The 63,352-nt window shown below is 42.1% G+C and overlaps 1 protein-coding gene across 5 annotated transcripts; it reads left to right on the plus strand.

Moving 5' to 3' along the window:
* Window positions 1–12,735: 12,735 nt before the first annotated feature.
* On the plus strand, window positions 12,736–59,692 carry sh2d3ca (SH2 domain containing 3Ca). Of its 5 annotated transcripts, none has more exons than XM_069513843.1 (16): window positions 12,736–13,027; window positions 14,724–14,984; window positions 15,061–15,529; window positions 19,094–19,133; window positions 50,254–50,382; window positions 52,496–52,645; window positions 52,899–53,176; window positions 53,319–53,402; window positions 54,111–54,238; window positions 54,325–54,694; window positions 55,187–55,316; window positions 55,456–55,571; window positions 55,875–56,046; window positions 56,144–56,255; window positions 56,337–56,543; window positions 57,691–59,692. In XM_069513843.1, the coding sequence occupies exons 1-16, from the start codon at window positions 12,886–12,888 to the stop codon at window positions 57,864–57,866; spliced, it is 2,964 nt and encodes a 987-aa protein (XP_069369944.1). In that variant the 5' UTR covers window positions 12,736–12,885; the 3' UTR covers window positions 57,867–59,692. The 5 variants fall into 5 exon arrangements, with proteins under 5 accessions (XP_069369944.1, XP_019938154.2, XP_019938155.2 ...); XM_020082595.2 differs by having other exon boundaries at window positions 12,738–13,027; window positions 53,319–53,399; XM_020082596.2 differs by lacking the exon at window positions 53,319–53,402 and having other exon boundaries at window positions 12,742–13,027.
* Window positions 59,693–63,352: the final 3,660 nt, after the last annotated feature.

The raw sequence follows: 63,352 nt of genomic DNA on the forward strand, positions 1-63,352 counted from the left end.
ATGATTTTTGTTTTTGCTGCATCTTTCAGCAGCAAGGTGTGCACACAAACATGCACACAAATACCAATGAAAACATCTTTCTGCTTTTCATTATCCTGTCACTGATAAAAGAATTTCATTTCAGTGAGGGAGCAGTTTATTAAACCTCTCCTTGCTTTTTTATTTTCAGCCACGTTTGTCTTTTAATTTGACAAATAAGCACCTTTGGCAGTGCAACAGCAGCTTTGAGTGAAAGTTTGTAATTGAATTTGTGTTCACAGTAACCCTGCAATACATTTTTACTTTATTTTTAGCCATGTCTTTTATCATCATGGTTTGACAAGTGGTATTGGATTAAAATGGAACTTCAGACATCTCGTTAGAATGTGGCACTTAGAAATTCTTCTCTTGTCCTCTACATTTTTCCCTTTTTGCTCACCCCATTGCTTCTGACACTATTTTATTACAGCCATCACTGTTTTGTTCATCTCAAAAGACGCAGCAGTAGCCATTTTGACATGAAATCTGCAGGCGGAGACTAAATTCACATGTGAAGAAGGATTTATACCAGACACTAAGAAATCTGTTACCTCATCTCCCTGAATCTCTGTCTCTCGCTGCTGTCTGATCTTTTCTTTTTCTTAACCACCTTTTCCTCCCTGTGTTTTCTCTCTACAACTTTTACATTCATTTATTTCTCACGTCTGCGTTGGGTTTTAAGGGCGCCTGCCCTGAGTTCCCACAGAGATGTGCTCCCTCTCTTTTTGCACATTTTGATCCGTCTCTCTTCTCACACTGGCCTCGTCTCATTATTCCTTCCTCTCTGCAGCTCGCTCTCACCTCTACCGTGATTCTCTCCCTCCTTCTCCTTTCATTTCCCTCAGCATGGTTTCTCAATAATGGCTGATGCAGGGTCATGAAATTCTACATGGTTCTGAACAAAAAGTAAAAAGTGAAGTGCATTCATATAGAAAGTTATAAAATAATCAAAGGACACTATAAAGGCAAGTTTGTGTTGTTGCATTTATTTTGTTTCCTGATGTGTTTGCATGCTGACTCAAATAAATGTGCGGCTTATAGACTGCATGGAAAGATGGACAAAAAAAGTGTTTTGATCGCCACCTGTTGGCTGGCTGTAGTATAGGTCATACATCCAGCCACCTCCACAGAGACGGAACTTGGACCAAAGTATAAAATACGCGTCAAATACTTTTCTCAAAGATATTTTAGTTATGTGTATATAGTTCTTTTTCACAGTGATGTTTTTCCAAGTATTCATGTTTCTCATCAGATTGAATTTTAATTAGTTATCTGGTGCCATAGAAATGGTGTGAAATGTCATGATTGACAGCTGAGACTGTGTATTTGCAGTATCCAGGATATTAAGGCTTCATTTCTAGATGGTGGAAGGAAGTGGAGATGCACAATCCATCTTTATATTCAGTCTATGGTGCTGTCAGTTGTTGCTCAAGAACATGAGTGAGTGAGTGATTAGGTCAAAAGGTTTTGGTATTTGTGTCATGCTAATCCTTGTTGTTTGCAGACTGCATGTGTCAGCGCTCAGACTAGTGCAGGGGGACAAGCACTCAAACATATCCGCGTAGTGGGAACATTCTTATTTCAGGCCCTCGTACGAGCTTTCTTGAGGTAGAAAAGCTTCAGAAAATGGGTTTTCCTACTCGTAAAAAACTCTGATGGTGATAGAAATGAGATAAGTTATGAGAAAGAGGCACATATTACCGGTTACAATGCAGGGAAAGAGGTTTCAGTAAAGCAATCAGAAGCCAAGCACCTGTTCCTCTAGCTATTTACTGAGATAGACCACCATGTAGGCATGTGTGTGTGCGTGTGTGTGTATGTGTGTGTGAGAGAGAGAGAGAGCGAGAGCTAACATAGCACATTAGCGCAAAAGCCAGCTAAAATGTATGCCCCGAGCATGAAACCATGATTGAGAATTCTCAACATTAGGACAATAATGAAGAAGTTTCCTTCAGGATTCTGTTCAGCTGAGGTGGTAAACAATTCTGGAATGTTGTCACATGATATCTCATTTATAAGCTACAGTCAAACCATCCTTATTAACAATAACAGAGCTATTCTGTGTGAAATTGGTTCTTTTGATACTGAGGCTCAATGCCATATTTTATAAATGTATCTTAATGATGTTAAGCTCTCCTCTGGAAACCCTGGTGTGAGGGACGTATAGTGCTGTAATTGTTTTTTCGTAACTCCTGCTGAGAGCTGCAAATAAATCTGCGCTCGTTACATGTAAGTAATCAATGATCATGTTTATTGATCCTCAGCCCCAAGGTATGGGAGGTCACCAGGGACAGCCAGCATAATTGACCAAAATCAATGCACTCGAACTAATTGGGTTGGGAGCCAATGGCGAGGTTGGCTTCCCCCCCCATAAATTGGAAAACTGATGAGCAGAGGAGCAGGTTACCTGTAACCTTCACCTGAACCTCAGCTGACCCCTGAGGAAGTGAGGTTTGGTCCATGCAGATCTGCTCTCCAAGATCTTTAGAGAGGCACAGTAAAGAAAATAGATCAGCCATGGTATGCAGTGCTGCTGTTGAATCATCCACTCAATGCTGAACAACAGCCAGAGATTCCTTATGTTGGATACATCCACTGTGTAAAGATCAATCCATAAACAGTGCAGCACTTTTTGTTAAATGCTCCATTATACAATGCTGCTAAAATCAGTCATTAGAAATTGCATAAAAAGAAGTTAAATGTAGTTTTTCAAAACACTCAAAGTCTGATTAAAGCACATCCTGACAGTATCACAATACAGGTTATTGAATTCTCTGTGATCCAGGGAGCCTCTTAAACACGTCTGCTCCCAGCAGACAGATGGCACCATCAATAAAAATAACTTTAGAAGACTTGGAACATCCTGTAAATCCCAGATTTGACCAACAAGTCTGTTTATTAGAGTAACTTTGAAAACAACGTTTAAAGGACTTAAGAGGAAACTGAAACTTTATTACACATGGTAGCGGACGAGTTTATTGGTGGCACTTCTCCGTCTCTCAGGAGACTCAACTCAGGCAATTTTAATCCAATTTGGCAAATTGGTTGTGGGTTGGGGTTTGATTGAAATCTGTCAGGGGTCGAGGTCGTAGCATGGGCTATCGGTGAGACATGTTATCCATCCTTATATACACTATAAGGTTTATACACATGTTTGTACGAGTGATATTTACTGATGGCTACTAAACCAACCCCTTACAATCTTTTGAGAGAAAGGGTAGAAAGAACAGGGAACCATAAATACTAAAGAAAAAACTGTTCAAAGATGAAATGCACAGTTCTCTGCAAAATTCAACACCAGAAACGAGGACAGCCCCATTCATTCTCTGGTGAGAGGCCACCCACTCAATCTATGAATACTTGCAGGGATTTGTCTTGTAGGATTGTTATGTCGCAGTGCAATAAACAATAATTGATATAAAGGAGCAGGTCAGAGGGAAGACGGGAGTAAATTCCTCAGTATTAGGGTCTGCAGGGTGTTTTGTTTCAGAGACCTTTCATGTTCCGCAAGAGCGAGAGAGAATGAGCGAAAAAGATCGTGACAATAGGAGAAACAAGATGCAGAGCGACAAAAGGAAGTGGAAACGTGAATAATGACTGCGAATAACCTGTTTTTAATTCTTTACATTGCATCAGAATGGTGTGATTTACATTCATGATGACAAAAGGACAAATAACATGGAAAACCAATCAGAGATGTCAACCCATATAAACAGAACAGGACTTGACGACTTGCTATACTCTGTGAATTTAGTTTATTTGATCTCTCCATCCTCTGATTGATTAGTTCTGTGTGAATGGAAATGATTTATGCTGGAGAGCTTTACTTGATTATGTTGTGATGCTGTTTACATGCACCAAGGATTTTTCCTATTTTACTTCTCTGCGCCCTGAACCATTCATCATGTTTTCTTTTTTTTATAGCGAAGTAAGAGCTGGAAGTGTAACTGGATTTGAAAAGAAGAATTATGAGTAGAGGAAGAAAAACACACAGGTGGAGAGAGAGGGAGAATGAATGATAGCATGCATGTGGAAATGAGATTGTGTGTTGTGGGAGCGACATGGCCTCGGGTTAACAAAGGGAGCAAAGAGAGGAGAGGGGAAGGTGGAGAAGGGCGGAGAGGGGGATGCATGAGGAGGGGGAGACACGGAGAAGTGACAGATCAGCAGGATCCTCTATGAAACCAAACACCTGAGGCCACACTGCCTCTGCCCCTCTGCAGGGAGCAGGAAGCTGAAAGACAGGATGACAGCAGGCTTCATTGTATCAGTGTGTGTGTGACAGTGGCTCTGTACACACAATGTATTGACATGTGGTTTATGCGATCACAAGCAGACAGCTCTAAGTACAGGAGTGAACGCACTAATATCGGATAACGATCTAATCCCACCAGACGTCATGAAGAGGGTCTGGGCCACATGTCCATGCGTCCACATTCTTTTAGCAGTGTGAACATGAAAGTGTCCTGGGCAACATATGACAAACCTCCTTCTCTAACTGCTGCAAGTTCACTATGAACTACATCATGACTGATTCTTTTCTTAAATTAGGGAAATCGAGATTCATCACTGTGCAGTTCACACCACACGACTTGCTGTCTTGTGATCTGGATTCCTGCCGTCATTGTGAGTTCATACTACAAGACTGCAGCAACAGGGAGTCACACACACTACACATCTGTCACAAGTAAGTTAACTTAATATTCAATCATTTATTTACTTATTGACTCAGCCTTTGACTGAATTCACGTCATCAGCTTCACCCTGTCCTGCGCTCTGATTGGCTGTAGTTGTCGATTCCTCTAGATACTTAGTTCGCTAAAGAAATCTAGTCTGCGATATATATCGTGAGTCCCTTGAATCATGTCTTTGAGTTCACACAGAGTGACTAGTGCCAATCCCTCGACAATTCGGCTGTGGTCAAGGGCTTTGGCCGGCGACTTCCACAACTCGTCAGTGACTGGAAAATTGTGCCAAAAAGTTTGTTGTGTAAACTCGGTCAAAGATTTATTAAAAACGAAAGGAGCAACAGAAGCCTCCTTTTTTCTAAAGGGGTTGTATTTATCCAGATATGCAAATGTCCATGCTTTCTGGACAGACTTAATATGACAGTGAGATCAAGTAATGCATCAAGGGCTGCACACACACAGTTTAGCAGGCAGGCAGCTGGGACATCATTAGAGCAAGCAGCCCCTCAACCAGTGTTTCAGAGGCTTGCTTTTCTTGTCAGGGTGCATCTGACATGGGAGCCGAATTGGGAAAAAATGACTTTTCTCCTGCAAATCAGGATGAGAGGTTAAGACAAGGGCAGCGGCGTGTGCAGAGGTTATGTATTTATAACTCTGTCTCCTGCAGTCTGCCTCTGTTTACCACCCTCTTTCTTTTCACTCTGAAGAGCCCTTTTAAAACCTTATGTTTCAGCAGGATATTCTATACCCTAATAGGACCCTGTCTTACTTAGCTTTTGCCCTGAAGTCACACCAGTGGAGCACTTGAGAGGAGTGAGGTGTGTCTCTGGTCTGAGTGTCTCCATGTTAACAAACCCTGAAGCTAAACGTAACCCTAACCTTCGTCTGTGGCCCCTAAAACACTGGAGCACGCCGCTGCTGCAGGGCCACTAGAAGTGAGGGAACGTAATTGGATATTTGTGTTTCTGCAGCATCTTGGTGCAGGGGCTCAGTTTGCATGCTTTCCCCAATTTGCGTGGGTTTTCTCTGGGGACTCTGGCTTCTTCCCACAATACAACACATGCAGATTGGGGTTACGTTAATTACAGACGTAGGTGTGATTTGAGCATGAATGCTTATTTTTCTCTGTAGGCCCAGTGACACGTTGATTTTGTGTTTCCTGATTTGTCTTACTGCGTTGGCTTCTCTCAAAGACTTAAAAAAAACATTACATACATATAAAACCTCATAAATTAAAGAGTAAATTCCTAAATAATTACTAAAGGTTTGAGGTCACACAGGCAAAACCTATATTTGTTCCTCATTTTCACCTTTAACGTCTCAGCGCTCCCTGAAGTGACCGTGTGAGTGTGTGAGCATGCATGATCCAACATGTCGCATATGTATTTTGCTGATCCTCCATTTTACAGGGGGATCATACACAGTCACGTATTGCCACCATCAGCAAATCCCATTCATTGGCTTGGACGTGCACTCATGCATACACACACACAATCGCACACCCTGCTGAATGTTTAATTCATCTTCAAGCCTCCATCTCATTTTAACACAATCTTCAGTTTTCACCCTGTGGCAGAGTTTTTATTAAAGATCACCTTTTCAAAAGATCTGTTTGTGACGTGTCGCAGCCTCATGGACTTTCCTTCACTTCCTGACACTGGAGTTAGTTTTTAACATTTATTACAACTTTGGTTACACAGTGAAGAGCTACAGACGAAGGGCACGCCACTGAGGACTCACTGTCAGTGTACTGGCTTTATTTTCATGGTGAAGCTTCGGTGGAAAGATTAATCTGCTTGACTTTACTTCCCTGAAGACGTTAGACTGGAGGTTTGAGAACTATAACTCCTAACGTTATGTATGTTTGCAGAAAAATAATGACTCAGCCAACATTTCAGATAAAAGTCCGGAACGCATTAGAATATACAAAGTACTGATCTCAATACTTAAAATGTAGTATTAAGTCAAATTATTATTCTTTGTATTTTGAGAATAAAGTTGAAATTCATCCACACAAGGCTTTTAGCAGAGACAGTCATGTGTAATGTCATTAGTCTACATACGTTTAAAGTTTATTCTTACAATTTTAAGTTTATTCTCAAGATGCAAATTTTAATTGTTTATTGTATTTTTCCCGAATACTCTTCTATAATATGGTGTACACTAGTTGCATGTTTTTAAAGTAATTATTCCATCTTTAGGAACAGTAATGCAGTTTTAAGATCTTTTACACTGTACATGATCCATCTGATTTTCATAATTCATGTTAACAAAGAACCAAGCCAACTCTTATGTCCTTATTCATCATTATATTGCAAAGAATTAAAGACATATGTTTTCACCAATTTGTTTGAACGGCTTTCATGAATGATTCCAGATGAAGTAATGAGTGCTACTTATTTGGGACAACGGATTAAAATGTGGTAGAAAACTCACTTATTACAGTTATAATTGTGTGAATACTATGTATATTGGCTGTAAATACTTCTATATTATATGTTTGTCTGTCATATCACTGAGCTAACCCTAATACAATTGAGATAGAAGGTCGAATCGCAGAAACAGGACAACAGAAAAGAGTAAATTGTCTTTTGAAGAGCCAATTACAAGACTATTTATTGGTGCTTCAATGAGAGAGGATTCATTTAGTTTGCTTTGTGTGAACACCACTTAAGCTGTCAGCGCATTCATACATGAGTGGACATAAAAATACTGTTAATGAGGAACTGGAAAAGCCCTTCGAATAACCCTGCAATTCAAATAAGTATGCAAATATGGACGGTACAATACTCGACAAACACACAGCAGGAGATGGTGCTTCGCAGAGACAGGTTTTATTTTTACTCCTGTGTTGAGGGAATTTGTGTGTGTGACTTTCAAGCATTCTGGTGAAGCTTAAATTAAAGCTGCAGCAGAAACCACAATAAGTGAGTGAATAACAAACGTTTAGTAGATTTTGAGTTGAATTTGGAAGGAGAGCAGATAATAGAGATGGGTGCAAAATGCATTACACAGGCAGGAGCTGCAAATATGATTTTAAAGCAGCAAAGAGAAGAACATGACTGATGGAGCAATGAATTTTTAGACGCTGCAGCGCTTCACCATTCAATGAAAACGCTCTGTGAACACACACACACGGACAGGGTGATGCATTCAATGATGTAATTACAGAAATCTGATTAAAATCCAGTTGAACCCCCGATTGTTTCAAATGTATTAGGGAAACACAAAATATTCAGATTCAAACGTCGGCTTTATTGTGACGTTGCGGCAAACAGGGACTGTGTCTGTCTGTCCATCAGTCACTGTGCTCATTCCCCATCTAAACTCCTGCCTCTTATTAGATTTCATCCATAAATAATTGATGACTTTGCACCTCCCCTTCTCCCCCAATCTCACTCCTCCTGTCTCCCCCCTCAGTCAGCTGTGGAGGATGCTCAAGGTTGAGCAAAGTGATTTTCTATGTGCATTTTTTTATAATGCAGATGTCTGGGTGTGTTGGGGGTGAAGCAGAGAGTGTCCAGGTTCGTTTGATGGGTGGCCCTGATAGAAATACATTTGGGAGCGATCTTTTAATACAAGAGCAGAGTGAAACGTAATAAAGCAAAGTGCATTCACACAATAACAATATGCCGGAGTCGCTTTATATTAGAGTAGATGAAACATTTATGATCTACTTGCAGAAACTGGGTCACAGAGGAGGAAGCAAGCTAGACAATCATTGTTGGACGAATAAAGTATGTTTGGCGACAGTTAGACAATTATCCTGAAAATCTGCACGATGACAAATACAGTGAAATAAGTCATGAAAAACATTTGGAACAACTCTCCCTCAGACTCCATGTGTCGTCAGGCGTTCACACCACCTGGATGGTGCTCTGACTGAAACTCATTGTCTCTGTATACTGCATCTCTTTGTTTCTCTCTTCCTCTTTACTGTATATGTGCAGTCGTGTGTGAATATGCATGTGCGTGAGAGCTGATCAGTCATATTCCCCTGAGAGCTGAATGATAAGAAAGCTGTGTGAGGATTCTATCTGCATCTCGTCAGGATTGTTTCTGGCCCAGAAAACAGGAATTCATTAAAACAGAAATAAACTGTTTGTATTTTCATAAAGCTTGATCACCACTCAAAGTTAAGTTTTTTAACCATTCACACAGCGCATCTATGTGCAGCACTTTCTCTAGGGGAACGGTATTTCAGTATCTTGCCCAAGGACACTTGGAGAAGAAGGATGCAGATGATTGGGATTGAACCAACGACCCACTGATAAAAGGACAACCCGCTCTACCCACTGAGCCCAATACTATGATAGTATGCAATGATTTTTTGTATTCTATACTAGGAATTTCCATGTTCCGACCAAGAAGCTGCACAGCAGTCTATTCAATATCGTCATGTCTTCTCATTATCCCTGCCCCAGTTTCCAGACAATCATTGATTTGCTTACGGTTTAGAAGAATCCATGAAGCTACAACCATTTACAAGCAGGTGCGGAATAAAACATGCTGATATTTTTCATTATAATCATCAATGAAAACATTGTGGTCTGTGTAATCTGGGTGTTAAAGATCAAAGCATCATAAGCACAGTTGTTTAGGCACTGGATCGACTCTTCAATGGCCTGTTTCATCAGGTAATATCACAATAAAGAAGAAAGATGTCATTTAATGAGACCTTTCAGTTTATTCCATTCAAATATCTGTGTTTCCTACATACTCACTGTCCGGATCACTGATCAGTGCACGTGGCTAAGCAGCACATGTGAGAATCCAGTTTCATTTTGTGACTTTTTTTATGTTTGTTAAATGAAGATTCATGTGTCTGAGCCCAAATGAGATAAACATGTCACAGAAAATCACTGTACAGTTAAACTCTCCACTGTGTCAAACTTACTTTGATCATCACAGCTGTTGTTGTTAATCACTGCACCAACTTTTATTGGATTTTGAATAATTTGCAAAAAGCACTGACCACACAAGGTGTTCCATGTGAGTTAATGTTGTGGATGCTCATGATTCATCTCATGAATCACATTCTGCAGACACATCGTATCTCGCCGCACGCTGCGCGCGCACACACACACACACACACACACACACACACACACACACACACACACACACACACACACACACACACACACACACACACAGTGCAGCTGCAGTCATGCACACTGGATCAAATGTGCACAAATATAATTTAAGTGACTTGCATTCAAATCAGAGCATTGATTTCTTCTGTGGCCTCAGTCATGTGCAGTCCTCTAGTGGTTGAAAGCTGATATGAGTCCCTACATTTTAGTGCAAATGCAGATCTTTGTATTATAAACATATTTACCCTGGTGCATTAACAATTTTGCGTTGATTGGTGTTTCAGCTGAATGAGTTTCACAACCGCTGACTGTTGTCTTAACGTGTAAGAGAAGCAGCAGCTATGCCCTGATAATGTTGGAGGTATGTATATGGGTTGAAAGTAAGCAGGCTGAATCCATGGGGGGGCAGAGAAGATGAGACAGGGGAGTGAAACAGAAGAACTCCGATCATTCAACAACTCTCACCGAAGCATGTAATCCTCGCCGGCTCTGTTGAAACTTCAGGGTCCAAAAGTAGAAGTGACCCCGGACAGAGTTAGAGCATGTATGTGACCCTGTGACCTGCAGCCACTCCCACTGGAAAGAAAAGACAAATGGCTTATTGAAAATATGTTTGGGATTTTGTTTTGATTACATCCGGACAATCATATATCCTCAGTAGTTTTTCCATTTAGCATTTAAAACATATTTTTAGATATTTAAAAAATTAACTTCTGGCACATGTACGTAAAAAAGGAGAACATGTGCATAGAGTAAGAACATATAAGACAAGAGAAATAGGATGTATATTGCAACATTTTGCAAAAGAATAAATAAATGATGAATTCATTCTATATTTAATGTATCATAACAACCACTGACCATAAATCATAATTTCCCAATTACATTTTTAATCCCATTAACCAGACAGTATCTGACAGTCTTATATCTTCCTTTTTCCTTAGTTATAGGAATCAAGTATCAGTAGCCACAGTTTTATATTTACTTTAATTAGTATGTCAAACTAATGTATATAATCTGTTAAACAAAAAGAATAAGATCTCAAGAGGCATCTGATGCTGCTCTAATGGGGATATTTAACCTAAAGACTCTGGCGCCCCCCACAGTCAATTTTAAAGGCTGCACCTCATTTGAATCCACTCGATAGAGAGCAAACCTCCTCGAAGGACCAACAGTCCCTTTAAATTCAACCAAGCTAAAGATATACGCGACACTTATCCTCTCAGAAATTGGTGAAAACAAGCTTTAATAAAGTTAAAAAACTACCTCTGATCCGAATCCACACTAGATTCTTGATGACTCAGCTGTTTTATAACAAATGACAAATGTCGTGCTAAGGAAACAGAATCATCAAGTGAAGGTTCTCACAGTTACAACACGTATCCGTGTGCACACCAGGATGAATGTGTGCTGCTTTAATTTCACCTTGATGACAAACAAGGCTTCAATAATTCAGCCTCTCCGCCTCCCTCATGTTGTGACAAACAGAGGCCACATCAACACTAAGTGACAAAAACCTGATGACGACACCATCTGAAACGCTGTCGTCTTGACCTTTTCCTCTCCCTCCTTCACCTCGTTTTACGATTATTGTTATTTCGCCGGCGTTTCTCTTTTATTGGACAGTATACAACGATAAGTGACGGACACCTGAGAGGGAGAGGAGATGTCATGAACAAAAAGGAGGGGGAGGAAGGGGAGGAGGGGGAGGAGGGGGAGGCCTGCCTGACGGCCGAGTGTTGTAGTTGTGGTAATAATAAGCACACTCCAAGCACAACCACCGCAACATCACATAGATTATTTCAGTGAACTCTTGGTGACATTTGACAGCGAGAGCTAACTGACAGCAGCAATGACAAGTGTCAAATGATGTTAAATTCTTTGTAACACTGATGTAGTGCACAAATACAATTAAAACTATTACAGTTACTATGAAATTAATACTCTAACGGTTACTAATTGAGTACACTCCCGGTGCTGTAAAATGAAAACTATCACAGTTACTATAAAAGGAGTACTCTGTCTGAGTACTATGTTACTATAAAAGCAGGTGGTATTTGTATTTGTGTCTCTCTGAGGATACATGGTGACATAATAATAAAAGGTCTATGAGTGTTTCAGATGTAGAGTCTCATTTTGCTGTTTGACTCTTCACAGTTCACAGTTTGTAGACTTCATCTGTTGGTGTGATGTGCACTGACAGGAAGTTCGAAAGGCGTCCTCACATCTTCACAGAAGCAGTGCAACCAAGAGTCAACAGGAAGTGAAAACCCGAGCGGATGTATGTGGCTCGTGTTGAACATCATATATACTCATAACATTACACTCTCATAATCACTTCTCATTTATTTTTATACGGAAGCATCTTGAACTGATGTTTCCTGATGTGACATTCAAAATAAATTATGTATGTTTAAGAAATGAATTCAAATAAGTAAAATGACAAATTAAAATAGATATATTAAATTATTTATTTAGCATATGTGGAGATGATTTAACAAACAAAAAAAGTCGACATCAACAATTATCATTATCAATGTCATGTTGTTATGTCTTTGAAACAGAGTTTTGCTCCTGAGTGAAGGGTGTGGTTTTCAACTCTTCTTCATAAACAGTAACTGTACTTGCACAATGTGTAGTATTGTATTGTACTGTAGTATATTGATTACATTGAACTTTTATTATATTGAAATTGATGAAAACTATATTGTAATCATTTTATTGCCCAATCCTTGTTGAAAACATTTTCTTTGTGCAAACGTTTTTATTTTAGTGGAACAAAGGTCACCAATCACCACTTCCCTTTTACACCCCTGCTAGTTTTCATCACCACTCCTTCACACTATCCTCTCTATCTTTCTTATCTATCAACACTTTTTCATCATGACCAGAAGGCAACCTTCTTTCATTTGACCTGTCAACTTGTCTCATTTCGTTCTTATCAATTCCTCTCACCACTCGTCCTCTCATCTTGAAACAGGAAGTGTCACGGCTGCTGCCGGCTTCATCTCTCTCTCACACATGCAAACTGTATTCAGCGTCTCAACCCTCAGAGACGCAGAGAAGACCTGTGGTTCACACTGATGCTGCTGCTCAGAGAGACTTTATCTGCCCTTTACTGCATCCTCTCTCAGACCATCCATCCATCCATCCACCCATCCATCCATCCATCCATCCATCAGCCACCTGCAGCTGGAGCTGGAGACATGAGCATGAAGAAACTGAGTGAGTACTGTGAGTGTGTGTGTGTGTGTGTGTGTGTGTGTGTTTGTTCTTGTGTTTACAGCAAGTCATTTCAGTGGTGATAGGGATGATAATGTCCTAGTCGTCTTTCGACTACAATTCTTTTTCACGAGAAAGTTGACTTGCACAGAAATGAACAGAAACTTGATTCGTTCTGTTTTGTCGCGTCTGTTCCAAAACAACACTAGTAAATAAGATAATTAATCGAATAAAGTTTACAGTATAAATAAAACAAGTAATCAAGTGGAAAAACAAACATGCAAAAAGTCTTATAGTCTCATATATTTGTTATATTTTAATAATATTAATTATGTTACTACTAATATATTTTTATCTATAGGACACAAAAGTACAAAGTGCTTCACAACAGAAACAAATAATTAAAGCACATCAATAATAATGGTTATATTAATATCAAGTGTAAGTATTTAAAGTGTAGGTGTTTGAAATTGGGTCATGTATATATTTGCATATTAACATGTGGGAATTTGATCACAAAATGAAATCAGCAAGAGCAAAATAAAAAGGTCCCCTCCCATGCTGACTGATACTGACACACAAACACAACTGAGTAAGACCGTATGCATGCACCCACTCACACACACACACACACACACACACACACACACACACACACACACATCCCACATGCAAATATAAATAAACATTTCACTCCACAGCTGCCGATAAAAACTTGGTTGACTGCTTCTGTATCTCGTTCTGAGTGATATGAGCAAATTTAATATTTATTTTCTGCTTTGGTGGAAAAACAAGCGTAAAACACAACATTTGACATTTTACCTCCACAAATACACGTCCAGTAGACATGGACAACATGTCTCTCCACCTGATGATTGTATAATAACTTTACTGATTGCTGATTGAAATGTTATGCTTTTTCTTTTACTAGAAGTTCTACTTGATCTGCTGTTTAATGCTGAGCTCAATCTGCAAAACGTCTTATGAGAGCAGAACCTGAAAGTCAGAAAAAACTCAAAGACACTCAAATACTCTGTAGATCTGACTGAGCTGTGGATAAATTCTCTGTGGGTTTATCAAATGCTTTCATTTGATATTACTGTAAATCTTTGTGCAGTTTTAATTGACTCATGTTCTTAAATTCTCTTTTTTCCCCTCACTTAATAATCCACTCGATCCAAATACTGTCCCCTAATTTCTCTAGATTAGCTCAACCTCTGCCAAGGCCCAACAGTTCCCTTAAATTCAATTAAGATGCATTTAATTACACACACTCATACACATCTGCCCCGTTAATATGCCAGATTTTTTTCATCAAGACTCATGAATTATTTATTAAGAAATTCACAGAAATGTCAACAAAAAAAACACTTTGCAAAGAAAAAAGTGTCCATGCCAAAATAGGATGGGTTCTTTCTTGGCCCATGTCGCATCCTTTCAGTGGAAATGTGTTTATCACTTGCTGTGTAATCCTCTCGACAAATTGAAAACCAGTGGACGGGGGCATAGTTACAACCTTCTTGGAGGGGATGATACATTCCCCAACTTTTTCCTGAAACTATGAAATGGTTTAATGCATGATTAGAAATTTATAAAAACAGTTGAGAGGTTGAATGAGAACACAAAGTGAGAAATGAATGAGAGAATATTGACAATCCTTCATCCTGTCATTTGTCCCTCTTCTTTTTCTTCTTTCAAGCTTTCAAGTGGTTCGGCAGCCTCACCAACCTCACTTTCCGCCGCTCCACCGACAAATCTGACTCCACGTCTTCTCCGTCAAAGTCGGATGTACCCGGAGATGGCGGTGACCTCTCAAAGATCCTGGCTCCGGTTGCTGAGACGACTGTGGACGACTTGGGCGCTATGCGGCCTCGCACTGCCAGCTACGTGCGCTCCAGTGAGAGCTACACGCACATGGGCACGTTGCCACGGCTACTGTGGAAGAAGAAGAATAACAAAGGTAAAGTGGAAGAAGTTATGATGCTGGAACATATTACTTTTGTTCTGTTTATCACTGATGGTCCTATCGTCTCCAGGAGGCCCGAGCAGCAGTAAGAAGAGCAGCATCAGCAGAAGTCAAAGCCAGCGATCCGCAGGGTTCAAAGACCGTGACCACCGAAGAATCACGCAATCCCCCTGCAAAGTGACCAAGGATGATGCTGCGATTAAAGTGGACACTGGGACGCTCAGTCAGGACTCTGAACCTCCAGGTGAAGCCACAAAAACCCAAAACATCATCTCTGCACCTACAGCTGCCTGCAAAGAGGTGGCGCCATCTGGTGGTTCAGGTGCTGCACTGCAAACAGAGAGGACATGCAACGAGGAAGTGGTCACCCAGGAAGGTGCACACAGGAATCCTGAGGAGACCTCACCACTTCCTCTCAGCTGCAGCAAGGAGCAGACTCATGAGGGTGAAGAGTCAGAGTCTGGGATTTTATCTGAGGTCACAGGGAGCACAGAACCGACTGAAGGAGCAGATGAAGGAGACTCCAACGGCACTCACAGGTTAGTGTCTTCAGTAACAGTAACATTTCTAAAGCCTTCTTCTTCTTTAATGGACAAGAAAGACAGTGAAGGAGGATGTAAACGGACTTCCCTCCTGTTTTGAAGGAGGAAGGAAGAAAGGTTTCTAACTTGGGGCGACTCACATGAACCAAAACTTATCAACGACATAATGATTGTGGGTTTTTATGCAGTTTGACACTAAAGAGGCTTAATGTTCTTCCTCTGTGCTGTCAGGTTTTCCAGGGGCCTCCTGAAAGCTCCAGTCTCAGTGTGTGTCAACTTGTTTTTTGTAGCTTATTGAAACAGGAAAAGGCCCTTTGTCGGAGTCAGTTCTGGAAAGTAACTGATTAGCGTTTGTTTGTCTGTTAGTTAACAAGATTGACCAAAAGCTACTGGACCGATTCCCATGAAACTTGGTGGAAGGACGCAGTGTGAGTCAGGGAAGAACCTGGAACATTTTGGTGCAGATCCAGTTTTTTTCTTTCACTTTCTTTGACTTTGTGAGAAAAGGCATTTTCATTGATTTCTTATAATTCATGGATCTTGATGAAAAAACCCCAGATATGTTTAGAAGACTGATATTTAGTGTGTGTGCAGTTTGTTGCAGATCCAAATAAAAATCCTGATCGTAAATGTGTTTTCGTAACAGGACTGTGGGTCTTGGCAGAGATATGCACTGGTTTTTACAAGTTTTAATTCACTTTGCTTGACTTATTGAGTAATTTTTTTGTGTCGTGTTTTCTTTATACATCTATTTCACTTTTCATACTTTCTTACGTTCGCTTGAATAAAGGAATCGATTTCATTTTAAACCACTGCACAAATCTAGTTCGGACTCCTCCACTACATCTGCTCTGTGCTCACAAGGGGCTCATCTTTAAATTAGTGAGAGCTTGATGGAATTACCTCACAATAAAAATGTCCTTGCTCGTATTTCACCTTTAATAAAACTGGACGTGTATCTCAGAGAAAACTGGAACAAGGTCATCTGGGGCCCAGTATCCACATTTTTGCCCCAGGTCTCTGTGGCAGGGTTAATCCGGTCTTGCTCTTTGCGGAGGCCAGGGGGCGTGGGTGTGCAGTGTAAGCTGTTTGTGTGTGGAGCTACAGTTTAGTTGGTGGGTGAACACTTCATAGTAAAGAGCTGACTTTGTCGTGTCCTGGATTTGTCTAAGGCGATGGTGAGAAACAGAAAGATAACATACTTCATTACGTGACTTTATCTTTTTAAAGCAGCTGATGTCATTGATTCCTTTTATTGATATTTGATATGAATTCAAACTAACCCTGGACACGTACAGAAATAATAACAAGTCTTTGTGTTGCCTATTGTGTTGCATTTTATGTCGTTGTACAAAAGTGTGAAGTGTCCTGCAGAGTATGAAAATGTGTCCCCTCCGCCTCCTCCCAGCCGAGCAGATTGCATTCTCTCGCTGTTTCCCATGACATGCCAGCCTCTCTCCACGCATGATGGCAGAGTGTGTATCATGTTACAGTAGGATTCGTGTGTGTGTGTGTGTGTGTGTGTGTGTGTGTGTATAGGCTGGAGCTGTGCAGACATCCATGGAGTTGTATGTGTGAGCGTGCAGCATCAGCCCATTAGGTCATCCCAGAGACCGTGGGAAATACAGTTTACTGCAGGTTCAGGGTGGGCACATCAGAAGAGCTCCCCCTCAGCCTGACAGTACATCACACCTCCTTCAGTCTCTCCGTCTCTCTGTCCACGTTCTCATCCACTCACTTCTTTGCCAAAGTTGCTTTTCCTGGAGAACCTCTTCAGGTGTTTTTGGTGGCTGGTAAGAATCGTCTCCTCTGTCCTGGTGTGTGTCTTTTCATCACCTCAGCAGCTGTGACTCTGGATTTTGTCCTTCAGTCTCATTTTAGGCCTCGTGGAGTAAAGTGTTCACATTTTTTCGTTCTGATTCCTGAAGGGAACAGTAACAAGGATCGGGGATGATCCTCGATGTTGAGTCATGTTATGTCACAGCTGGAGTTGAAGCAGTCAGATGATTAATGGATTAATTCAGAGAAGTAATCAGGAGCTGTTTTGATTTCTGGTTTTCTGTCTCAGATGTGAGGATTTCGTCACTTAGCTCTGACAGTGAAGTGAATATTGTTTGGTTGTGTGAGGGAAATGTTACAGGGGAAAAAAAAAAGTTTTTTCTGGAGACGGATGCAAAAAGGTGTTTTGTCTCTGCATGTCTCATGGAGCTACTCTGTGGGACAAACATATCTAAATCTGGGCTCATCTCGCCAAAACCATTCTTGTGTCTTTTCTATCTGTCTCCAAAAATTGATGTTTTGCACCTTCCTTCAGTTGTAACTTAAACTTCCTACACACACTGCAATAGAGAAAAATGAGTTGGTATCTCTATTCATTGATCACAATGTTTTTCAAGCAAACATTAGTCGGATCCAGCTTCTCATTTGCTGTTGTCAAGTTAATTTCAAGATATATTTTTATATATAGGCCAAAAGCACAAGTTTCTCTTCTGCACCTGTTGCTGTAGGTGTTTCTAGCATTGATGAGACACAGTGAAGTCTTATTGAAACACATTTGTTTTGTACTAATGAAGTAAAAGTGAAATGAAGCATATGTGGAGAGATTTGCACCCAGAGAACATTTCAGTTTCAAACAGTGATCACACACAATCTGAATTTACTTTTATTCAAGGTTTTAATTGTCTTCTATAGTCTCAGAGAATAACCACAGCTGGTGTCTTCACAGTGATGCAGCTCTTCTGTAACATGACAGATCCTCTGATCTCATGTGCTGGTTTTCAAATCTTCACGTAGGATTATCCTGTTTTGAATTTTCAGCTGACTCACATTCTTTCTTTCTTTCTTTCGTGCAGATATTTTCAGTGCCAATGTCGAACGAAGATATTTGTAAGATTTTGAGCAGATTCTTTTAGTGCTGGGATCCAGCACCGGAGCAGCATGGGAGGGGAGCGAGCTGCTCTGCCATGGGACCCATTAACATTCCCGAGCCCAGCGCGGTGATGGGGCGCTTTGATCTGGCCCCTCTGTGGTCATGTGTAACACAGCTTTACGCCAGGCCTTATGAGACCCATCATGCAACTGGGAGCTGTTACTGATTGATGTTAAAACTTGTCTGTGGGTGTAATTACCCCTTCTTGCTCTGCACAGCAGATCCCACAGAGCCCCCCCCCCCCCTCCCAGGACTGCAGCACTACAGGGTTTTTTGTTACATGATCTGGATCCACAGTGTAAATTGTGAATTATGGAGCCCGAGAGATTTGAGAGGCCAGCAACCTTAGATACTCAGTGGGGTTTGTTATCTGTCCGTTTTCCATGAGGCCTTGCTGCGGCAACGTTTAACTCGCCAGAGAGGCCGCTGCAGAAATGGGTCATGGGAATACAGGCATGTTATTTTAAGTCTGTGGTAACACTGCACCTGTTACAAGATCAGATCAACACAAAAAAGTGTGTGTACATTTTGTGTACTTTTTCACAGATATTTATAATCAACACTTGCTCTATATCTCTTTGTTGGACTTATTTTTCTCCCCCTCACTCTCGTGTGTTTTTCTGTTTCTTCAGCCACATGGAGCCAACCGACAGCCAGGCTGAATATGTCCAGGTGAGTCTGCTCCGTCCAGATGTGTGAGCATCTGTTAGTGTCTGTATCATCGTCTGTCAGGGTGTGTGTGTGTGTATGTGGTCAACTTCTTTGTACATACGTGGAACTGAGTCATTTCCCACAGAAATCTCTCTCATCAGTCAGCATCATTAAGCCTGAATGATGATCAATGCTCCATAATGACAAACATGAATATGACTAATCATTATTTTAGTCTTTACCAGCACCATGAAACGTTAGATGTTGTCAGGGACAAAGAAGTCAAAGCCTCAGGAGTACATTTCAAAAGATTGGGATTTATTTCACACCTAAAAGGAATGAAAAATAAATAAAATAAGTACTGGCCCATTAAAAGAGATCAACCTAATATATAACCATATCTTTTAATATAATGTGCAATATCCAATATTACTTACTCCTTTTTCACTTCATTTCTACATATTTCACATTTCCTGGTAAAATACAGTAAAATACCATCACGTCAACAGTGTTTATTAAACTCTGCAGCAGTGTTTTGAAGATAAAAATGAGAACAGCATTTGAATATATGGGAATTTATTAGAATCCAATGAAAACAACAACCTATCTGCTCTCTGTGACACACATGCACATACATGACTTTAGATATGAGCTGTGTTTTTAAGCCTAAATGAGTAACTCAGTTTGAATCGTCTCGTGTTATTGAATTAGGTTATTTTAAACGTGAGCACTCAGATGTAATGGCAGCTGATTATTAGCCCTTAATCTCCCACACTCGCGCTCATTTCAGCTTAATTCACTTTGCCATTTAGCTAATTAGATTTGGAGGGAAGCGGCGCTCACGTTTGCAGGAGCCAGTCTGTGCTGCGGCCAGCAGGTGGGGCCATACACTGGACTTGTGAAAGAAGTGAGAGCTTGTGTGAAGCTGCCTCATGACCTTGGAGGGCGATCATTGGCAGCCTGTTACTACAAACACACGTACGTTCAAGTATTGGACTTTAAAGTTTAAAGCCAAAGTGGAGAGTGAGGAGAAGAAAGTGAAGCTAAAGACGGAAAGAGAGAGGGAAGAAGAGACTGGAGTGAAATGATGAGCTCCTGGGATGTGTCTTTCTATTGATTATACATCACAGGAGCGGTGGTGAGAGCCCTCTCCTCTGACCCCGGACGGAATCTCTTTTGTAAAACAAATGCATCCAACTTCCCCTGGCCACCACAAATCGACTGCAACTAAATCCCACAACAAAAACGTTTAAATGATTCAGTTCAATCACATCTCACTCTGATTGACTCAAACTTACATTAACTTTAACAGTGTAACGTTGATTTTCACACAGATATAATGAACTAATTTGAATCTTTGATAGCAAACACAACAAAACCTAAGTGTGCCGATATATATATATAGGCCTTAACAAAGTATTATGTGCGTATAATGTCCACACATCCTTCCATCCATTATCTATACTGCTTATTCTATAGGGTCACATGGGACGCTGCTGCCAATCCTAGCTGACGTTCAGTGAGAGGCAGGGTAGACACTGGACGGTCGGCAACAACTTGTCAAACATTGTTTTGCAATCCAAAAATAAAGGTTGATATTTTAATTCCTAGTTTGATTCTGGGGTGTTATGTTTCAGTAGAACGTTTTGAACTATGCCTTTAAAATGAGACGTCCTTACACAGAGCACCATAGTGACTGTTTATTAAGGTTCATGTAGAACTACTAATTTTAATGTGATTGTTTTTGCCACAATTAAACTATTTGTAGGTCTGTTCTGTCACTAGGAGGTGATGTAACATTTTAAGACACAATAACTGGGACTAACCCCGGCACAAAATATCACCCAACTTGTTTTTTGATTTTAAATAAGCCTGACGTGTGCGTGACTAAGCTCTTAAAGTGAATTTTCAACATATTTCTTTCAAGATGAGCACATCGCTCCGATTTTAAAAAGGGAGGAGGAGAATTGTGGTCGCTTCAACCTGAACTCACCTTTTTTTTCTTGTATGCTTGTTGGTGTTCTGCCACCCATTTTAGTTTTTTCTCTTTTCTCACACACCACCCACTCACCGACCCGCCCGCCTCTAAAGAGCTTCCAGCGGGCAGCCCGTCGCCTTCCATTTCTCTGAAACATTTATGGCAGCTGATGTTTAAATCAGGAGTTGGCCTCAACGTTCTCTGTTATAATGGGAAAAGACCAGGCTCGCACACATGTACAGATACACACACACATACACCAACACACTGTCACACACAAAACAGAGAGAAAGGCAAACAAACTTGGCTCAGAGAAAATAAACGAACAGTATAAGAAAGGCTCCGAAGCTTTTGGGACAAGCTCTTCATCTGTTCGGCTTTATCATAAAATATCCATCATCATGCATTTTTCATGGGGAGGCATGGCTGGTCAAGCAACATCTAATGTTTTTGTTTTTGTGACTCAAAAGACATAAAGAGCTGATTCAGACTGGTTTGTGACTGGTGAAATAACATTTTTAAACACTGTGGGTGACGTGTATGTATGTGTATGTGTGTGTGTGTGTGTGTGTGTGTGTGTGTGTGTGTGTGTGTGTGAGAGAGAGTGTGTGTGTGTGTGAGAGAGTGTGTGTGTGTGTGTGTGTGTGTGTGTCCTTGCTTTATTATTGTGTGCGTTTGTTTTCGCCTGCAGCACGGCCCTGCTTTGTCTCCTGTCCTGTTTAGCTGTGTGGAGCTGGATTGATGGGAGGAGCAGAGCGGGGGAGGTGGGACAGGGGGGTTCATATGAGTTTTATTAACATATGTGTGTGTGTGTGTGTGTGTGTGTGTGTGTGTGTGTGTGTGAAGGGGGACTCAGCTGTGTATCATGTGTTACTGGATGTTTGATTATGCGAATGGTTTGAATTTCAAAAATCTGTATGACTGTGTGCCATCTGATTAACTGAGGGCAGTGTGTGTTTGTGCGTGTGTGTGTGTTGTGTGTGTGTGTGACAATTACAGTAGACTTAATTAATGTGGCGCCTCTCTAAATGAGTGGGGGTGTATAATGTCAGGGCTGGTCCACCGTAACACACACCCAACCCTGTACAGTCTTCAGTTGTTGTTCCATGTGCAGACAGACACACAATACAGACACAGTGTGGTGAAAAGTGAAAACCCATCCAGAGAATCATGAGTGTGGCTACAAATGCCAATAAGCACCCTGCACATCTGGTATTCAACTTAAGATGTGTCATTGCCTCTGTAATCGTGATTTAAAGTACAATGGTTGCTCCTTCAACTGCTCGTGTCGCAAATACTGAGAAAAATGTGGTAAGGACAAAATCTCATACTACTTGCTTAATACAAGAAAACATGTCATTTGGCCGATATGAGCCTTTCGTGGAGATCTGTATCAGCGAAAACTTTTATTTTACAGAATGAACAATGCAGAAAATATGTGCATTTACTTTTTTAAAGTTTTTCTTAATTCAAGTTCCTGGTAATATCTGTGTTTTCTTTTAATTATTCATTTCTTAAAATAGAGTTCAGTGTTCAAACTGTTAAATAAGAAGAGTGTCGTTATCGGCCCCAAAAATCCATATCGCTCGGGGCTCTCATCACAGGCCGAACATCTGCAACACTGACTGGACAACAAGAAAGATGAAATATTTACTTTGCAAACTGCCACCTCAAAAATAACCACAGAGTTGAACCAACACGTCTGGTATTTACCTCAGCGCCGTCGTATTCTCAAGTGCTTTCCTCATTCTGTCCACTTTCTTCAAGGTCAACACGCTCACGGTACACAGGACAGAGAACAATGACACATTGATTGGCTCACTTCTGTATTCCCGTCAAAAGATGTGTCTAGTTGCCAAGGCAACACACTCACGTAAGGTTACAGTCATGTTTAGTGCGATTAAAGCAAGATGATTTTTAATTGTGCTATTTCACGTGTGTGTGCGTGTGTGTGTGTGTGTGCATGCGTACGTGTGTGTAGGTCACAGGCCTCTTCTCTCCCTGCATCATTATTGCAGACTGATGTTTCAAACAGGCTTTGAAACACATATCTGATGGTTCAATACGGATTACCCGGTTTGTGAGGAGGGGCCTCCCTGTGAAAACACACCGATGACAATCAGACACACACACACAGATCATTAGCTGTACCCTCCGAACCCCCAGCGGAGCTCCGTCTTTGTTTTAGACGTGTGCACACATAGACACTCAAAGACGTGTGTGCACATATAATCTCGATGTGCCCTCAGTGTGTCTCTTTTCATCTTTTTACACACATACACACACACACACACACACACACACATTTTGCTCTCTCCCTTCTCACACACTCTCTCTCTCACTGTCTATATTCCCTCTCCTTCTGTCTGTGCACACACACATGCACGCTCCTTTCATTAGCAGGAGGCTTGCAGGCACATGCAGGGATTCTCCATTGTGTTTCCTATCAGCCTGCGGGATGGGGCCACACTAATTAATATATAACAGAAGACCACCTCCGAGCAGGGGAGGAGATGCAGAGATACTGGAGGGAGGGAGAGATGGAGGGATGTCCATGGAGGAGAGAGGGGAGAGGACAGAGGAGAGAAGAGAGGTAAAAGATCAGGGATCAGGGGGAGGAGGAGGCTGGAAGGAGGAGGTTAGGCTATAGCGATGAGAGGTCGGGATAAGGAGGAGGGAGAGGTGATAAGGAGGTTTTGGAGAAAGGTTGGATTCGACAGGGTGAAGAAAAAATGGGAGACCATGGATACAGGAATGCTGAAGAGTGAAAGGATGTTTGAGAAGAAGCTGAAAAATTGAGGAAAATGAATAAATGAGGACCTGGACACAGGTTTAACATATTGTAAATATAGAGAATTAAATCAAGCTAGATATATTAGTATACATGTACATTTAATATATATGTATATTTAAAAGGATTGGGAGTAGTAATATAAAAACAACATATGTTTTAGGAAGTATAATTTTGTTGAGCAGCTTTTAGCTAATTCACCTTACACAGCAACACATTTTCATTATCACCTGTCTGAGCCCCTCACACTGCCAACGTTAGTGCGAAGCTCGGAGCTATGGCACACGGTCAACGCTTTAAACTCTGCATCCATCATATTGTCGTGTGTTTTCCACGTGTGGCGCAGGCAGCCGCCAGATGTGTCGTGCTGTATATGTTGTGATTGTTTGGTATTACAGGGGGATGAAGGGGGGGGGGGGGGGGGGGCACAGGGCCCCTCTTATGAGATTATTTGTGTCCCCACTGTGTAATCTGTCTAATCCAGTGGTGGATGGCTCGAGATTACATTAAGAGGAGATGCTGCAGTTAATGAATCCATCCTGGTTCTTGTAGCGTCTTATCTATCAACCTTTTTCCCCTCTTGCCTCTGACCCACTAGCATGCATTCAAGAGGAAGATTAGCAACGTGATAACGGACATCATCTGATGTGTGTTGTGCGGAGATGACTTGAAGACAAAGTCACGCAGGAGACCGAACAGGAATATTTGTGTGACCTGGTGTGTTGCATTTTTCTCTCCTTGTCTGGCAACGTCTGTCTCTCTCTCTCTCTCTCTCTCTCTCTCTCTCTCTCTTGTTACGTTGCCTCCCTGCAGTGGTGCAGACCCAACTAAATGCAGTGTCAGATTTTTTTGGGATGCTGTCAAGGCTCTCGCAGTGTTGCCATGGCGAAGCGTCCTCAATGATGTCACTCACTCAGACCTCTGGAGACACAGCCCCTCCCCTCCTGACATCTCCCTGCCGGTATGTGTGCCTGTGTGTGTGTGCTTGTGTGTGTGCATATGTGTGTGTATGAAATGGGCCGGTGAAAATCACAACGTGTTATCCTTGAAACACCTGCCTGTGTGTTTCAGCTTATAATGAGGTGTCTAGCTGCAGTCTGCGTGGCTTTTTAGAGACGCATCATTATATTCAGCTGCGCACACACACACACGTCGACACACACACGTCGTGTATGTGTCAACGTGTGTGTGTGTAAGAAAAAGTGGGAACATGCAGTTAAGCACGTTAGTATGAGCGTGCGCGTGTGTGCAGTATTTTTATCTTTTTATATTTTATCATTAGGATCTGCTCCAGCATACTGACCTTGTGAGGACCATTAGATCTCATGGGGACCAAAGGTTGGTCCTAAAGAAAGCAAAACTTGAATTCCTGGTTAAGGTCAGGAAGATGTCCAGGTATTACTCATGCTGCGGGGACCGAAGTCTGTCACATTATGAGGACTTCTCCTCCTTATGGGGACAAAAAAACAGTCCCCATTATGTAAATCAAAACATTTAAAGCTGAAGGGTTTAGGTTATAACTATTTTTCAGTTTGAGTAAGTCTCAATGAAATCAATGTAAGTCTATGTGATGTCCTCTGAAGTCATGGAGACACAACTGTGTGTGCGAGTGTGTGTGTGTATTTTTGGGGTGGGGTGTGTGGGTCCCTCTTGGGGTTGTTTTCTTGGCAAAAGAAAGGTTAGATTCCTTTGGGAGGCTGCATTCCTCCTCCTCCTCCTCTATTCCTCTGCATCTTCTCTCCATTCATCATCTCATCTTTTTAATTATCCTTTTTTTCCCTCCTCCCATCTTTTTTCCTCACTTTGTTCCTGTTTTGCACCCCCTCTGTGACCCCCCACCCGTGTCAAGCATTGTCTCAGTATGTGCAGCGGGGGTCGTGGGTTGGACTGGTGGGTGGGGTTGGGTTTTCTCTGCCTGCAATTCGACAGCAACTCCTCTCCGCTTGTGCCTCCTCGCATGCACACCCCTCCACCATCCCTCCCTCCATGCATCCATCCATCCCTCCCACCCTCTCTGTCTCTCTCTCTCTCTGTCTCTCTCTCTCTCTCCTCCTCTATGGTCCGCCCTCCCCCCACCCACTCTCCTTTCATCAGCAAAGCAATGAGGTAATCCCTAGCAGCCTCGTGAAGTGCAGCAAGTGCAGGGGGAGACAGCAGAGGCAGGAGCCGGTGCAGGAGGCAGCAGGCGCAGGAGGAGATGTCAGGATCTGTGGTATCACTCTCTGCCATCAGCACCAGCTGTTAGCGGCTCACTCCTGTGGCAAATAGCTGATGTGGTTACTGTCTGCAGGCTGGGGCTGTGCTGTTCGCTCTTCAGCTCATAGCCTCTTGTAGTGGTGGTGGTACTATGTTGATGGGCTGGTAGCCAGGCAGGGGTGGGACAGGCTCAGTCCAGGCAGGGGCTGCTGGGGCTTATTTTCCCTCCCTGGATCGGACACTCTGGGTGGGGGAGAAAGAAGGAGGAGAGGTGAAGTGGAGGAAAAGGTAGCAGAGGAAGGTGTGTGCACTACCATGACGGAGAGGTGTAGTCTGTGGAGTGCCCTGTCGGCTGCAGCATGCTGCTTCTACCGGGGATCCTTCATGCAGGTGCAGGTGAGTGAGCATGTATAGGTGCACATGCATATACATGTGCATGTATGTCTTTGCATGTGTCTGCAACAAAGTGGTTCCAGGACTTGATATGTCATTACAAGACACATGCATGCTCTGGATCCAGGTCTTCTTATGTTTGGTGCATTCCTCTGTGCACATGTATGTGTGTGTGTGTGTGTGTGTGTATAGGTAGGTTTTTGTGCTTGTGTGTATTTGTGTGAGGTGATTCATTGTCCTGCTGGCCAGCAGTCTGATGAGATCATGCTGAACAGAACTTGGGTGTCAGATGGAGAGTGTTAGAGAGAGGAGAGGAGACGGAGAAAAAGTGTGTGTGTGTGTGTGTGTGTGTGCGTGTGTGTGTGTGTGTGTGTGATGGGTACAGTAGATTGAAGTGAACAGTATCAGTTTTACTTCAGTCTAATTCTGGCACTGTGCATGAAACCCAATATCCGACCTTTTTGCTGGGACAAAATGACACCCAAAGTTTGTTTTGTGTGTGTGTGTGTGTGTGTGTGTGTGTGTGTGTGTGTGATCATGTGTCCCTTATGCTTGATATCTGATGCTTGTATTTTTAGAATGTCAACTTTTCCGGGGACTAACTAAATGTGGTATGTTTCAGGGGGCTGCTGTGCTCAGTTAGGTTTTATCTGACGGGGGTTGGTTTGAGAGCGTCCAGGATTTCACATGACATCAATGATAAAAGAGGAGAATGCATAAAGGGGATTGGTTTATACATGAGGTAATATGAAATGGTAGAAGATGACGAAGACGTTTTTGCCCGAGGTTATGATGCTACTGGACTCAAGTGGTTGTAGCAGATCATCCACATATTTCTCTTCTCTTCTCTTTTTGAAAATAGAGTTTGTGATTGTCACTTCAGTGCAGCAATCCCTTATTATTAGGTTTGATTTTTTACATTTGTTTTTTCTGTGTATATTGGGGTGTACAATATGTACAGCACAATTCTGTATTCATATGTTCTTTATAATTTGACCATTAAACGTAAAAGCTCTGCTCTTCTTTTCTCTTCTCTTCTCTTTGTATCTGAGCAGACTGTGTTGTTATAATTATGGCTTTACTTTAAGGCCGTTTAGTTGTGTGTCTGTGCGAGTGCAGTAATCCTGATGTCAGGTGTCGACATGTCCCACCTTGTCTCTGGGAGCAGGACGATTCCTCTGTGTGACGATGAGTTGACACACTCGGTGTCTTTGTGTTGGATTGCTTTGGTTGTTTTCTTCTAAAACCCGTCCTCCAGAAAGAGATCGTTGTCTTGTCTTTTGTTTATAGAGTGAAGTGTTTTGAAGCTCCGGGTAATGAAGTTATTCTAATTAAATCTGCCATGGGGGCCTGTGTGGTGGTGGTGCTGGTGGTTGGGATATGTGTGTGAGCTGGGGTAAATGAATTAGCACTCATTTAATGGTTGGAGTTAAGTGGAAGCTTTTCTGTGCTTAAAAAACTTGGGTTTGTTTACCAACAGTTTGATTTTAGCCCAAAGACCGATATTGATTCCCCCGATCTATTGTAATTAAACACAGCCTGACAAAGACAACCCTGTGTGTCATGTAACCCAAACACTGTCTGCTACACAGACGTGCAGCGCTTTAATCATTACCCGCTCTGCACATTCAATAACGCTTTTGCTTTGCCTCCAGGGGGTAATCGTTACTTCTAATATTTTAGTTTTAGTTTCACATTGAGTACTTTTCTCACAGACACACACACAAGTGGTGACTGCATCTTCTGTTATCTGGAAAAAATGAGGGATTATTCACCGCCTCACTGGTGTGTGAAAGTGAGGGTTCAGGGTTTCTGCATGGCGTTCTTAAAAAGTCTAAAATTCAATCCATCCATCCATTAAAAATACTGCTTATCATTTTGAAGGTTGCGGGAGGAGCTGGAGCCAATCCCAGCTGACATTGAGAGACCATTCACACCTACCATCAATTTAGTGTCTCATATTAACTAATCCCCAATCTGTCCCCAATCTGTCCCAATGCCTTTGGGCTGTGGAGGAGGACGGGGGTACCCAGAGGAAACCAATTCAAACACGGAGAGAAATCTGGAAACTTCAGGCAACAGTGCTAACCACTGTGCTGCCCCCAAAATTCAATACTCCCCTTAAATACCTCACCTTGAAAAGGTTTGAATGTGTTAAAGTATGATGTACTAGGTTTTACAGAGCGAGCTGTTTTGGCAGCATGCATGGATTGTAATGTGTGTGTGTTGCAGTTCTTGTCTCAATGATGCAGATATTAGGAAGCTGTCATAAAAGTACAAACAAGACCAATGTGGAACTAACAACTTCAACAAACAACCCGGTCAGATATGTCAGAATACTGGGAAAGACTATGGATGTCTCTACTGGGCTATTCACTTTATGGGGAAGTCTATGTAATTCTGCACAGAAGCAGAATACCTTCACTTGTTTTCAGCTCCTCTGAACTGAGATTAATTGAAATCAGTACTAGTTGAAGTCCCTTATTTTCATTAGTGAAGCAGTGTTTCATCACATTTCATTTACTTTTCTACATAAATTATACCTGACTAGAGAAGATGCTACAGATACATCCTAGACTTGACGAGATTATAAGAAACCCAGCAGTTGAACATCTGGCTGCCCTGTATCAATAGCACATTTCCCATATTTTCAAAAATAGAACGATACCATGTGTGATACATGATGTTATGAGAGCTCACGCTGGTTCATTAATGGTCAGTAACAACAGAAATGCTTTCGTTTTCTCTTTTCAAACCTAAAAGAAGTGACATGTTGATGATGGTGTCGATGCAGAGGCAGTGATGTGAGACCTCAGCTCATCAACTGTATCACTGGACAGAGATTACACCTAATCCCTTGGTCTAGACTGCAGTATGCTAACTATGAACACACACACACACATATATTGCGTACGTATTGTGTCTATACCCAGGGCTTCCAGGGTAGAAAAAAACTGGGACAATGTACTGTCCGCTTGAACACCCCCAACCCCCATCAGCCCCCAGAAAAATGCACACACACACACACACACACACACACCCATTACAAACTGCCTCCCTTACACTTGGATTGTTTTTGAAGTTAATCCCTCTTTCACCCCTCTCTCTCTCTCTCTCTCTTTCTGTGTGTGGGGGTGTGTGTCGCCAACTCCGACTCTGTAGCCTCGTTCCCTGCTGACCCGAGCAGCATGTGGCAGCCATCATGCCAGCCAGCAGCCGGTGCCTCTGTCCTTTAGCGTTCCCGCGGCCCGACTGTATCTGGGACATTGCTGTTGACCTCTAACCTCACAACATGGCACCTCTCCGCCATCTAGTCCCGTGCACCGGGACGTTTCTTTCGGTGCAAACAGATTCTCAATTATACCTCATGATGACTTTGGAGAGTAAAATGTGCCATGGCCCCAATTTCAATTCCTTTCTCTGGCTCCTCAATGTTACTCAGGCTTTTACCCCAGAACTAACAAAAAGAGATTACACAGATAATTACCTCACTATTCTATTTGTTGATGTACCACAAGTCGTTTTACTTTCTTCTACCTATGATGGCAGGAGTCTTATCTATATATATATATATATATAATATTCCTCTTTTACATCAAAGTTAGTGCGTATATGCAGTTTTTTTAAAACTTGAGTAAACTGCTAAAAGGTGATTGACTCCTTTCCTACTGCCAGCAGAGCTGCTTCTTTTCCCCCTGGTGAGTCACGTTTCGCCGGAAAGTGAGAAACACTCTCACCTCGCCGTCTTGCATGATACAAAGAAAAAAATCGTTCATGGCTGTTTGCCTCAACGGCAGAAAGTTTAGACAAGGTGCAGAGTCAGTGTGTAGACAAAATAAGGAAGAAGAAGAAGAAGTTAGCGTGTTCAGGTGACATGTTTCCATCATGAGTGGAGAAGTGGCTGCACAGGGTTTGTGTTGTGGCTATTTGTAGTATTGATTTTTCTTTGAAGACAAATTTGCAGTGTGCTAAGTGTTGAAAATGACCACTGTTAAATGAACACTTATTACAGAGATGAAACTGGAAACACTGAGCTCTATAGTCATAGAAATATATCATAAGAGTCAATTTATTACAAACAGCAGAATGATGTTTCCCGAGAAATCCTGCAACAAATAGATCATCCATATTAAAGTGACCGGCTTTATTACACTGATGTCCCTTCTGTATGTCTCGTCCACGCTTCATGTTCATTCTCAAGAGTCTGTAATTTAATAACAGACACTAAACCTGCTTGTATTGGTGTTCTGTTCTTTCCAGTTTCTCTATATGATGTTCTGATGTTATTAGTTTTACAGTAAAAGCTGTTATCTCTGACATCTGGGATGTATTTCCTGCTGCTCTGCACTTTTTAGATACAAAGAGAAGAGATTGACTCAGTCAGTCACAGCAGGTTAACCAGCAATCAGCTTGTCAGTCAGATCCCGGGGGTCCCAGTGGTTTTGTATTAGCTTTACCCATCACCCCACTGTGTATAGTCAGTGCTAAGCTAGCTGTAGGAGATATGGCCTCACTAATGCCTTTATATGTGTGTGTGTGTGTGTGTATGTGTGTGTATCGGTCTGTCCAAGCCAGAAAGGGAGCCCAAGCCAATTGGTATGTTTTAGTATTGAAATATTCACCATGTAATCCCCTCTTCTCCACTCCTCCTATCTCTCTCTCTCCCTCTCACCCTCCTCCCCAAAGCTTTTCACCACAAATCCTCTTTTGGCGTCCCCGCCTGTCACACCCTGCAGGCTCATAGTGTGAAGGGCAGCTGTGCATAAGTGTGTGTGTGTGTGTGTGTGTGTGTGTGTGCAGTGTGTGTGCATGTATGTGTGCGTATGTGCTTAAATTGCCTTGTTTCAGAGTCCATATCCTCATTAGAGCTGTGTGATGCTTTTGGCACTAATTAGGCACAAGCCTGTCTGTGTTTGTATGTCTCAGCTATGGTTCCTGTGTGTGTGATGCTCTAGTTTATTTTGTGAATTAGTTCTTTATTCAAATGTTCTCGGCTGCTCTTTGATTCGTAATATATTCAGTTAGACTGATTTTGTTTTTCTTTCCACTATTTATATTGGTCACTCCTAACGGATCGTTAGATGATTATTATTTGCCCTTTGCTGCGTAACGTGAAGAAAACTTTAGTGCGTTAGATTTTCATTGATAACAACTCCTATGATAATAAGGATTATTATTTTGGTTGAGAGACCCCTAGTGGCCAAAGTTTCATATCGAATCTTTAAAGCCTCAATTATCCTAGCATCTAGTGACACTCAAAACACCGGCCAATCAGAAAGCTCCACAGCAGTGTCTTCACAAGCTTTTACTGGGAAACAGCGCCAGGAAGTCTTTAGTTTGCGTCAGTAGCATATTGAAGAGTTCTCTACTGTCTCATTGTTCAGCTGTGCTTTGTCCCTGTGATACATTGTGCTCAGTCTCTTCTTTAATCTTCATCTTGGCTTAAGAGCTCAGAGAAATCACTGGGAGTTAAGTGGTCCTTGAGCTGCAGGTCACTATTTGGCAGCTTTGCCTAAAGGTGAAAGTGGTACTTTGACTCCTTAATAGACAGAATGTGGATTAACAGAGGTGTTGACATATGCTTCATTGAGGCTCTTGTCAAACAATGTAAACTTGTTTGCGAGGTTAATTGTACACATAAAAAGCTCCAAATGTGTTTTGCTCTTTAGTTACAAACACTGTCATTTGAATAGATGGAGCCAGTTGCATGTGTGAGCGTCGTGGAGTACAAATGTGTCTTCAGGCGCTCCTCGGTTCAGCAAACTCGAGTGTGCAACATGCTCGCCGCTCAAACAAGTGAAAATGCAAAACAAAAAGCGAAATTGGTCTCTTCATATCATGGCGCTGTAGCCGCAGGCCAGGATCACAGAGCTTTCCAGCTCAGTGCTTCATGCAATCATCTGTTTTGTCCCCCGACGTGATGGAGGGAAGCTTTAAAACAGGATAACATGAGAACATAAACCTATGGAGAACACAGCTGTGCATTTAATAATCACAGTCGCAGTGTTTAAACAAAGGCTGCTGGAGGAGAGACATTCATCTGAGGAATACCTGCCTGCAGGTTAGAGATGAAAATGCCCTTTGACCTCACGTTATAATTATCGCCTTCTCTGTCAGCGTCTCTCTCTCTGTGTTAAGGCAATTACTGTGGTGAATATTTACATTTTGCCCTTTCAGCTTTGCCTGTATAGACTCTACAGTGTTTATACTGCAGGGATATTCAATTAAAACTCAAGAGAGGCGCAGAGAGAGCAGATTTCCTCAAACAAAAGTCTGGAACATGATAATGTATGACTATCTTTATGACACAGTGTAATATATATTAAAAATATTGGATATGTGTATTCAACAGCTCAAAGCAAGTATAATTTAAATAAATATTAAGTACTCTAATGAAGAATTAAATTTAAAAAAGTTGCTTTGCTGGTTTTTGGAGCACATCAGGTGAAGTTGGTGCCTGGGTCCTTGACCACAGTCCACCTATTAGTGACCTTTGTTCTACACCGTCACACTTAATTGGACTTTGTTGTCTTTACTGGATCTAAACTGCCAATAGTTAATTTGTCTTGTTTCAGTCTGTGCATTGAGAGGTGGGACGTTAAACATTTCAAATGATATCCACCATCGCCTCACAGGGACGTTAATGTTGACAGTTAATTGGTCCTGGACATGAATGGATGCTGCAAGAACAAACAATCTCAGATAATGAAACAGGTCTTGATAACTGAACACAAAGGTGTAATTTCACAGAGAATGTTGTGGCCGATTTAGCACCGTTTGTGTATCACCTCCCCTGTGTTCGCCACTGATCCATCACAGGAATAAAAGTCTCATCTCGCTCCCTTCCACAATCTATTTTTATTGTAAGAACATTCATTCACAAATTCTAATGTGAAATGTTCTAACATGAATGAAGTCAAGTGTTTGTGTCTGCCTCTATGCCGACACAGTGTGTGTGTGCAAATCAGTCATCTGAAGTCACTCCACCGGTCTCTCGCTGCGGAAATCGCACATGCCTGTGGATCCGCGTGCACACACACACGCCATGCACACATATGCTGGGAAAGACACAGCTGAGAGGGAGCGTGTGGCAGCGAAGGGATGCGGAGCAGGAGGTCGGCAATTGTTTGCTCTCTTCATCTTTGACCTCTTCCAACCTCGGAGAAGGCGGAGGGCTGTTTGATGGCAGGCGGCTGCAGCTTTAAAGGTTCACTTCTCCCAAATGGAACAAATGGCTGCTCCGGCACAGAGAGCTCTGCATTGAGAAGCCCATTGTTTGATACAATAACATCAGGCTTTGTGATGTGAAATATGAGAGTGCAGCATTTGAGATGCCGCTGATGCTTTTGAGACTGTTAAGTTTAGTTCACAGTAAAGGATTGATTGTTACTATTACCTCTTCTTTAAGCTGAATTTATTGTGTGTGTGATGATGTGATCTGCTCTAAAGTCTTATGTGCTAATAACTCCGTGCAGATCCAATGCTCGTCTTGTTGTGGAGACTGTGCGGGATCACTTTCCGTATAGTTTCTCATCTCTCCATGAATTGCGTTTTGCTCTAATTTAGAATAAACCCCACTGGGTAAAGTGTGTTTGAGTTACGGAAGGCCATGGACCTCTGTGGAGTTTTTAATGCATCATTTTCTTTTATGAAAAGACCCAGGGCTGTTAAAGCGTCTCTGGGTGATTTGCAGAGAGCAGCTGAGAATGGCAATGAACACACATGCTCTCGCTCTCTCTCTCGTACACACACATGCATACACACCCACAGACATTCACATGTCCATGCCTACACATGTGGCTCTACAGATTAGGTCGCCACAAACACTCTTGTTTTTTCAGCAGTCGTTTAATCTGATGGTCTCCGAGGTGTCTGATAATTTGCATCTCATTTGCGTTTGTCCTTTTTAACACCTTGAATTATTAATCAACGATCATAAATGTACGTTTTCTTTCAAATCCTTAACTGATTCATTGTTTCTGCACAAGTGCACATGCACAGGTTAACCAACGGGATGGAGAGGACTTGGCAGCCATTTTCCGAAAGGTGGTGATAACATTTTCTCATGAAGCAGTTTATGGTGTTAATGGGAATCAGATACAGATACTGATTAAACATTAAACACATTTAATTGCCTGATGTTTGATAGCTTTGTTGGATGTAATTCAATCCTAATTAGATTAAACATCATCACTAGGTTTTCATACATGTGATTCATCTAAGCAGAGGCAACGACTGTGTTGATAGAAAAGTAGATAGCAGTTACTATTCTATTCTATTTCTATGCAGCAATGGAAGTTTCCATGTATAAATGAGTGATGGACAAGGAGCAGGCAAAGAACGTCCTCCAGCAAGGCAATTATTTTCTGTATCAGGACATCTTTAATTACATCATTATGGTTCCCCTCGGTTTGTGGTATCTGGATTTGTATCCATCTCTTCTATGTGTGCTGCATTCTTCATATAAACCTGTAACTACAGTTCATGCTCGAGTACAATCAAGATTCAGGGCTGGTTTTGCATTTTGTGTTCACACGTAGAAGTCTTGGAAGAAATCCCTACAGCTCTACTGGCAATTACAGGCCTGCGAGTGACATCATACACTAAAAAAGTGATGAGTGGGAGGTGTGGGAGGTGTGGGAAGTGAAGAGGGGGAGGGGAGTGCAAAACGTGTGTAAGGAGGAAAGAGAGAAAGAGAAGGAGGAGAGTGAACGCGCAGCGCTTTGTAACAGGCTATCGCGGGCTAATTTCCCATGAGCATCTCTTAGAGGAACGTGTCTAGTGTCTCTCATGGGGGTGTTTTATTCACACACTAACGCACACACACACACACACACACACACACACACACACACACACACACACACACACACTCTGTTACTTATGAGCTGTTGCAAGGGCAAGCCTGCTCTCAAAAGGTGTATATGTGCAGATACCATTGAAAGGAGGTGAGAGAGAGTGTGTGTGTGTGTGTGTCTATGTGTTGCTGCATGTGTGTATCACTAAGTGAGAGTCCCAGCAAGCAGTAAAAGCTCCATCTGCATCACCATGACAACAGCCCGGTAACAACAGGGAGACAACACCCATCCTAACCCTCATAAGTGCCACCAAATGGGTGTGTGCAACTGTGTGTGTGTGTACATGCTTGATTACTCGCATATTTGATGGTTTGCATTTGAGCAAATTTCTAATGTGTGTGTGTTTGAGAGAGAGAGACAGATAGCATCCAACAGGGAGCAGGTACTGTCTGTGTCTCTGAGTGATGGACATGGCCCTAATAGCACTGCCTGTATGCCCCTGTGGAGAGTGATCGCACACAACACACACACACACACCATCACACACATCAGCCCCTGTATGAATGGAATTGATATCTCAGCGCCGCTCTCCTGCTGTCTGCCTCAGCCAGCCAATCGTTCAGCTCGCTGCTCATCCTCCAGGAAGAGATGACATCATCGCTGGCCAATGGCATCATAGCTGTAGGGCGTGCTTCTTTCTGCCGGTCCGCAGGGGCACTGAAGTGTGTGTGTGTGTGTGTGTGTGCGCGCTTTGTAATGGCGAGATAAAACTCATTGAAATGCATCTGTGGTCTACCTATGGGATCAAACCCTTCCTCATTTCCATCTCATCATGCATGTTCTCCACTTTCTTTTGTTGCGTCCCCCTCCTCACTCCTCTCTCTCCTCTCTCTCCTCTCTCATCTTTCCCGCTTGTAACTTTTTCCTTTTTTTTCCTCTATTATTTCTTTTTTTATTATGTACATACCTCTCATCTCTCTCTTTTCTACCTCTACACTTACATCTTATACTGTATCAGCATCACTATCATCTCATCCCTCTGCATGCTGTGTGTTGCTGTGTCAAGGCCTGAAGAAAAGGTCATTGCTTGCACCATGACAAGGCAAAATGTATGTGTCTTTGTGTGTGTGTGTGTGTGTGTGTGTGTGTGTGTGTTTGTTTGTGTGTGTGTACTGACACAGCAGAGAGTAGAATATCACTGTGACCGAGCTACAGATAAATATGTTGACAATACACTGTCCTACTGTGACCTTCCATCCAAAGTGATTATTTGCATCATAGGTTCCTGACATAGTCTAACGCCGGCTGCATCCTGCAACAAAGTGGGCTGAACCCAAAGAAGACGGTCTTGTCTACCTATTGCGTCACCTGCTTGTCCCGCTGTCACCTTGCAACAAAGCTGCTGACGAAAATGTTCTTCAGTTGATAAAAAATGTTGCAAACATGTTTTTACTCTTAGCTGTTTGGTTGAGTACTTGATGAATACCTGATGTTCTTGCCTCGCTTTTTGTCGCATTACCTCTTTGAAAGATAAAATAATAATAATGACATCCATGTCATTGGAACAAAGGTTCTTTACTTTATGGAAATTTCAGTGTTACCAATCACTTTCCCCGTGTTTGATATGAGGCTAAGCCAACCATCGTTAATATTTCAGGCTGGACAAGCTCTTTCCCTCCAGTTTTTGTGCTAATTTAAGCTAACAAAACAATTTTTTTACTTAAGATTTGGCAAGAGTTGCTGTTTCTCCCCAGTTTCCTTGCTAAGTTATGATAACAAACTCTTAGCTCCAGATTCATGTTTAATGAGCAGACCACAGCGTCGTATAAATCCTTTCATGTCCTGTTTAATAAATCAGAGAAAACATGGATGATTCAGGGACTTAACTTTCCAAAAATTATATTTGGGAAGCACAACACACAAGCGGCCTGCTCAGCTGCTCGTCAGTCTGATAAAAGAAATGTGGTCACAATGTGTTTCTGTCTCAGGACTGGAAGCAGAATTTGGACATGGTCGCCTCCAGGGCTCGGAGAAAGTGAGCAGCTCTCCCAGACACTGACTGTCAGGGTTCTGCATCCTGATCTGATTCAATTTGACTTTTGTATTAAAGCTTAAATTTTAACCTAATCCTTGAACACCAGGGATAAGCAATGCTGCATTTCAAACAGAAATCACAACTAATAAACACACAATTTAATTAACTTTGTGTGGCATGAGGAAAAAACTGAAAAACATCAAAAGCTGTGGCTGCGGTTGTTTGCGAGCGTCCATGTTTCGGTTTGCATCCCATTTCTTGGCTGCGTTTCAGCCGATTAATCCGCTGCTGTCACTCATTGATTAATTCATACGATGCTGTGTCACCATATGTGTTGTATCCATGGTTACAAGGCTGCGTGGCATGGGCCTCATCCTTTGTTGAAGTAAAGCAGAACTAGTGAAGTAGTATTACTGGTAAAGTGGTAGAATACGAACCATATAGGCTAAGAATCAATGGGAGACAGAATTCTGTTGTAATTCTAACCAACCAGAGTCCTCGTCTCCCTCTTTACCAGCCCCCACCTCTCACTTCCAATTCCCCTTTTTTGTCCCTTTCCTGTTTAACTGCATTGGAGAAATGCATTGTGGGTTTGTGGTTTTCCCCTCACACCTGTCACTGTCAAGATAAATGGTGCTAGCATGGATGGTAATGGTTCTGTCTCCTGGTTGAATGGCAAGGATGGAATAGATTGTAGATGTAGATGTGTGTATGCATGTGTGGGTGTCTGTGCATCAACATATACATCTGATTGTTGCAATATAGGTTAAAACATATATTGTGTGTGGGTTTAGACAAATAATGCTCGATATTGATGAGCCCTTAGACCCTCCATCCATCAGGGTGATGACCTTTTAACCCTGAACGCCTTTAAATTAGCCATTAATGGTTCAGCCTGGAGAAAAGAGGATGACAGTGAGTGGCACAGCCCTCAGGGGGAATTGTGTGTGTCTGTGTGTAAATGATTGTGTTCTGTCTTTCTACAGAAATATTGACCGAGCCAGAAAAATGTGTTTTGTTATAGGGAGCGGACGCAGCGTCCATTTAAAACTCACCATTAAGTTATTTGTCACGATGAGGTCGCATTTAGAAACATTTACTCTCCCAGTTTGTTGACATTCATGATATTTCAACCCTCTGCCCCACCGATCACAAGCCCCTCTCGGAGCTGCCAGAATGAAAGGTTAGATATGCGTTTCTAGCCGAGTGAATAAACTGCCCAAAGCGTCTTTCAGCTGTCCCAGCTGGTCCTGGTCGACATGGACACCGACAGCTCCTGTTTCAATTGAAAACAAAAGAGGATACGCTTTTACCATCAGAGAAAGTTCTTCTTCAACAGAAGAATGTAGGAATTTCATATCTTGACCTGATTTCAAAATAAGAACAACAGATAATTGTGAGATGAAAGATTTTGCATAAAGCAGATAATTCCTTGCTTTCATTTAAGTTAAAAAAAAAATAAATCTGCAGAACTACTGAAGAGAAAAAGTATCTAGATCCATGTAAATACATATTTAGGAATGATTCATCGAATGTTTACTCTTCTACACAGGGTTTTTATTTCCTTCCTCCTCCTCCACCTCCTAACATATTGCTTCTCTTCCTCTCTGTCTCTGTTTCTCTCTCTCTGTTCTGCTGATGGAACAAGGTGATGCCTCTGCTGTTGTGCGGCACCAACACACACTTGCGCGCACAAACAACCACACACTGACAGAGCGGCTGAGTGGGTCGATGAGGGAAAGTGCACGGAGAGTGGGAATGATATGATGTGCGGTTGAGAGATGGCAGGTTAGAGCAGGGGGTGGGTGGATGTGCTGGCAGGGAAGACAGACTGAGTTGATTCGGGGTAAAGAAATGGAAGAGGAGAAAATGTGATGGAGTGAGTTGGCATATGATGTCATCGCGTCATAGATTTGCATTCTGTCTGGTGTCAGCTGTTTTTAACTCTTTATCTTTTTGATGCAGCTGTAGGAAACTGCACACCCAGATGTTAAAGTAGCAGGGAGCTGACGGGGTAAAGTCCATTTAACGTGTGGCTCGTTCACAGATGCAGATCCTCCAGGTAGAAGTCTGTAAAGGTGCAGGGCTGCAGTGGATGGCTGGAGGCAGCGTTTTATCTGACACATAATGTACAGCCTGCGTCTGGGTAATAAACTGCTGCTCTCTGACACCCAGTGAACAGAGCAGCCGCAAAGAGAGGTGTGAATCTACCAGGCAGGGATGTACTGCAGAATCTTTTCTCTGGGATGTAGCTACGGTTTGTCCTAAAGTGCAACTTGATTACACACTCACCCAATCAATCACTCATGGACACTGACCCTGGACTGTGGCCTGTCCGACCAAACAGGAAATGAGACAACCCACTTCCCTGCACTTACTGTTTGAGCTCAGAATCAGGGTCTGACTCCTTTGACGTCTATGCATAAGACCACGATGGCTGTATTCTAGTGTTCTCTTAGGACGTTGGCCAATCCTTGGAGAGTATGGCCTGAGAAGAATCCATTGGATCCTTCACTGCTCGGGGAAGAACGCATTTGTCAGCCACCTTTAAAGGAGCCTTCAAAATGGGACAGTCGCAACGCTGCGTCTTCAGATGCAGCCTCTGAAAGAGGCGGCCCATGAATTGGAACACAGCTTTTGTCTTATCTCCAGACAGGTAGATGTGTCTCAGGATGAGGAGGAAACACAAAGAACAAGACGAGTTCAGGAAGATAAACAATCAAATAAAGAGCTCAATATGTCAAGATAAAAGATGAGAAGTGTGGAGAAGGGCTTCAGTATTTGACTAACACAGGGTGGGAGGGGGGAGACGTAGTGGAAGATGAGGCAGTGAAGTATAGGAAAGCCATATGATGAGTCAGGTGAGTGTTTCTCTTCTACATCTGAGTGGTCTATAAATTGCAGCGCGGTGAGGGAGAGGTGAAGTGTGTGATGCACAGGAAATCAAGCAAAGCAAAGCCTTCACTCACTGTGATCAGCCGGTTTCTACAAGATCCACGATATAAGAGACATATGATTGAGTCAAGGATTTATACTGTATCTATATAAACAGTATATACTGTGCACTGGCTATGATTTGTTCCTGTGTGGTGTGAAGTCAAAACAAAACTGAGCAGCCGAAACAGAACACGACCACAAGTAAATGTTGTACTTGTCTCAAATCCTGTCAACACCCAGATAACCACACACTGCACTGTGAGTAAATTTAAAGCATGACTCATGGTAAGAAGAATAGAACAAATCGTGGTGATGAAGTGGGCCGCACTTGTTTACTCTGGTGTGGTGCTCTGTGTGAGCTTGTGTTGTGGTTTTACTATTGGATTTTAATTAAGTTGGATTGGGGTCAGATTTTGGCAGTTAAGTGGATCTAAAGGGTTTTATGGTATTTGGTTTTAACTCGCTTCATCTTCTGTTTACTGCCTTTCAATCAAAGTTGTGCCGTCTCCATTCAGGGAGAAACGATCAATTTTCCTATAGAGAAAACTGATGTCGCCAATATAGTGAACGCTACACACACACACACACAAACTCACACATAATCATACACACAATGGGAAAGCATGATAACTGCTCCCAACCTGCCATTTTTTCCTCTTCATTACACCCCACTGCACATGACGGAGCAAAGCACACACGGGGCACATTAACCTCTCTCTGGCACACGCACTCACACACACCCATACATTCTTCGTCCTTGGGGGAAACACCAGCTGGGGCATGCAAACTATGGAGTTACCGTGGCAACAGCATCTAAGGTGTGGTACTGCTGAGTTGACAGTACGGGAGTGGGGTGTGTGTGTGTGCCTTATTTTATGTCTGGCAATGATTTTGTTTTGTGGACATCTGTCTTTTACTGCCTCCACAGTCTTTCCACATTACAAACACACAGATAACAGATATCTGCAGTCAAGCAACACACTACCATACCACAGTATGTTGCTATGGTAAGCCCATTGGCAAAATAAGTCAATAAAGAACATGTGAATCTAGTTGATACTTGTATGTGAATATCCATCCATCTGTTATTCATACCACTTATCCTTTGAGGGATTGTATGTGAATATGTTAAGTAAACAAACCAAGTTGCACTTGCATTTGTCAGCCTATGAAAAGATAATACACTAATCAACTATGTGCCTTACAATGTATTTTCCTCTAAATGGGAAAATAATTTACAAAATGAACATCATGTTGTACTGAGGAAGACTTTGATCTAGTGTTGACGTTATAACCCAAGTGAGAGGTATAGGGTCTTTTTCTGATAGACTCCCTATACTTTTTGAAACCAGCCCCTGCTGATCATTTGAGAGAATACATGTTTCAGGCACTTCCGCATTTGGCTTCACTTTTTGGACCTGGAGTCTATGTCCAGTTTTATAAACAGTCTATGCAAATAAACTGAACTCAGGAGAGGGGCCAAGACAATTGTGTTTATGTATGATCCCATTGAAGAAGGATAAAACCCAACCAATTAGTCGTCAGCTCTCTGCGCCTCAGTCACTGGACGAGCCCCTGCCATAAAACCGTGAATGTGTTTGTGTTTAATTTGTGTGTGTATCCATTTACAGCAATGCAGTGGGTGTGTGTGTGCATTGCTGTGCCATTAGCGGAGGTATTAAAGTCATTTGAATTGAATTAGGTTCAAGCGGGCTATCTCATTTCATCCGGAGAAATGTCTAATTGAATCTGTGTAACCTCTAATCAGTGTCTGGGCTGCACCAACACTCCAGTCTGTTTCTGTAATAACTAAACAGGGCATCACATCGGTTCCTTCAGTATCGGACAGTGTCACCTCTATTTTTTACCTGTGTATAACAGTGTGTGTCTGTGTGTGTTTGTGTATGTGTGTGCAATAATGTGGAGTCTTTGTGTACATCTACAAATTTTTCTGCTTGGTTGTGGGGTTTGTGTTTGTGTTGATACTTTGGGGAACTGAGTGTTTACTCCTCTCACACTTTTGTGCGTGTGTGTGTGTTTGTGTGTAAGAGAGAATATAGCCTATAGGCCTGTTTAGCAGGGAAACTGTGGGGTTAGGAGGCGAGGGAGAGCCGTGCAGTCAGGAGTCGTACTTAACAGTCAGACATCATTAAAATCTTCCCTGCTCCTTTGTGTGTGTATGTGGCCGATTGTGTGTCTGTGTGCAGCAGCATGCCATGTGCATTTATATCTGCACGCAATCATGTTAGTGTTTCTCCATTTGTTCATGTTTGTGAGGATCAAAACATTTTTACGATTTCTTTTGCCGTCTGTGATGTCTAGTTTGTGTGTGTGTGTGTGTGTGTGTGTGTGTGTGTGTGTGTGTTTGTTTTCCTTCTCATCATCGCCGACAGCTCTGTCATGTGCAAACACTCGACAGATTTTAAAAGACCAAGATAAATGAACCGAGAAAGACACAATTAAATTCACAGGAGTGTTGGTGTTGTGGAGATGCACATTATAATAATATAATACACAACCACGCAGCACAGTCACACACAGAGGACATTCAGCCCTTTAGGCAGCTGATTGTCAGCATATATCTTTTTGCAAGATGACACACACACACACACACACACACACACACACACACACATACACACACACACACACACACACACACACTCATGCTTCACCCTCAGTTATGGTCTTCTCATCAAAGTGCTGATAGATGTTGCTCACCAGGTTGATTGGAGAGAAAACGCTTTAATAGGACTTTTTTTTTTGCCAGAAACAAAAAGCAGGAGAAGAGGTGACTCATAGAGGAGGAGACATTAAAGTAAGAACAGCAGAGGCTCAGGGCCAAGAAGATAGATCGTTGCATTAAGGTATTAAATCTTACAACACTTTATTTTTAGTTGTCGTCTTAATCTTTTGGCACAATTCGAATCCAACCATCACTTTTCTGTATATAAAGATGGACAACGTGTTTCCACTTGTGAACAAATTATGTTTAAATATCCAGATACAGGTGCCGAGTCTGAGCAGTAGTGATTGTGGTGTTCAGCCGACCCTGATGATACACATGCTTGACCAATCACAACTCAGGTGAAGCTGTCAATCACAACATTTTACCTTGATTTTGTTATTTAGCATCAAATAACTTTTCAAAACTAAACTCACTGGTGAAACAGACACTACCTCAAATAAAAGCAGCCATCTTTGAGAAAAATGTATTTGGTACATTTTGATTTGTTATTATGATCCATGACCCATCTGCTAATATGGAGGAGACTGGATTTATGACGTACACTGCGGCCGGCCACCAGGGGGGTGATTAAGATGATTAAGATTTGACTCCACATTTTGGCAGCTGTCATGTCATCCATCTTGATATCCAGTCTATGCTCGAGTCAGTCACTGTAATCTCGATGAACAGATTGTTCTCACTGTCCAGACACCATAATTCACACAAGAGGAGAGAGGAGTTCATAAAAAAAACGTTGATACGCTGATGAAGGTCACTTTTAGTTGTCACAGCAATTAAGTTTTATGAGCAGGAGACAAGAAACTGCAGACTTTCTGTTCCCTGGGGTTCCATCTCTCAGACGCAGCGGCCATCGTCCCGTCCTCTGATTGGTCGTGCCTGCAGCCTCAGAGGTTGAAATCTGAATTTGTTTAAACCCAATCTGTCTGATACACACTGTAAATTTTCAAGTGTGTTCAGAGGTGTTGCTTCTTTTTCAAATCTCAATAAATAAAGTTTTGAAATTGCCATCGCTGTCGGTTCTCACGTTCCAAACTAAAGAATGAGACCGTGACGGAGCTGCTGGAGAAAGAGAGAGAGAGAGAGAGAGTTGTTTAAAAAAAAAAAGAGAGAGTGGATTCATGCAGTGCAGAGTGGCACTGTGCCTCCTGCAGTCGCTGTGGGAGTGTAGGTGTGTGTCATATCCTGTTCACCAGCTGTCACTCAATCCAGGGGGTCTCTTCTCTGATACTACACCGACTGACAGCTCTCACCAGTGTGTGTCTGTAAGTGTGTGTTTGTGTGTCTGTGATAGGTCTACTGTGTACACATCAGCATCAGCTGCCTCGAGGGGCGATTGTCTTCAGTGTGTGTGTGTGTGTTTGTGTGTGTGTTGGTGGGAGATGCTGATTCCTGACGACAGTAGAAGGTCACTGTTATCAGTCTCATATTCTCTGTGTCTCTGTACCAGTCGTGTGGGAGTAGCTGGTTGTCTGATCACATGAGATGTCAGCACAATCATTTTCATGTATGTTTTTCCCTGTGTTTATTTATTTGATATTGCATACTACCACTATAGGAAGTACTTACACAAATATACATAGCATTTTTTCAGGGTTTCAACCGTCAGTTTGATGGTAAAGGATGAAGTGATGATTCTTGGTGAATTGGTCATGGCATTAAATTTGTAAGAATATTCATGAAGGACAAAAAGTCACATTAAAGAGGTTGGCTTATTATAAGACTTGAATAAGTCTCTTATTAGTCTCTCATTATTATATTACATTTATATCAAATGTTTTAAAGACTAAATACAGGTGAATGAACATCTGAATGCTCCAGCACACAAACCACTCCCCAGTATAAAGTATAAGAATTTAGTTTGACATGTAATAAAAAATCCAAGGTGTCAAATAAACTTTTCAGCGTCCTTGCAAAAGCAATTTCCTTCACTTGGATTCAATGCCATCCTCACCTTGCTAAGTACAAATAAAGGGTACATTTAAAAAGCCTTATGTTACCAGCATTCCCTCTGCCGCTCATATCATTTTACATGCAAGTTAAAGACCATTATACCCGTGTGAACCAGTGTGAATATAACAGTGGAAATCAGGCTGGAGGGCACAGAGGGATTACACCAGTCTGGAGAGGGGTGATACCGACCACGCACATATGTATAAACCCCAGTAAAGTGTACATGCCTGTGTGTGTGTGTGTGTGTGTGTAATAGGAGATAGAACTCAAGGGCCTTTCTGCATTAATCCTGGTCTCAATCATCCCAAAAGAGAGGAGACATGCAGTTTGAGGGGGCAGGAGGAGAAAGACAGGGCTGATGAAAGGATAGCAAGGTTCCTCAGAATTAGGACCCCTCACATCATTGTGTGTGTGTGTGTGTGTGTGTGTGCCTTTTTCCTCCCCCCACTGCCTCCGTTACCACCACCACCACACAGTGTGTTACCATGACGACGGGGTTAGAGGCTAGCCCACGAGCAGCAAAAGAAAGAAGGTGCATTCTGACATGAGTGAGTGCTGCACTCTTTTCAGAATACGTTAATAATTAATTGTACTGTTTTTGTTTACATGCTGATAAACACCAGAGACTTTACTTTTTCTTTTTTCTCCCCTGGCGTGTTTTTATACCACCGTTATCTTCCTTTTCCTTTCTCATCCATGTTTTCGCAAACTACTTCAGAAACAAACTACAACATGCTGATTTCTGCCACATTTAAAGGAGCTTTCCTCTAGTGTTGTTATATAGTTTGAAGGAAACTCCTGAAGCTCCTGAAACACCTCGTCAGCAGTTCCCTACATACTTCTGCATTAATGCGATGTCATGTGACGCTAGCGTTGCGACTTGTCTGGCACTCCCCTTAGCAAAGCCGGGTAAAGCGGGAGCGGAGGCTGACATTTCCTCCACCTGCTGGAAGCGGTTGACCAATTGCAATGGAGTAGGTCAGCTGGCCAATCAGAGCAGACCGGGTATTTATCGGGAGCTAAAACTAAAGTGATGTGTTTTCTGAACATTAGAGCCTGTAATAACATTAGAGCCTGTAATAACATTAGAGCCTGTAATAACATTAGAGCCTGTAATAACACTAACTCACATTATGAACCAGAGGATGATCAGAATACGTCTCCTTTAACACTCTACTCATCTGTGCTGCATTGTACCTGTGGTTGTATATTTCTTGATTTCAATGAATACTTGTCTCATCAAATAATGTTCATTAACTTCATTTTATATCTGTGAACCCGGCTGTATTTAAAATAATATGCAATCATGCAAACTGGACAAAGTAATATCAAACATAGAAATAATCAATTCAGCACAAGAACACACACAAGTCAACGACATGCTGAAATAAAGCACCTTTGAGTGTGTGTGTGTGTGTGTGTGTCTACATTATATATGTATAAATATGTGCATATATTTAGATTTTCTCCCATTATCATCCCTTTCATTTATTTTCCTTTTAGGTGGTCCATTTTTTCTCTTACTGATGTTGAGTGATAACAGAGTCTATTTTAGCCGCGGAGGGTGCAGTGACGAAACCCTCTAATTGGCCTGCAGTGAGCAAAAAGGGGCTTGAGCGCATGTTGGTGTAACTTGGGTGATGGATCACACTGGGTTGTTATCTATAACTCATATTCACACATTCGCACACTCCTCCATGGCCCCTATAGCCTGTTCCCTGACTCCCCCTCCATCCATTTAAAGTATATGTTATACCCCCCCCCCCCTTTGTAATGAATATATCTGAGCCAAAAGAGAGCCCCCCCATCCATTAATAGTACCACCCATGTAGAACTCACACATATGCACTCTATGGATGAATACACACACACAACACACACACACACACACACACACACACACACACACACACACACACACACACACACACACACACATACACAATAACACACTCTCTCTTCACCCCCCTGGGAAAGCAAAGTCCTGCATCAGCTGCTAAATTGCCTAAACTCTCTCATCTGCTAATGGGCTACCTGTCTTCCTGCGTGTCTGCCTCTCTGTCTACATTAATGAGTTTCTTTTCCCTGTGTGTGTGTGTGTGTGTGTGTGTGTGTGTGTGTGTGTCTGCCTCCGTGCCTTCCTGAATGTCTGATGTCCTGTCTTTATGTATGCTGATTGTTTTGTCGGTCTGTCTAAGGACGTCTCTGCTGTGTGTCTGCTTCTTTTCCTCTCCCGTCTGTTTTTCTTAAAACTGTCCATCTCTCGATCAGATCTGTTTTTTGCCTGTTGAGTTATTGAATAAATGCATTCAGTCTACACACATTTCAGATGTAATATGATCTTGTGCTTTTATGTCGCTCTTAAACCAACAGGAAATACACAACAAAGTAAATAAGTCTGCCTTTATATTTATTCATATCTCAGTTTTCTTTCTTTGCAGCTACTTTTACTGCAGAGATGGAAAATAGTACTAGTTACATTTAAAGTAACAATAGTTACTTGTACAAGGAGTATAATAAAAGTACTAATAGTATCCATAGCCCAAGCAGAAGAACCATGGCAGGGAAATTCTATCAACATAAACAGTACTTTATAATAGCAATATATATATATTTTATATATGTTTTATATTTTATTTATTTAATGATAAGAATAATATCTTTATGTAGCATATTTTTATCGCACTTCTCAAAACAAAGTTACAAAGTGCATCACAAATTTAAAAAAACACAGTAAAACCACTTAAAAAATAACATAGTATGTAATTACAGCAGTATCAATAATACTAATACATATTAGTAGCGGTTAAAGTAGTATTAGCAGTAAACATAATTAAAATCATTTTATTGTAGAGAAGAATACATTATAATAATATAAGTAAACCTTAAATAGTTGTATTATAAGTATTGTAGTAGAGGAAATACCATTGATTGTTGTAGTTACTGCTTCTGTAGTTGAAAGAAGATGCAAACCAGCAAGGCAACAAACACAATGACATGTTCCCATGGCGACCACCTATTCACCATAGTGGGGCTGTAAGTGTGGCACACACCCAGTCATTGGAACATTCTAGAAATATCATGTCAGTCTTTGTCAATGTCTCCCATCGTCCTTATTCATTGTGTCTTTTGTCATCTGTATTTTTCTGAACCCAGTTTTCTATTATCACCTTTTCTGAGCTCCAACGTCTCGACTCTCGAAAACGCCCGAAAGGAAAAGTCCACCGTCATATTTACATATCATATGTTAGAATATAATAATGTCCTTGTCAAATAATTTTTGATCATCTGTCCATTTTCCAGTCTGTCTGTCAACGTGTCCCTCTGATGTCAGTCCATTGCTTGAACCATATCATAAATAGAACCCCACTGACATTTCAATTTGCCCCATAAGCCTTCACACACACACACACACACACACACACACACACACACACACACACACACACACACAGTTCATTGTTGAGCATCAGTTCAGTGGCACAGCCTCCTCTGGGTTTCCACAGAGACAAGGAAAAGCAATAACTGCACACTTGACCTCTCTGCTCTTTTATTGGCCTCTTCTCTACTTCTCACACACACACACACACACACACTCACACCTCAAATCTAATCTGGGAGACTGAGCCTCCATGGCGATATTCCTCTCATCTTCCCCCCTGAGGACTGCAGGGGAAAGGCAGAGGAGAGAAGGGCAGAGAAGAGGAGCAGGGAGAGGAGGAAGTTAATAATTTCATTTCGCAGTGACCCGGAGACGATAAGATCGATTGTTTGGCCCTTGTCGTCTCGTATCGCACGCACATGCTAAATCTGGTGGATGGAAACACTGCACACACAAACAAATCATCACAGTTTCCCCTCCTCATCACACACTCTCTTTCTCTCCCTTTGTCCAACAATAAACTGAAACTTTATGGTCGTGGAGGATGATGAAGAGGAGGATGAGCTGTGGGCAACAGGGACTGTGACTGAGAGAAAGTGAGAGAAAAACACAGAGACAGAAATAGAGAGAGAGAGATGAAGGAAAATATTAGGAGGAATGACAGGCTGGCCTTAGCGACGAAGCTGTTTACTGTTTGTTTTGGTCTCTAGTCTCATTTCTCGTCATATTGGAAGAGTGCAGATGATTTCCTTTCTCTGTTTATTCCTGTGTGGATTTTCTGTGTTGTGCAATATTTGTGTTTGCGTACTTGTGTGTGTGTGTCCTCTGCCTCTCATCTAACGTCATCCATCTGAACTCAGCCTCTCCAAAATCAACGGTTGTTATGGCATCGTCACGTAACATCGAGGTCCCAGCGTGGGATTTCCCTGAGAAAATAATACTCAGGTAGATCCGACATGAGAACACACAGTATCTTCAGGACTAAAGTGTAGAGCACTTAACGATAAGACAAATAAAATACAACGCTTTTATTTATCTTTCTACCCCTCCATTGTGTGGACTCAACCAAACTATGTGTCAATATTTGCTTAGACACCCGACTTGTTGTTATCATCCTCTCGCTCACACACAGACACACACAGCACTGTGGAGTATTTGTCGGTAAATAACTATGAAAATGCTCAGTGGAATTTATTTTCATGTTTTACAAGCCAGATTTCCCCCGAGGGCCGTTCTTATAGTGCAAACAGAAATAGGAAGCTTTGAAATCTGAAATCTGATCCATTTGTTTGTGTGTGTGTGTGTGTGTGTGTGTGTGTGTGTTTTGTGTGTGTGTTTTGTTATTACAAGCCATCCTGAATGACCACACTCAGAAGTAAGAGCGAGGTCTCCACAGTAAATGAGAACAATAAGAGCTTACTCATGATGATTTGTGTCTTCGTAATCAGGTCAGGGTCGATTGGATTGGTTTGTGTGTGTGTGCGTGTGTGTTCGTGTGTGTGTGTGTGTGTGTGTGCGTGCGTGTGTGTGTCTGTGTCTGTGGAAGGCAGCACGCAGTGTTGCTTCCCTGCAGAGTTGCCTTCTGTAACCCAGGTGTACATTTCTCTGCATGTCTGTGTATTTGTACAAATGATACCAACCACACACCCATATACACACACACACACACACACACACACACACACATATTTGTTCTCCCACTGTACTACTTTTTGTACTGTAAATATTAAAATAAGTATTTATATATTCTAGTTAAGTAGTCAGATCCCATTTGGAATTGAGCTCATAATGTCTGTGGGATTTATCTGAATAAATTAAAGTTAAACATAAACTCTGCATCTAAACCTAGACAATGAGTGTGAGTGTGTCTACTCTCGTGTAAACTCTCTCCCACTGATGTTGTGTTTCCTTCTGCTTGTTTGCCTCATGCAGTTCTCCAAGGAGAAGTACCTGCTGGAGTCTCCTCCAGAGAAACTTCGCAAGGAGCTGGAGGAGGAGCTGAAACTGAGCCCTGCTGACATCAGGAGCCATGGCTGGTACCATGGGCACATTCCCAGAGAGGTATACACACACACACACACACACACACACACACACACACACACACATACACACACACAATGTAAAGACCCCTGTAAAATCAATATATAGAGTGTACAGTGGAGTACATTACATTAGTCTGGAAGTTCGGAAAGGATGTTTGGTAACAGATGGATACACAAACACTTTCCGAGGCAATACCACACCCTTAGGGTAACACACTGCTTGTGTACGATGCTTCACAGCCCATACACACACACAGTAGTATATAAAAAGCACTCACATTCACCACTACAGTGAAGAGAACTTGCAGAAGAAGGCCCTGTCCGATCCACAATTGGAACCAATAACCTTCCCGCTGTGAGGCGACAGGCTGCAACACTGTGTAGTTGCTGATTTATAGATTAGTCATAGTTTTAGTCATCTAACAAAAATACTTATCATATTATCTTGTGGTCTCTGCTTCACAAAGACAAGAGAGAGACAAACATCACCTCAGAAACAAGACAACTATATTAGGAGTTTTGTCATTATTATATGGACATTAAACAATTAAAACATTTATTGAAAATGTGATCAAAAGATATGTTTCAAAATAAATATTAGCTTCATTTGTAAAGTTTTATACTGTGCTTTGATGAATTACAATCAAAAGTAATGTGTCAAAAAGTCAAAACCCACAGCCAAAGAAAACAAAACACTGAACTTTCCATTCCTCAGTGTTCACAGTGAAATAAAAATGCAAAAAGTCAGAATGAATTGAGATAAAAGTATAATAAACGTCTCTGTGTGGGTGGATGTGGTTGTCAACCAACAATATTAGCTCAGCACTTACTCGGCCAAACTCTCTGGCTTTGGAAGCGCAGTTTAAATGCTTTACACACAGAATGACACTGATTAATGAATCCCATCATCTGTCACAGCTCAGTAGAAATTGCTTTAGCGTTCAGAAGGAGGGGAAACTCTGCCAAACAGACAGCTGCACGTGTTGCTGATGTGCGCAATCGAATTTCACAGCTGGTGACTAAGACGCAGATACACAAGGACACACAACAACAGACCCCTGCACCCGCACACGCTGCATGCACATGTGGAGGGTACTCGTAAATAGATGCAGCTTCTGTGTCTTGATCGGCCTCTGCACTCTGTCTCTGTCTCTCTCTCACACACACACAGAGAGAGAGATTCAAATCAGCCATCTGTGAGTCTTCCCTCTTTTAATTTACATAAAATATTCATGGATTCATGGATTTGCCCCAGTGTAAAGTTGGGGAAACCCTGAATAAACAATACTTAATGACTACATCTCCTGTACCAGAATATGTTGGCGTCCCTAAGTCTCATCCTTCCTTCTTTCTTGTTTCCTGTTTGTTGCTCTTCCCTTTAAAAGTCAAGACGTCCCCCTGCATGTATATAAGTCACGGGCATATGGACCAGTGTGTATTTCCTTTCTCTCATTTTATTTAATGCAATCTCTTCCAAACTGAAAATAAACCATATATTTTCAAATTCAGCTGCAAAAACTCGTCAGAATATTTAAAAAGCATCCTGTGCTGGGGTTGACTTTTTAATCTGTGTATATACTGCCTCCTGTTGGTCAGTGGTGCTCTTACATGGTGCTCTCTTTGCAGGAAGCTTTAAAATGTGTTTCTTACATGACTGCTGGATCAATATGTGTGATCTCTCCTCGCAGACACCAGCAGCAACACATCGGTTTAATATCAGTAACATATTCATCCTGAGGCTGATCCGTTCACCATGAATGAATGGGAGATTGCATTTTTGTTTGTTTTGACGTTCAAATCTTAATAATATTTATTTTACAGTAAGTGCTGAACTCAAAGTCATTCTAGCCGTCGTCCCTGTTGACTGACTGTTGTGTGTGTGTGTTTGAGAGATAGTTGTGTTTGTTCAACAACACAAAGGCATTGTTGTAAATAATCATGATTCTCTAGATTCAATTATTCAAGAGTCAGTGTGTCAGTAACACAATGTTCTCACACACACACACATATAAACACACACACACACTCCTGCTCATTGAGCTAAGTTTGTTTCCAGCTCTTTGAGATTGCAGCGTTGTTGTTTTGGCTCATTTTACAAATTTAGAAACACGTCTCTTTTCTCCGTGTAGGTGTCAGAGACTCTGGTTTTGCGTAACGGGGATTTCCTGGTGCGGGACTCTCTGACCAGTGTGGGGGACTATGTTCTGACCTGTCGATGGAACAATGAAGTGATGCACTTCAAGATCAGCAAAGTCCTGGTTAAATCCAATGAGACCAAGGTACTGTGCAGTCTGTTAACTTTTATTGTTGCTTGTTTCAACTCGCCATTTATACTAATCAACATGCACATCTGTGTTTGACCTGTGAAAGTGTGTCCACATGTGAGAAGCATCTGTTTAGTCTTGACCACGGTCTTTATCAGCTTCTAAATCCTGCACCTCCACTATCTTATCTATGTTCAAGGTGCCGGCTAATTTCAGTAGTTATATTAAATATCCAAAGATGCCATATTAAATGTCTCTTCATCCTCAGGTGCAGTACATGTTGGAGACTGACAGCTTCGACTCGGTCCAGGAGCTTGTGCGGTTCTACATAGGCCAGCGCAAACCGGTCTCCCAGTCCAGCGGTGTCCACATCTACTGTCCCGTGAGCAGGACTCTCCCCCTGCGCTACCTGGAGGCCACCTTCTCCCTGTCCAACAGCAAACAAGGCTCGGCCTACTCGCCGTCCAGTCAGAGGGGAGCGTACATCAAGAGGCGCAGCGTCACCATGAACGATGGACTGACGACGGAGAAGATGATGCCTCACAGGTGAGCAGGGAGAAAGAGGAGTGTCTGGGTTTTTGAGAGGTGGATGAAAACAACAGCTGAGAATCCAATAATTTAACTTTTCTCGAAGTCTTCATATTTGCCCTTGTTTCATTTCTTTACTTTATTTTATACACATGATCAGTGATGACTCAGACAGTCCCAGCCCAGTTGAGACACCGGTGGCACCACCAGATCCAGAGCCGGAACCTGTGCCCAACTGCAGGTGGTGTGTTTGTGTGACACCAGTGTTGTGATTGAGCACTGAAGTAGTGCACTCACCTCCCACCTTCCTGTGGTCCCCCTCACCTCACACACACTGTCAGCACCTCCCGTAGTAACGAGCGCCAAGTAGTGACGCTGCAAACTGACCACCTCTGCACTCAAGTTTCAAATAGAATGAGGTTGTTTGGAACTTCAAATTGCAAAGAAGGAGCAGAAAAACATGTTTTGCACTGTGGAGATAAATTGTAGCCTCGTGAGGAGTATGGAAAGGAGTTTTCCAAGCTTTTAAAGTATTGGACAAAAACAACGATAGTCATATCTTTAGGAAGAAAAGATTTGTGGGAAATTGTTGATAACATTTCGAGCTGATAATGTGATAAAGATGATGATTATACATCTTAAACATTAGTTCTAAATAGCCACTCTGCACTATGTTTTCTGCTCCTGTTTGTAAGACGTGAACATGTTTTTTTAATTCATAAATAAAATATGTTTGTATAACGAAGTAGAACAAGGTTGCACCAACTAAACCGTCTCCCTCTTCTCTCACCCTACAATATTTAGTCTTAACATTCTTAACCGCACTGTCCCTGTCCTCTGAAACTGAGAAATGTGACGCCCTGAGTTGCGCTGCGTCGCAATGTTCCCTTCAGCACCTTGACAGCTTTCAAACCCAAAGATTTTTTATATCCTAAAAATGCTTTGTTTGCAGCCCGTCGACAATCCACCACCACAAAGACGCAATGCGGAACTGTGCGATGAGCATGGACCAGATTCAGGAGTACCGCTGCCCCCTGTCACCTGTCGGGGAGACCCCACTGTCTCCTGCATATAGTGCTAGTAAGTTCCTGCAAACTCCGATGCGTTAGTAAAGAATAAATAGACCCCCACCCCCTCTCATATTTCATATTTCTGTCATTTTGCAGTCACCAGGCAGAGAGCCCTCTCAGGGGGGCGCGTCCTGGCCGTCGTCCCACCCTCCCCAGTGATGCGTCAGTCCAGCGACCCTCAGCTCAGCCCCTTGGCTGGTAGCAACCCTCCGGAGCATCCCGCTCATACCTCTCACTCGGCACACTCCTCACCCGCCCATCATCCCGGCTACCAATCTCATTCCTCAGAGACAGCGGGGAGCTACTGTGACCTCAGACCTTGCCCCGGACCCCCCAAGCCCCCAGCGAAGGGCTACGTGGAGCGGTTGCGAGTTGAGGAAGGGAGGGAGGAGGGAGCGAGGGAGGAAGGTGATGGGATGTTCTGCGCACCACAGGTGGAGAGGACATCCTCATTCAGGCCGTCCAGGTACGAGACACAAAGACACACAAACGTGCACATTATGTTTACAGAGTACACATCAGATGGAAATCACACTTATCCCATATCCCTTGTGCATTAATCACAGCTGTTGTTATACGTCAGTGCTGTGACCAGCTCAAAGAAGAGTGTCTGTCTGTGGGAGCCACTTTCCAGCAGCTTCCGACCTTGTTTCACTTGCTCCCTTTCTGTTTATTTCACATATGTTTGTTGGCTGGGCGTTCCAGTGAGTAATGTGGGCTTGTGTCGCCCTGACCTATTTCTGGCTCTACGTCTGCTGCACACTATATCTGCTGTAATTCAGGATCCGAAAAGTCAAAGATTTATCTAAAAAGTTGTTACTACATGTTTTGTTTTTTTTCAACGACTTCCAGGTTGCTAGAATTTCTGCTGTAGCCAATCTATCTTTGCGGTCGGTGTCCTTATCGTCCCTTTTGTCCTCTCCTGCTTTTCTAATGCGGTGTCAATGCTCCGCTGCAGGTACGAGTCGTGCCTCATGCCAGCTGAGAACAAGCCTCTGGAGATGTCGGTGCTGAAGAGAGTCAAAGAGCTGCTGGCTGAGGTGGATGCCAGGACGGTGGCCAAACACATCACCATGGTGGACTGCACGGTACACACACACACACACACACACACACACACACACACACACACACACACACACAGCATGCAGCACACATGCATACAAAGGCAATTAAATATAAATTCATATGCACATTTTAACACTCTAATACTTAATCCCCGGGCAGGTGGCCAGAATATTGGGTGTAACCTCAGAGACGCAAAGGATGATGGGAGTGTCCTCAGGGCTGGAGTTACTGACGCTTCCACACGGACACCAGCTGAGACTTGACCTACTGGAGAGGTACAAACACAAGTTTCCAGCTGTCTTCCTTTCTGCATCCAACAGTGACGTCTTCATTAATTCAGATATTGATTATCTCTGCTCTTCACTTCCTGCCTCTTATCTCTTGTCTTCAGTCTTCTGTTCTTATCCTCGCCCTCCAAATCTTTCGTCTCCTCTCATCTTCTGTTCTCCCTCCTCTTTCCCCACTGCTTTTGTGCATTACAACAAATATTCCTCAGTCATTCTAAAGCTAAACAGCCAACTCGATAAATACTCAGTGGGAGGCATCATATTACATCTTTTGTGTTCCTCTTTCTCCAGGTTCTACACCATGTCTATCATGATGGCAGTGGACCTGCTTGGCTGTACTGGAAGCACTGAGGAGAGAGCAGCCCTGCTCCATAAAACCATCCAGTTAGCAGCCGAGCTGAAAAGCAACATGGGAAACATGTTTGGCTTCGCTGCTGTGATGAGAGCCCTGGAGTTGCCACAGGTGATCGACTTACAGGTTTATAAACATCCAGACGTTTCCATCCCTTTTTTCTCAAGAAACATTCTTACATTTGCTGCTGTGTCGTTCATTACGTCAGATTTCCCGCCTGGAGCAGACCTGGGTGACGTTACGGCAGAGACATACAGAGGGCGCCATTCTATATGAGAAGAAACTCAAACCTTTCATGAAGAATATGAATGATGGCAAAGGTGAGATTCTCATTAACATGTAGTAATATAAGTTAGTTAAAGGAATTCATATTACACCTCACCACCTTGTTCTGCTCACAGAGTCCAGTACTCTGTCCAACACGTCCTTCCCCCACATCATTCCCGTCCTGTCCCTGTTGGAGCGCGGCCTTGCTCTCGGGGAGGCGCTGGAGCCGTGGGAGAGTGCCGAGGTCGGAGTAGACGTGGTCATGTATCACCTGGAGGCAGCTCGCACCATCGCACATCACGGGGGAATCTACAGAAGCAACACTGAGGGCAAACTGCAGGGTAAGAGTGCAGGGAAGACCCCACCACATGCTTTTATTTTTGTTAGATTAGATTGTAGATTAGTATCTGCATGGGGATAAGGACCAGAGGAGAATTCAAATGTAGTTTGATAATTCACTGACTTGGAACAGTGAGAATGATGTAACTTTAATTCCCACTCTACACCCTCAGCATCTGCTCTTGCTCTAACTTTAACTTTGCGTGGCTGCAGAGGGCGCTGTTGCCAGGTAAAACTTGCATAGCGTTGCTTTAATGGCTTAAAGACAAATTAAAGCTAGGGTTAAAAATATTTAACTCTTAAACAAAGAAACAGGTAGTATAACAAGCAGGTCAACGTGTAGCAAACAGAACAAGTTAACAGGCCCTAATCCAGGCCTCCTATTGGTTCAGAAGTGGCCTAAGTCCAGCCTTCCTGGACTGGGCAGGAAGTAAGGTTTTCAACAATCACTGTTATATCTGATGCTGTTAATGTGTTAATAATGATTGCATTTATGATATCACAGATTTTGCTTAATGAATGATGATAATGATTGTGTGTGTGTGTGGTTGTGATGTGGACTGTATTGATCCCCAATACCTCCCTATTGGTTCTCAGTTTGAGGTCATTACTTGTTTATTGAACAGTCCTTCAGAAACTATCAATTCACATCCGTGTTTTCTGTTATGTGTCGTTATTGATCAGCGTGACCTCAGTCTGCACCTTCATCAACAGAGCAGAGAAACTTACTTCATACAGATGTTAGAACAGTTTCAGCTGCAGATGTTGGTGTGTCTTCAGTTTGAATTGGTTCTGTTGGGCACTGGGTGACGACCATTATCAGATCAGCAGCTTCATTCTTTACCTCTGGAAAAGTCTATGGGATATAATCCATCTCAAAAGTCCGAAGGCCTGAAAACCTTTCACTGTATTTTATTCGAGTTATATTTCATTCAGTTTTTTTTAAATAAAATCAGCCACGGTTCAGTATTAGATTTTCCACAGTCATGATTTGTTTTATGTTTTGTTACCCAATCAAGTTTTGTAATTTTTTTTGGTAACCCCGATATCACCATGATTTTTATGATTATGATATCAACAATAAAAAGTAACCTCCTCTCTTCTCCTTCTCCGCTCTTCTCTCCTGTTCCTCCGCCTCCTCCTCTCCAGGACTCCAGGAGCGAGGAGAAATACACGAGATCTTCCAGACAGAGTTCCAGATGCGCCTCCTGTGGGGCAGCCGCGGCTCCGAGGGCAGCCAATCAGAGCGCTACGAGAAGTTCGACAAGGTTCTCACTGCCCTATCTCACAAGCTAGAGCCTCCTGTGCGCCAGAGCGAGCTATAACACACACCTCAGTGCCCGCCATCAAAAGAAAAATTTAACACCCCCCATCTGCACTCCCTACTCATAGTCGTACGGTCTTATTTTGCATCGCAGAGGATGATGTGGAAGAGTCCAGTATGAACGCTGGGAGGGGTCAGAGTGAACGAAGAGGCAGCTACGTGTGCGTTGAGCACTAGGAACACAGAAAAGAGGGTTATGCACTTATAACGTGTTGCACTGACTGTGGACTCCAAATACTCCCTGTGGACTTCCTCACTTCAAATATTCAAAAGGCAACAAAGAGGAGAAGAATATGGGGGAGACGGGGGACTGGCTCCTGTGCTTGGTACAAATGGACACATGTACTGTGTCCCCCGAGGGCCAAACAGGACTCCAATAAAACACAGACACTCTCTTGTTTCAGACTACTGCTGTCGCACACTGTAGCAGAAAAGACAACAGTAACTTAACATGGCTCATACATCAGATGGATGCTTTGTCTGTGTGAATGAGTGTGTCTGTGTGTGACAGTCTGTGCACATGTGTGTATGTTTACACTCCTCTGTTTCTGTGTGTCTTTCATCTTCAATGTGTTTGTCTTATTTATTTGATATGATCAAACCATATCTGCATATTATAGACTTTGCTTCACCAAACTCATAAGAATCCATTGGTGCTTGTTCTGAGGGAACCGTGTTCATAAAACCCCATTAACTATGTATCAAGCAGTCCCATTAAATCCCATTAAAAATGTATCAGGCCTGCATTAATAAATGCATCAGAGATGAAACATTTGCAATAGCAACGCTGCAACGTCTGTCCGAGGGTTTTAGCGATTCGCTAAAAACAAACCTCATTCTGTTTTAGCATCTTGACGAGTACATGTGATATTGTGCAACTTGAGCACAAAGTGAAGCTAAACACAAACATTTTAATGAGAGTTAAAGAAAAGTTCACTTGAACATGTGCATCAGTACTGACAAAAGCTTCAGTAATGTGAGCTGCAATTTGTGGAAATCATAAAAATGGTTGAAGCAAAATGTTGCATCAGGTAAAATGTTGCTTTAACATCTTTAATCTCATTTCTGTTTGGAAATATTCCAAACTAAGGAAATTGAGTACACATCCCTGCTGCAGAGAATGAGTTTACTGGTCTGTTTTAAATTTGTGTTTCTGCAATAGAGCCGAAAAGATCTGAATTGTGATGTCACATTTGGTTTGAATTTCCGTGTTAAATCATCGCTGTATTAACAGCACGTGGCCCTGAGATGGCTGGAGCCAACTGTCAGGCCTATGCAATCATTTAATTTCAGGTATTGCATTCAATTTTTCTTATCCAAACTGATAATCTATATATGAATGAAACTCACATCAGGTATCAATAAATAATTCCAAAAAATAAACATATATATATAACTCTAGCCCTAGAGCTCATGGATGTGTGGATGTCCCATTCTCTGGTCTGAACCATATTTGAGGTGAGCTCATGTGACAGTTCCCACTATTGTCCAGCAGGGGGTAATGTTCATTCAGCATAAAACACCACAATGTAACAGGAACAGACACACACAAGTGAAAGCATTTATTGTGTGTGTCTTGAGACCAAGGTGACGCCTGCTGGTTTAGGTTTGATATGTGCAAACTGGTGATGAAGAGGAAGATGTAATGTTTTTAATTGTCGTCTGTCGAATGCTGTACAGGAATGCTCGGTATTCGGATCCTCCTGTTATGTCTAACGGGGCCTTGAAAAGCAAAAAAGACAAGAACCGATTTAGGACTGATCTCATGTTTTTCTTACGTACTGTACATAACGACTCCTTTTTTTTCAAATAAAATAATTGCTCGTCTCCATGGGTTTGAGTCTTTGTTCAGACAAATAACATGCACCTGTGTTAGTAAAGGTCTGACTGTGTGAAATACTACTTTTACAGGAAACTTATATATAGCAGCTAAATCTCTCCATTGAATTCATGTTAATTGATTAATTGTTTAGTCTATAAAAATACAAAATAACAGCAGCTGCAAATAGCTTTAGGACAGAAGGAAGTTATGTATTATGGTAACGGTAAGAAAGATATATCACACTGCCAGACTTCTTAAATCATTTAACCAGCAGCCAATAAACACACAAGGGAATTCTGTCTTTAGTTTGAAAGTGGTTGTGTCTGTGGGTATGAAACCCAACTGTGGAGTTTGTATTCTCCCTTGTGTCTGCTCATGTTTTCTCTGAGTACTCTGACATCTTCTCACAGCCCAAACACATGCAGGTTGGGTAGACTGGTGACTCTAAATTGTTGGAGTTGTGACTGACTGGTTGTTTGTCTCTGTGATATGTTGGTGACCTGTCCAAGGTGTTCACCTCCTGTCGCCCAACGTCAGCTGGGATTGGCTCATGGCCCCCGTGACCCTCAAAGCAGAATAGACAATGGACGGATGCACATATACACTCATATACCACCATCACCGCTAGGTTTACGGAAAATGGTGTCCAACAAACAGCTGTTTCAGATCTGATCCTTGTGTGGAGGGAGCCACTGTCTTGTGATTTACACTGGCAGCCAGTAGGGGGCAGCATTTCCCTGTCAAACCACGGCTGACCCTGAATTTTGCAGTCCTAATATCAAACCATCTGCAGTTATGAGCAGTTTGGTTCCTGGCCTAGTTCTTGTGCCTGCAGAGCAGCACTTCCTGATTTCCGATTTCTTCCACCTATAACAGCACCCTCACATTTCCTGGATCGTTCAGCCTCATGGGCCCTTCAGATACTCTGATAGGTCTTTTTAAAATATTTGTTATGCATAAAAATGTGCAATTGTTTCCTGGTTCACAGAAAATGCAAAGAGTGAGGTTCACTGAGAATGCATGTTCGAATCAGACATCATGGAGGGACCCACTGTGATTCTGTGTCAGTGGGAGGGAGAAACAGATGGACAGTGTGTGTGTTTATGTATCAATGTGTTCTTCTGTCGACGTGAATGTGCATGTATGTGTGCAGCGATACAGATGTTGCCAGATGCATCTTACTGTTCAGCCCTTTACAGAGGGAGGCAGCAGTGCGGCCTGGCAGCTGTATTTGAGGGTGGGAGGTGAGGGGATGTATTACGATGGGTGAAATGAATGTGGAAGAATTATTGCATTTGCGATATTAAGAAAAATATGTTACACAACAGAAAAAAGGGGAAAAAGACAGATTCAAGAGATCCCCCGTCATCTACAATAGAAAATCATCGCTCGCTCTGCTCTTTGTCTCCCTCTTCCATACAGTTCCATAGGCGTAACATGTTATGGATGTAATCTCTAAGGGGATTCTCTCTGCTTGGTATCATGGTACATGTTAATTTCAGCTCTTTATGTTCCTTATTGAAACGGACCCAAGATCTCCCAGGAACTGCCTGTCTGCCTGCCAGCCAACCGTCATCAATTCACCCCTAATCTCTCCCCCCAGCCCTTTTATAGCTAATCCATTGTGTTGGTCATTGTCATCTGATCATGTGTGACCCGGGCTGCTCTATAGCTGGTGCCTGGCAGTGTAGCGTTGACTTTTGACATCCATCTACAGGCACAATATCGGCAGGGTGGCGTGAAAACTTGATTCGTGGGGCTGTGATTGTGGGATTTCCTCGCGTCAAACTCATCACACTTCCAGTGTGAGAGGTGAACATGGTGGAATTTTGGGGTTGGATGTATGTTTGCTCCAGCCCCGTAGTGTCTCTGAGCAAAGAGAAATGTTAGAGGTTGCTAATATGTCATAGAATAAAATAATATTCTACTAATTTAATTAAAAAATGTTTTACCTTTTGTATTTGGATGAGAATTATGATTTGACTGAGTCCAGACCTGAGAAATTGTACTTTAAATGATAAATGAATGTTAGTAGATCCTTTATATGCAGCCTTGTGCATTCAATTCAAACATTATTACTTTGCAAACCTGAGCATTCGATTTTATAATTCTACTATGATTACGATTAACAGCTGTTTTAAATAATCTGCTACTGGATATATATCTGGATATATATTCTCAAAATACTAAAATATCTCAAATGAATCTTGGTTTAAAGTCTAATTTGTGTGTTTAACCTGTAAAATAAACTCATACTAAATATATGAATTGCAGCTATTTGTGTTCAACTATCAAATGCAAGTAAAATATATTTTTGGTTTATTCCATATGGAGATGCAGAAAGCTCAAGAAATTCATTAGTTCACAACAGAAGCATGGTGCACCATCCACAACAGCACTATGTGAAGCTCAAGGCAGCTTAGCAAATGTGATGTGACACCCAGTGACTGTGTGATCGGTCCTGGATAACTCGCTACACAACCATGAAACTTACAGGCATGAAAAATCCCTGCTACACCTCATCTTCCTCCTCTTTACCTCCCTCTGAGCTCACACCATGACTGTTTTCACTTGTGAGGACACACCTCACTCCAGCTGGGATGAGAGACAACAACCAGCAGCCATGTATCATCACATCTTCATCATCTTTCAGAACTTTCTCTATTGCTGAACTCCACCATCACCCTCGTTTTCCCGCCTGCTTCCTCACCCCCACCAGGCCCCTGGTCGATCTGTCTATCTGCCCCTGCACTGACTCCTCATTAACACATGAATGAAGACAGGGAAGGGCCTGTAAGGCTTGGACGCCAACAGAAGGCGACAGATTTGCAATTCAAACCTCTGACTGACCTCCCCCCACCCCCACCTTGTCCTCCCAGCCATGTATACTGGGACTGGAACTGTCACCAGTATGATTGAGGATGTATGTGAGGAGGGAGAGAGGGATGGAGGGGGACAGATGTGCATTCACACACTCATGTCATGCCTCTGCACATGTTCATATCGACAGCATCAATGCAATTACATGCATATGCACATTCAGAGAAAGTGTCTAAGAGAGCGTGCAGTAGCTGTTTGTGCTAATGATTCTCCTATATAATGATTTCCTAAAATAAAGTCAAGTTCAAGTGGATTTCAGTCCATAAATGAAGGTGTCACCGTATGGCAGAGTTAATGCAGGGATTCTGGGGGAGAGATAAATGCATCAGTTCATTTTATCATGGTTAACAAAGGTCTGAAATACGTTTTAGAGAATAGTTCTCAATCAGAAAATGAAAAACAAACGTTCATAATAATTTAAAAATAAGAAAACAAAATGACAATTTAAAGACTTGGACAAAGAGAATTTTCCAAATGACATTTGTAATTCCAGCACATATTCAAGTTAATTTTTTTTTATTGAAAACAGAAAAACAGCTATTACAGCTTTAAAACACACACACATATTATATGTGTTTCTATAATATATTATAATAATAACAATATATTAGTGACAACAAACATTTGTCTTATTTTCTCTCATTCCTCTTTTTTATTAATTACATCGTGAATTATGATTCATATATTGTAAACTCTATGCAACCTGCTTGTGAATATGATCTAATAAATAACACGATTATATATATCTTTTTTTTAAGAACTATCAAGTCTCCTTCTGATTTTTT

Source organism: Paralichthys olivaceus, chromosome 18, assembly GCF_024713975.1.
Source record: "Paralichthys olivaceus isolate ysfri-2021 chromosome 18, ASM2471397v2, whole genome shotgun sequence".
Taxonomy (NCBI): Eukaryota; Metazoa; Chordata; class Actinopteri; order Pleuronectiformes; family Paralichthyidae; genus Paralichthys; species Paralichthys olivaceus.

Coding starts and splice junctions, on each gene's coding strand:
- sh2d3ca (XM_069513843.1), top strand. CDS start 12,886: ATGCTGCTGCTCAGAGAGACTTTATCTGCCCTTTACTGCATCCTCTCT. Junction 19,134..50,253: donor GCCAGGCTGAATATGTCCAG/GTGAGTCTGCTC, acceptor TGCCTCATGCAG/TTCTCCAAGGAGAAGTACCT. Junction 52,646..52,898: donor TTAAATCCAATGAGACCAAG/GTACTGTGCAGT, acceptor CTTCATCCTCAG/GTGCAGTACATGTTGGAGAC.